The sequence below is a fragment of the Camarhynchus parvulus genome, chromosome 5, assembly GCF_901933205.1.
Source record: "Camarhynchus parvulus chromosome 5, STF_HiC, whole genome shotgun sequence".
Classification (NCBI taxonomy): Eukaryota; Metazoa; Chordata; class Aves; order Passeriformes; family Thraupidae; genus Camarhynchus; species Camarhynchus parvulus.
In genome coordinates this window covers 57,579,903-57,651,574 of record NC_044575.1, presented here as the reverse complement: position 1 = coordinate 57,651,574, position 71,672 = coordinate 57,579,903, and the positions used below count along the sequence as shown (strand labels likewise).

The 71,672-nt window shown below is 42.4% G+C and overlaps 2 protein-coding genes across 3 annotated transcripts; one reads left to right on the top strand and one right to left on the bottom strand.

Annotated features, from left to right (window-relative positions):
- Positions 1-15,808: 15,808 nt before the first annotated feature.
- On the bottom strand, positions 15,809-44,047 carry EXOC5 (exocyst complex component 5). Its single transcript, XM_030949672.1, has 18 exons — positions 43,923-44,047; positions 39,297-39,388; positions 36,782-36,929; positions 36,220-36,414; positions 32,018-32,082; positions 31,546-31,574; positions 31,290-31,399; positions 30,761-30,805; positions 30,512-30,652; positions 29,350-29,432; positions 28,693-28,902; positions 27,378-27,525; positions 25,097-25,205; positions 24,294-24,414; positions 23,820-23,906; positions 21,493-21,601; positions 19,943-20,158; positions 15,809-18,185 (listed from the first exon to the last, which is right to left on the bottom strand). The coding sequence occupies exons 1-18, from the start codon at positions 43,947-43,949 to the stop codon at positions 17,997-17,999; spliced, it is 2,124 nt and encodes a 707-aa protein (XP_030805532.1). The 5' UTR covers positions 43,950-44,047; the 3' UTR covers positions 15,809-17,996.
- Positions 44,048-44,129: 82 nt separating this feature from the next.
- On the top strand, positions 44,130-55,474 carry AP5M1 (adaptor related protein complex 5 subunit mu 1). Of its 2 annotated transcripts, XM_030949506.1 has the most exons (8): positions 44,130-44,251; positions 49,842-50,487; positions 52,086-52,313; positions 52,792-52,931; positions 53,649-53,734; positions 53,836-53,951; positions 54,194-54,290; positions 55,304-55,474. In XM_030949506.1, the coding sequence occupies exons 1-8, from the start codon at positions 44,184-44,186 to the stop codon at positions 55,384-55,386; spliced, it is 1,464 nt and encodes a 487-aa protein (XP_030805366.1). In that variant the 5' UTR covers positions 44,130-44,183; the 3' UTR covers positions 55,387-55,474. The 2 variants fall into 2 exon arrangements, with proteins under 2 accessions (XP_030805366.1, XP_030805367.1); XM_030949507.1 differs by lacking the exon at positions 54,194-54,290 and having other exon boundaries at positions 55,304-55,419.
- The last annotated feature ends 16,198 nt before the right edge of the window (positions 55,475-71,672 follow it).

Below are 71,672 nucleotides of genomic sequence, written 5' to 3'. Positions count from 1 at the left end.
TGGATGATCTTGGAGTTCTCTTCCAACCCAGTGATTCTGTGAATTCTGTGAATTCTTAGGCCCCATTCCTGGTGCCACATGAGGTCTGGCACACCAGCCACCATCCAGGGCAGCCTGTTTGCCCAGCTGGTGCTACCCCAGGCATTGTCCCAACAGGGGGATCCCCTTCCCAGCTGGCTGTCAGCTTCCCCAGCACCAAAAGGACAAAACTTTGCACCCAACCCCATCCAGCCATGGCCCTGTCATGGTTTCCAGGCAGCTGTGCTCCCTGCAGACCTTGGGCTCTGTCCCTGGGGTTCAGAAATTTCACATAGGAAGGCTCCGCAGAGGGATCTGCACAGGCTGCATCCATGAGCCCAGTGGTGTGAGGTTCAACAAGCCAATGGCACCTGGCCTGGAGCAGGAACAGTGTCCAACAGGAGCAGGGCAGTGACCATTCCCTGTGCTGGACACTGCTGAGGCCACACCTCCAAAACTGGGGTCAATTTTTTGCTTCTGACGAGAAGAAAGGTGCTGAGGGGATGAAGTGTGTCCAGAGAAGGGAATGGAGCTGGGGAAGGAATGGAGCTGTGGGGGCTCAGCCTGGAGCAAAGGAGGCTCAGGGGGGACCTTGTGGCTCTGCACAGTTCCTGACTAGAGGGGACAGCCAGGGGTGGGCTCTGCTGCCAGGGAACAGGGACAGGACAGCCAGAAGAGGTTCAAATTCGATGGTGAGAAAAATTTCTTCACCAAAGAGCTGTCCAGCCCTGGACAGGCTGCCCAGGGCAGTGATGGGGTCCCCATCCCTGGAGGGACTTAAAAGCTTTGTAGATGTGGCACTTGGGGACATGGGTCAGTGGTGGCTTGGCAGTGCTGGGTTAACATTGGATTCAATGACCTCAAAGGCCTTTTCCTAAATGAATAAATCATTCCCATGGCATCAGACTCTTCTGGGGTCCTCTGTCAACTCCAGGAGCTGGCAAGTGTGGCCAGAGCCATCTCAGAGCTGTGCCTGCCGAGGCAATTCACTGGTCCAGCAACATCTCCTTTTCTCCCACATGACAAAATAAAAAGCAGGAGAGAATTATTCGTCAGCTCAATCCCTGTGTTAATCTAGTTGCAAGTATAATGTGATTTCCCTCCTGCCCCAGTAGTAGGTATTGCAACACCTTACATATGGATCATTTTAATCTAATATAATCTGGCTGGCTAGAAAGAAGGTTTCCCTCCACCACAGCTGCTTTTGATTAATGCTAAACATACATGCAAAGCTTCAATCAGCAAGAGTGTGCATCTTAGCTGCTCTGCATTTTGTAAATCAACAGTAAACCCCAGAAAATGCAGAAGATGCTGCAAAGCTTTACATGCTTAAGTTATATCCAGCTTTTTTCTCCCCCAGATGTTTCCTCTCTTTGCCATTTCTAATGTATCATGATTTATTACTACTTTTCTTTAAGCAAGATTGATTTAAAAGCTGCTGATCACAGGAGATAAGAAGTGTCAGCTCACCTTCACAAAAAAAAAACCCTGGGCAAATACTCATTAACTGTTTTGTCCTCTTCATTTTACATTCACTTTCTGCAAACTTCAGCAAGAGGAGAAGCATTTCTGCTGGAGCTGAGATCAGGCACATATGTTATAATAAAAACACAAAGCCAATAAACGATAGCTTTTTTAAACACTATTAAATACAAACATGTATTCTTATTTTACTATAATTATCAAACTAGGATTAATATAATCTTGTATATTGCTTCCCTTCACGGTGAATTAAATTATGTAAAAAGTCTCCCACCAGTATTCTTACCCAGCAAGAAACATTTTAATTGTAAATTTGCCTTTTGGAGTCTTTAAATGACACACACACACGCATTAAAAAAGGCCACGACTATGGAAGCTGTGTATCCACTAATCTGTAAATAGACTCCCAGTCCAGGACTCATCTCTGAAATGTGGCATCAATTGCACAGGCTCCCATTTAGTTTTAGTTGAATAAAGCCACACTAGATACGCAAATAACATCAAACTTGCCGGATTAGAAAGGGGCACCTCATACTCTAAATCATGATTGTCAATCATCACCCAGGATTAAGGGATATAGTTTAAAAACCTAAAAGCAAGCACTTCCTTTTAACTTCTGCCTACTGTGCATTTTGGATTATCGCCCAGAAGCCGCATTACTTGAAACAAGGCTGCCTCCCTTCTGCCACCTCCGGCAAGTGCAACTCCGCCACCTCCTCACCTCTGCTGAGCAAAAAAACCCTCCCGGCAAAGCATGCAATTTAGATTTGAGATCTACTGCTGGCTGTGATTATATTTATAACTCGCTTTTCACAGAAGAATGGGGGGTTATTTTTGGCTTAATAAGTGCTTTCTGAACACAGTCCCCATTCTTACCACAAAGATGTAAGGCAGTTAAAAACCAGAGCAGCTGCTCTGTTCTTCCACGGAGCTGGCAGCCTCCCTGAACCACCGACTTGCTGGTGAAGGGTTTTGAGGGAATTACCTGGAATGCATTTCGTTGTGCTCCTGAGAGCAGAGCAGCATCCCTTGGATAACTCACCTGTCCTGAGCTGTCACACTCAGCCTTCCAGCTCTGTCCCCCACCTCTCCCTCCATCACTTTCCCCTGGTTGAGCTACAAGTTGTGCAGAGTGAGAGTTGCCACTTGGAAAGTCTCTCCTTGGCTTTCAGAAAAGACCATGGGATAGGGAGATTTGGTCAATAAACATTTACATTGAGTGTGCATGTGAGGTCAGTGAGCTGAGCTCAGGATTGGGACAGAAACCAGGAATAATTTGTGGGAGTAGTTAAGAGAAGTGGCTGCTGTTTGGGCCTTGACTCATAATTGATTACTTGATTTTCCAGGTTTGTGGTTTTCCTTATCTGATGTAAATTCAGGTAATTTTTTGGGCTTTTGGTGTTTCTGCCCAACGAGTGTGCTGCCAAATGATGTACCTGGACATGCAGGCTCTGTTGGAGAGCTGGACATGGATGAAGAAGAGACAGCACACAAGGAATGGGGCAGAGAGGGAACCTGCACAAACAAGGACCTGTTTGCTCTGTGTGAAGGCATTCCCAGCCAGCCTTCTGTGTTTCCATTCCTTTGGCTGCTACCACAGACAACACACATCCCATCCTGTTCCGTAAAAACAGGATTAAATCATCTTGCACAGCTAATGAAGCTTTTTCCAAAATCAGTATTTTTGGAACACCTTTATTACTGAGATGGTCACCAGGACCTGGGGACAAGGGTGACACCCTCACTGATGTGAATTCACAGCTGCACTGACTCCACCTTCACTTCCAAAATCTGAAGGAGTCAAAGCTCTTGCCCCTAAGGTGCAGTTTATGACTGCAAACTGATTAAAGAAAATATACACTGGTTCTTTAAGCAAGAAGGGGAAAAAACTCAGCTAAGGCTAATCTTATCAACATATAACCTTTTAATCAGATTATTGAAACAACATGTTAATTTATGAAAAGTTCAGCATTCTATTAAATTGCAAACAACCTAGTGAATTGCAACCCAACAGGCTGCTTCATTGAATTCATGCAGCCACTCCTGGCAAAGGCATTCCAAATTTGAACTTAATTAATATTCCTACTCCTGGTTTCCATAGTTTCTTTTTAAACATGAGTACCAGCAGAAACTGGCAGTAACTTTACCCATATTCTCAATAATAACCCCCCTCTGGCTGTCAATATGTATGAAAGGAAAAATTTTTTGCATACCCCAAACAGCCTGTCATTTTCCTGTCTTTTGTCAAAAATACGTTGGCAACTTTTTCCCCCTCTTTTTTTGCTTACACAGCTTAACATGCTTAACTGTTTCTCTGCTTGGAAGCACCTTCCTTCCTTGGAGCATTGACCTCAAATGACAGCCACATTGAAAAAGAATCCCCAAATTTCACAGAGGTATAGTGAGGGGAAAGCTTTCCTTGGAAAATCAAGAATGTAAGTGCTAAAATGCTTGGGGAAGTATTTAACATTTTCCATCCTTGCTTAGGAACTTAAAAAATTACTTGTTTCCATCATGGAATGAGAATTTATTACTCTAAATGTGATTTAAAGCTATTTTTCAATTCCTATACAAGCTGAATGTCAGAAACACAGACCAAGAAAACCTCACTCACCACGTGGGCAGAAAGCAGGAGAGAAGCACAGCACTGAATCCCACCTGGGCATGGAAAAGGAGGAAAGGGGCATTCCCAGCAGTGCCCCGTTTCCACAGGGATCTTTCCAGAGGGCAAAGCCCCTCTGCAGCTCCACAACACCTCCCTTTCTCCATGGTGTGGTGCCCAAAACCATCTTCCACTGTCCACCAAAGGAACCCCTCGTTCATGGTATCCTTTGACTTTTAGGGAGTGTTCTTTGTGTTTTGTGTTGGTACAAGAAGAACATAAATATCATTTGGGAGGGTACCCAGAGAGCAGAGGCCTCCCATGAAGAATTTCAGCCAAAAAATCTGCACAGCAAACCCACCCTGAGTTCTGTGATGCTGGAGGACACTGTAATAAAGATTAATCCCTCAAGCTTTGGGACCAGTGACTTCAGATTTATACCTTTGGACTTCTGCACAGGAATAACCCTGGATTACTTTCCCTGGGCAGCTCAGTGTCTCTGTTTCATCTGGCCAAGCAAACCCCAAGTATCTCAGACAGTGTCTGACTGAACCTCTCTTAGAAGCACAGTTGAGATTTAAACCAGATGAGATGCTAGTGATGGCACGTAGAAAGTGACCTCACAATTCCCTAAATTAGGGACTGAACCTAAAGCTTATTCCTAAACTGACACCAGTAGGTGAGCTCAGGATCTTGCCATGGATATATCCAAATGGATTCTCCTCTCTGATTTACTGGGAGGATGGGGAGACACTGGCACAGGTTGCTCAGGGAGGCTGTGGCTGCCCCTGGATCACTGGAAGTGTTCCAGGGCAGGTTGGATGGGGTTTGGGGCAGCATGGGATAGTGGAAGATGTCCCTGCCCATGGTATGGGGTTGGAATGAGATGACCTTCAAGGTCCCTTCCAACCCAAACCATTCTAGGTTTCTATTAATTTCTCAGGTTTGGCACATTAGTTCCATTTTAACCAAAAGTAGCCAAGGCATAGGTTGATAAAAGATAAAGTTCTCCAATAAATTTTATGCAAAAAGTTCAATGCAAATATTAGAAATACAAATCAGTGCATCACTGCAGGTTTCAGAGTGAGCTCAGCAGCAGTTTGCTGTTTATCCCATCTGTTGACCAGCTGAAATGTGTGAGCTGGTGTCCAGTTAGAACATATGTTAATATACAGGAGATGTGCCAGATGCTGTGTGTCTCACAGGGATCCACAGCACACCCAGCCGCCTGTGGAACAGCACAGAGGGTGCCCAGAGGGATTTAAAGGAAAGGGATTTTAAAGGAGCATGTCCAGAGGAGGCAGCAAGGCTGGTGAGGGGCTGGGAACACAAACCCTGTGAGGAGCCACTGAGGGAGCTGGGGGTGCTCAGCCTGGAGAAAAGGAGACTCAGGGCTTTCCCCCATCACTCTGCACAGCTCCTGAATGGTGCCTGTGCTCAGCTGGGGCTGGGCTCTTTCTCCAGCAGCACTGACACAGCCAGAGCACACAGCCTCAAGCTGTGCCAAGGGAAATACAGGTTGGATATTAGGAAAAGGTTTTTTTACAGAAAGAATGATAAAGTTCTGGAATGGCTGCCCAGGGAGGTGGTGGAGTCCCCATCCCTGGGTGTGTTTAACAAAGCCTGGATGTGGCACTGGGTGCCAGGGGTGAGTTGAGGGGTTGGGGCTGGGTTGGACTGGATGATCTTGAAGGTCTCTTCCAACCCAGTGATTCTGTGATTCTCTGAGTTCAGCACCACAGTAATTTAGGGTGACAAAGACCTCTCAGATCACTGAGCAGAGGGAGGAATCATTCCCCAGGAAACCAGGCTTGGTTTAGTCCAGTGTTCAATACAATAAAATTAACTAACACCTTCCCTGACAAAACAAGGTTTAGATGCACACACCCAGTAAATCAGGTTCTGCACCTCTTTTGGGGCTGTTGAATGTAGTGTTCTTCATGACCTGAATTCACTGCTGATCCTGCTTTAAAAGTAGGGGTGGGAGGACCAAGTGACTTCCTGAGGTGCCTTTCAATCTGATTTATCCCATGTCCATCCTGCATCTGGGAACACAAGCAGCTCAGTACAGCCATAGGTGAATTTTCCACCTGCAAAGGCTACACTAAAGAAAAATCCACATGAGCAAGATTAAATCCCAGATTCTAAACTGACACAGTGAGTCTATGTCACACCCTCAACAGGTACAGGAGCACACAGTGATGCCAAAAGCCAGCTAATCGAACACTGAACACAACAAGGCAACCTTGGGTTGGTCATGACACCTATTTCATTCCATCAAGGCTGATGTCAACCAGAATTTCCAGGATTCTGCAGGATAAGAAGCCTGCTTTCAGGGTACCACAGTGCAAAAAGGTGATGTCTCATGCTGTCATTCCAAATTCTGCTGTTGCATTGAGTTCAATCATCCAGGCTCTGCTAGCTGCTGTCTCCTGTGTTGCCAGATGGGGAAATTCAAAGCCACCTGCAAATCAGGAGGGGACAAGATGACAAGCAACTGTTTGACTGGTGAAGATCCTATTCTTGGAATAGTTCCTGCCTATCCTGCCAAAAATGCCTTGGCTGAGGAGCGTGTGGTGGCTTGGGAGGGGGGATGAGGAGAGGGGAGGGAGTGCTGAGGATCAGAACTGCCTCCAGGTAAGGTAGACCCAAGGCAGAGTTGAAAGAGAATGGCAGGTCAGATGGAAGCACCCTGGAAGAGATGGAGGATGTCCAGCCAAACCCAGGATTTTCTTCAGAAGGAGATAAATAATTTCTCCTTGATGTTGGTGCTGGCCTTCAGCTCTAGAGACTCTCCAACTCAGGAACTGTTTAAAAAAAAAAAAACACAGATCAGGAAGCCCAAGTGATCCTTTGATGGGGCAAAAAGATGTTTTGTGGTTCACAGCTCACAACACAAATAGGATGGCTGGAAATTACCTTCCATGCTGCACAGGGGGAAAAAAAATCTCTTAATTCTTCAGCTGCACTGGGAAGGGCAACAGACATTATTTCTGTTATGGCCTGATAAGCCTTAGCTAGAAATGGATCCTGGAAAACAAAAGGGTGAAAGCAGAGAGGACATATGAGGGCAGGTCATCAGCAGAGCCCTGCAGGAAAGAAGAGCCACAACACTCTGCCTGAGCAGCTCTGAAATACCAAAAATCCTGAGAAACCACTCAGAGCCAGCATTGCAAAGCTCCACCTACGAAGGGAAGCTCACCGTGGAAAAAGAATCAGGGTAGAGACTTGCAAGGAGAGCAGGAGACAGGCCATTGCTCCCAGAAGCCAGGGATGGAACAGATGGATGGCATCTGGAGATGGTCTGAGCTGCAGCACAGCTGAGGAAGCAAACGGCCAGAGAGCAGCTGCCACTCAGGCAGGCAGGGCTGGGCTGGGGGAGCACAGGGACAGGGCCTGCTCTGCGCTGCCAGGGACCAGCAGGTGTGCGAGGACAGAGATGCCAAGCAGAAGGGAACCAAGCTAGAAGAAAACTCGTTTTGTTTGAAGTTAGCCAGTGTCAGATTAAAGGAATCAAAGACTTGTTTGGAGCAAAGCAAGGAGAAATAACGGAAGTGTTTTTCAGATTTCAGTCCAAGCCTTTTGTCCAGTTTAACCTCTTTCCTCTTACTCCTCCATTTGCTTGTTTTCTTCATCAGTCACAACAGAATGGCTCCTCCAGAACAGGCTCATCCCTTGGCTTTGTGATCACCAAAGAGACCCAGATCAAAGCAATTCAGGGAGGAGTTTTCATGCCTGCACCCTCCTAACGTGCTCCTTCCCACAGCTCTGCCATGGGAGATAAACCCCTGAGCTGTGCCACAGCAGCCAGAGGGGCTGTGCAATTCTCTTAAAGACAATTCCTGCCCACAGAAAGGAGGCATTTGCCTGCCATCAAATTCTCTGCTCTTCAGTCTTAGGGAAGCAAAGTCCTCTCGAGGTTCTTCATGTTAACAGAGAAGAGGAAATCCAATGAGTCACACAAACTGAATTCATTACAGATGGTTTTCAGGAGTCAAATTAACAAGCAGCCATGGCTTTCTTGGCCTCTGCAAGTAGGTGAGATTATCTTAGGCACTCATTTTATTCATTAGGCATCTCATTTTAGCTGGTTTGAACGAGTGGCTTGCATCCCTTCAGAAGTGATGAAGCAACTGAGACTCTTCTAGGAAGCAAATCATCTGTCCTACTTTAGTTCCATGCCAGGATGAATCAGACTTTGAAACAGATCCCTTCTCTCTCAGTCCACAATACAGAGAGCCTGCACAATGAGCACAGTGCCCATTTCAACTCACAGAATGGGAATTTGGGGATCAAGTCCCCCAGGATGTTTCCATGCCTGGGGAACTGCTCCACTTTTGCTTCTTTTGGCTCCACTTCTGTCTTGTGTGGCACTGCAGAGGAGCTGTGTTGTCTTCTGCAATCTTGTTCCATCACAGAACTGGCTCTGTTCCATTTCCCCTTGGAATCCACATAGTTCAACATCCAAAAAATAACTACCCACTGAATTAAAACAAAAACTTTGAAAGTTGTCACTCTCCCATAGCTTCCTCAGTACATCTTGTTCTTTCTGGGTCTATTTTGTACAGGGAATGCTCAAGAAGGAGAACTATTCCGTGTCTTTTTTGGCATGAAACAATTTTCTGGCACTGACAATTAAAAGCAAGTACATTCCAATTCAAAGCTGGAGACAAATTTAAGAGTGTGTGTGACAGCACAATTGACACTCATGCCATTTTTTTTAAATCAAGTTGACAGACCCTTAGGAATTTCTAAGAGCAGACATTTCCTGAGCCTGATTAGGACCTTAGTGAGTCCTGGAAATAAAACCCCAGGATGAGCTCTCTTCTTTAGCTGACATTCCTGTTGATTTCTGCCCTCACCACATGACTGAACACTCGGTGCTACCATTGAATAATTATTTCCTGCCTTCTCTTTTTCAGCTTGGCGCCTCACATTGCTAAATGTGCCATTTTTTTCCATGAAACAAAGCAGAAAACTGCCCACCTTCCTGTTTGTCACCTCACATGGTGGGTCTGAATGGAAAACACCAACATGGAGAGAATTACACGTTGTACAAAGAACGGCTCCGGCTTTCACGACGGAAACAAACCCAGCTTTGGATCACACCACTGCTGCACAAGGAATTGTCCCTCCAGTGGCCCGATCTGAGGGGCCCTTCTGGAATAATGTCCTAGAGGGAAGCTGACAGCTCCTTCTTGTCCTCCCCCTCCTCCCTTCACACAACCAGCAGCATTATTTTTACAGCATTGTTGTTTGTGAAGACCAAATAAAGCCATTTCCTTTAAAGCAAAGTGCCTTTACAGCGTAAAGGCTTCAAAGACATCTTTGCCCATCATTGCAGGGACTGCTACAACCCTGAACCTCTGTGGTTTTGTTTCCCCAAAGTCACTTTAATCTGTTTTTCAGTTTTCAGAAAAGAGGAGTTTCTTCTTGCTAACAAAAGCACCACCTTAGCACCCCTCTCATCAAAAAATTAAGTGCTATTAGCTAAAGACACTCTACTGTCTGCTCTGAGTTATACACCAGTCATGGTAGGTTTTAATTTGATTAGTGATTGGGCTAAAAGCAGCTAAATAAAAATTATAATGCCCAAGAGCCACTTAGACTTGTTCAGACTCTTTAAATACCAAATCCCTTCAGCAACATAACATTATCTTTATAGACAAAACTGAGTTTAAAAGTACAAATCTAATTGATCTCAAGTGCATTGGAATTACTATATTTAGGCATTGGATTATGTACTACAGAAAGCCTCATGCTATGCAGGCAACAAAACTAATTGTGGGAAGACAAAGGTATGTGTCTAACGTGCTTATGGACTTTTAAAAATTCATATTTCCATTGAAGCTGGCAAAATTACAGCTGCTCACACCAGCAGTGAATTTGGCACTGTGCCCCATATGTTGAGCAAACACAAGCCAGCTATTTCTGGTCTCCTTCAGAAGACCTGGACTTCAAGCTCTGCCTCAAAATTACTATTTAAGGCTTTCAATGTTGCAGGAAGAAGAAAGTAAATAAAAAAGCAGCAAGTTGACTCTCAGCAGCTAAACAAGACTTTTGTTCTCTTTAGTCTCGACTGGGGGCTCAGTTCACACAGACATTTATGGCAGATGCTCTGACACTGAAGAAAGATGTCTTTCCACATTTGAAGGAGCTTTTCAAATGTAAGATGCTATTTCAGAATAAAGGAGTTGCCTAGACAAGAGGAAGGAGCAATCCATCCCCACAGCCACTTCTGAGATTGATATTTATCAGCATATATACAAAAACCATCCCCACACATACAAAACAAAGGGTACACAAATGGAGAGATTCACTAGCCCAGTTGAACTTGTGTCTGGCTGGTCAGGAACATTCTTTTAAAGTCTTCAGATGGATGCAGAGATTCTGGCTGCTTTGAACTGCTGCTGCTTGCAATTTAGTTGCCTCCCTGCAGACAGATTTCCCCAAGAGGAAAAAAAGCAGCAAAGATCCTTTTTTTTCCCCCCAAATACAACCCCAGATCTGCATGTCAGAACAAAACAATTGTCAAGAAACACTGGCAGACAACATGATCCAAGATTACAGAATTGTTTTAGTTGGAAGGGGCTTTAAATATCATCTCATTTCACCCCCTGCCATGGCAGGGACACCTTCCACTATCTCAGGTTGTTCCAAGTCCCATCCAGCTTGGCCTGGAACACTTCCAGGGATCCAGGGGCAGCCACAGCTCCTCTGGGCAACCTGTGCCAGGGCCTGCCCACCCTCACAGGGGTGAATTTCTTCCTAATATTGAACCTAACCCTGCCCTCTTTACAGTTTAAGATATTCCTCTAAAACTTAGTGGGTCATCACCGTGCAGCATTTCCAGCTTATCTCAGAACGTCTCCTCTTGATCCTTCTCTATAAAAGGAGATGCATTCACTGGTTAAACACACTGACTTTACCCACAGAGGCTCCCAAAAATGCATTAAAAAGGGAAAACAACAAGCAACAGAGCAGAAGACAAAATAGGTCTTAAAAATAGAAAAAAAACCAAAACACCTGAGCTTCATATAATTCAGAAAAATCCAATGAAGGAATCCTATTACAAGGGGCTGGGCTGGGTCTTGGAGATCTTATTTCAAGCTTTTCCCTGACAGGCTGGAGGGAGAAGGAAAGGATTTGAAAAAGAATTTTCAATGGAAAAGCAAGAATCTTTCTAGATTGAAAGGTGTTTTGTTTTTTGGGTTTTTTTTCTTCATGAGAAATTAAAACCACACATGCTGGGAAACAAAGTTAAATCTAGCCCAGCTTTAAAAATTTTAACAATTCACTCTGCTGTCTGTAGAACACAGCAATATAAATATTGCTATCTCTGTTAAAATGAATTATTGACAATTTTAATACATGTTGCACAGTACATATTAATATAGAAAAATACATGTTATCAGCAGTGCAATGTTGACCATGTACTAATCCATTCCACCTGCTCAAATATTAGTGCAAATAATTATATATTTGTAATGCATCATTGCTGTCTAGTTTGAATCTCTGCCTCCAGAATAAATGTCTCTTCTCTGAAGTTGTTTGCTATTATGAGTAAAATGTTATATATTCATACTCAAATTGACTTTGGGTGGATAAGTAAAATGAGCAACCTTCAAAAATCCACTTGCCTAAGACTTAGCAAGTCATTTTAATGAATTGTTTACAGTAAAATGGATGTTATAAAAATGTTTCAAATGCAAGCTCGTGTTCACTGGCTTCTCCACAATGCTCAAACATCAGTTAAATATCAGCGGAGGGCTCACAATGACCATCTGCAACCCAGGCGAACCTGAACTGTTTATCCTAACACCTGCAGCTTGGAATTGGTTCTGGACACATCTTCTCTCCAAAATCTCTTTCTTTAGAAGCAAAGAAGGGCCCTTGATGAGGCTGAACCCCTGACAGAACAAGAGCTCGTGTCCCCAACAGAGTGATGCTGTGGCATTCACATTTTCTGGAAAAATCCCTTCACACAGCATTTTTCTCCTGTGAAACTGAGAAGCCTCAGAGAAAAATGAAAACAATAATTGTCTGATTTGCTTCTCCTGTGTTGTGCTCATGTGGAATGTGTTTGGAGATTGTTTACCCACAGGTGATTGTTTCATTGGGTTCTGCTGTGAGTTGTTTTGACACAATGGCCAATCAGGGCCAAGCTGTGTTGGGACTCTGGAGAGAGTCACAAGTTTTCATTATTATCTTTCTAGCCTTCTGTCAGCATCCTTTCTGTAGTCTTTAATATAGTTTAGTTTAGTATTCTTTAATATAATATAGTATAATAAAATAATAAATGAGCCTTCTGAGAACATGGAGTCAGATTCATCTGCCACAAATACAATGTGATGCCACCATGGAAAAGCAGCTGCACATCCAAGAAATGCCAGGGCTCCTTTGTGCCTGGATAAACCCTGGGGATGGGGCTGGGAGGGGCCAGGGCAGCCCTGAGGACAGATCAGCTGAGTTCAGGTGTATCATTTCAAGGGAAGTGTGTGGTGCAAACAGCCTCCTTTGGAGAGGAGAAACAGCCCCAAAATTACAGAGCCCCACTGTGCACACAAAGGGGACAAATGGAAAGGGCCAACACCTCTCAGTCTGCTCTCTCCTCTGTCCTTGCTAAATCCAGGTCTGAGAACAACAAAACACAGCCTGAGGGGCTTTCAGCAGCACCACTGCTGCAGTGCTGGGATCCTGAACCAGCACTTCTTCCTTGACACTCTGGACCCAGCAGCCTTGCGGATGATTTTGGGGTTCAATGAGACAGAGGAGGTTTAACACTTCAAGAAGAAAAATTTTAAAATTTCAGCTTTCAAAGAATGCTGCACATTGGGAGATCAGCAGAACAAGGCAGCACTGACAGCTGTGGCTCTTGGGATGGTCACACATGATGTAAAATTACGTTTGTGGGGTGGGACAATTCTGACCCCACAGGGAGACTGGATATTAGGAAAAGGTTTTTCACTGAAGGGATGGCTGGTCAGGGCAGGTAGAGAATATGGGGGCTGGCTCCTCACTGCAGGGATGTGGACAGGTAAGGCATGGTAAATGTGGGAATTGCTACAGCCTGTGGCTCAGCCATGTTCCAGCCTCAGCTCCAAGGTCTCCTCACTCCACAGAGGAAAATCAGCAGTGCAGATGAGCAGGATTTGGGACTGCTACAAGCAAGCCTCAGATTTAATTTCATCCCATATCAGGATGAACTGAAGTTACAAATAAATAAACTACTAAGAAAACTTCAATCAAGCATGAAAACAAGTCATTTTGATTTAAGATGATACTCTTCAGAAATGGCTCAACTTTGCATTTCATGTTACCTTCCTGGCACATTAACTAAAGATTAAAGCAGAGATAACTGAGTTTTCTCCTCATGGCTGGCCCCTTATATGAAGTTTCTATATAATGTACAGGTCAGGGGGAAAGAGATGGAAACAGAGACCTGCAGAGATGAGAGAATTTGGGGAAGGTAGAGGGATGAAGGGGAAAGGAGCTGCACTTCTCCCACCAGGCTCCATGCGGATGAAGAAGCATCAGATAATATGTGAAGGGCTCCAAGAAGCCACACTGCAAAGTTAAAGATTTTTCCCTCTCTGGCAAGGGAAGGGATAGTGCAGTCCTGAGATCTGAAAGGAAAACAGGGCACAGGGACATAAAGCTAAGAGAATAAAAGTAGAAACCAAGGTTTCCACACACACTGAGGGCTGTATTGACACAGGGCTGTGCCCCACACAAGAGAAAAGACGACAGGCAAACACAGCTGCTTCCCCACTGCAAGATAAGCAGAAGATGTGGTAGAGAAATTTCCTACCACCAAAAGAAATTAGAATGGAAGAGAAAAAAAGACAAGCAAAGCACTGAATGTAACTGGGGAGGAGATCTGCCTCCCTCCCCTCCTTAAAACAGGTGTAGAAACACCAGGAGAGAAAACAAAAACAAAAGCCTACAACATGCCAGCCTTGATGCAGAAGCAAAACAGAAATCTGTCTGCATTTACAACTACCACAGATGAAGTGGTAGGGGAGGAAATAATGCCCAGAAACCAAAATCCAGCAGAACATGAGGACAAGAAAGGTGCTCCTACCTTTCTGTTGTCCTCTAGAAGAGAGCTGGTGGCTGGCTTGTCCTCCATGCTGCTCCTGGGACAAGAAGGGCAAAGGGTAAGGGCTGCTACCTGCATTTAAAGTTAGACAAACAATTGTTTAGAGATCTGCTTCTTTTGTACAGGAAAAAAATCACAGCCTCGAACTATGAGTGGCTCAACTCAAGTGCTAATCTGAATTAAGACAGTTACTGCCATGAAAACTTAATCCAGAGCCACCTCCTGCTCTGGAGTGTGTCATGACATCCAGAACTGAGAATGTTTAATGCCAAGCACAAACTGCACTGAGAAACCTGGAACTTTGTGTTTTGAAGGACAGGACAAGGTGTACCCAGCCCAGGAAGGGACCCAAGTGACATCACCCTCACCAAGGCACTTTGCAAGACACAAAACCTCCCACAGAAACAGAGCAGTCAATTCAGGCAACACTCCATCGCAACACCAATGAATTAAAATGACTTTGTGAAGAGGAAAATAAAACCAAACCCTAAACCAAACCCAAGTCCTCTCACCACAGCCAGGATAGCCTGAATTTCCCTCTGTCTACACTTGCCACCCTCAAATCCAGCAGTCACTCACCTTCCTCCAGCTCACTGTGGTCCTCAAAGAGAATCACAAGCTCAGCTCTGTGGTTCTGGACACAAATGAAGGCAAATTCTCCTTCCTTCCATGGAGGTTTCACCTTGCTGATGCATTTCTCCTCCTTGCAGACTCCCACACCACCACCTGTCCTTCACACTGGGTTTGGATTTTCCTCCTGTTGAATCCATCTCTCCAGATGAATGAACAGCTCCACAACCAAGTATTTCAGCCAGCCCCTCTCCTCTGGAGGCTGATTTCATTTCAGGGTGGGACACAGCTGTGGAAATTCAATGCAAATCCTGCTTTTTCTCCCAGGTTGATGTGTGTGTCAGGTTTCCATCATTCCTATTTTAACCTCCTGCTTCTTCATTTAAAACTGCTCCTTCTCCATATCCTTTTTTAGTTGATGTCTTCTTCACTTCTTCCCCTCTATTTCTCTATCTCCTATTTCCCAGCACTGGTGTTTCCCCATTTTTTTGCATTATTTCTGAAGGATTGTTACAGAATTCCTTCCTTCCCTCTGTGCACACACAAACAGAACAAAATAGCAAGTGACCTTGATAAATTACAGGACTTGAAAAAAAACCCACAGCTTCTTTTCCAGCCTACAACAGTTTACTGCAAAGCCATTTTCACCAATTGTAGACAACATAATTACACACACACACACTCTCTCCCTCCCAGGTTTGGCTGCCAGCCTGATAAATAAATGCCTATGTTGTAGGAGGGAACATTAGACAGGCAATACTTTAACTCATTATATGAACATTAAAAGGCATATTTGTATTTTAGATACTATTTTATTGCGTTCATAAGCCACTGGAAATATTTTTCTAAATTATATGCTGTAAGAGCTCTAAACTTAAAAATGTGTGAAAATTATAGTTCCCCCATCCCAATGCAACTTGTATTATAAAATAAACTTACTGATAATGCAGGCTCCTCCAGAAACAGAAACTTCCAGTGTGTGCATGGGGAGGTTTTTTAAAGGAAGGAGAAAGCTCACACCAGTGATAAATTTGGTCAGTAAAATTACTTTTATTCTTCTTTTTTTTTTTCTTTTAAATAGAAGGGCTTATACAATTGAGTATAAATATCTTCGAGGAACGTGGAAATGAAATGAAAAAAGTGTCTGGAAGGAATTCTTTTTATTGAGGAAGAGTTTACATATCTAAGTGTTCACCTACTTTTTGCTGCCTCCTGTTAACAGGCATAATGGAAATATTGCACTGAGCATATGCATGGAAAACACAGCTAACAAAGCAAAGAATATGGTAAATACATTTCATACAACCTTAAAAAAATTCAAACAGTCATACAACAAATTCTGAAGCACTTCTGTGATCTGCAATCTCAAGATGATGTTCACTGTTCTGAAGTGTTAGCAAATTGACACTTTTATTTTATTTTTTTTTTTTTGTAGAAAGATTTTGTATTGGTTCATAAAACCACAGCCTTAAAATTGTTGGCTTTCAGTTACAGAGGTAACAGAGAGGTATCATCTGAATTCACATCAGAGCTTTTGGAACAAAAATGGCAGCAGTACAAGCAGGTGCCTCCTCCAGTGTCCAAACCCCTCTGTGGCTTTGCCATGGCCAAGGAACAGAGCAGAGCAGCCCAGCAGAGCAGCCAGACTCCCTGGATGCTGTGAGCCAGGCTGGCATCCATTCCCTTGTTTCCTGACAGAATGCTCCCCTAAATCCAAAATGAAGCAGGAGAACCCCAGCTAAGCAAAAGAAGTTCCAACAGGTCTTGTCAATATTGACCCCACCTGGGAATTCTTTAACAGAAGAGGAAAATCCAATTCTCTGACCAACCCTTAAAGTGAATGGACAGAAATGCTGCTCTGGAGATGGGAGACAAAGAAGTTTCCACAATGTGCTGAGCCCACAGTAGAAGGAACATGTTAGAAAGGATTTGCTCTACTCCAGTTCCAACCTGGTTTCCACAAGAGCCCACTCTGAAAAAAAAGGTCTATTTACAACAATTTCCAGCTGCTTGTGGAAAAGCCAGCTCAGAGGTTTCAAACACCACTGCTGCTTCAGTTCACTGTGTGCACACTGTGAGTCCATGTCAGGAACTCCTGAATAAACCCTGGAGCACAACAGACACAGAGTAGCTTCTGTCCAATATCAAAGTTATGATCAGTGGAAGAGCAGCTTTCACACACTTCAACATTTTATATTGCTCAGGCACTGAGGATCAATTCTCTTCAGCATGAGAATTTGCCACTCTAGGTTTTTGCTGGGGCCATTCCTGCCACATAGCAAAAACTGGGCTACATTTTATCCTTTCACTTAGTTAGAATTTGAATTTATTTACATACAAAATAAGACAGGAGAAAAAGTTCTTTTACAGTAACCCAACAATGGGCACCTTCCCTTGCAATAAGGATGCCTTAGGCAAGGCAGCTGCATTTACTTCAGGAGCATATATAAAACTCAGTGTGCTGGTATCAAACAGAAACAATAATGTCAGATCATACAATGCCAGTACATTCCAGTGGGCCCTTGACTATCAGGTAAAAAAAAACCAAAACAAAGCCAAAGAACCAAAAATAAAATTTTAAAAAAATCCAAAACTTTTCACCACTTTAGTTCTTTTAGAATGCTACACAATGAATAAATTATGTCTTTCTGGGATAGTGTTTTACTCCTACATCTCAAAGAAATTCCAAGCTAATTAATTAGAGCAAGAAATTACATTGAGTAGGATAACTTTTTAAATGAAAGAAATGACTTAGAAACACCAATCAAAGATAATTTGATTATGATTAGCTGTGCTGAAGTCTAAGTCATTAAAATTGATGAAGAATGTTTTTACACTGGTCTATTCTATGTAATCCATTACCTATGCTATGCTCTGTAGTTCAAGTCTAACAAATGGTATCTGATAATTCAATATTGAAGACTAAAATACTTTCAATGCACCATTTGCTCTCCTACACCAACATGTTTCCAATTAGAAAAAAAAAAAATCAGTAGCAAGTAGATTTGTGAAATTCTTCACTGGGAGAACTTGAGCTAACATGAAACATCTTCCAGATCTTTACCTGCTTGCCTTCCACGTGGCCAGGTTTAAATATGGCTGCTGCTTTACCCTGAACAGTCACTGTCCCACAAAAGTTACACCCAGGGTTGGTAAGAAATAATTCCCTGTGCTTTCTAACAACTGAGGCTGCCCAAAGGTGCAAGGTTTCCTGCCATGCTCTCAGCTGAAGTGGCGAGCCAGACGAGCAGACCTGTAGTCGACACGCAGCTGGACAAAGGAGTGAAGGATGTTCTTGTCCAGGTTAGCAAGTTGTTCTCCTGAGCAAACCTGCTTCAAATTATCTGGGGCTACAACCAGAAGGTTGCAAAGTGCATGCAGGGTATCAAAGAGCTGTAAGACCAGCGCAATCTGTGGGCAAGAGGAAACAAAGGAAAAAAGAACCAGAAACTAAATTAGAGTTGCTTGAAGTCTTATAACAAAATATCCATCAGGTTGAAGTCTTATAACAGAATATCCATCTACATCTATCACTGGCCAGGGGCTATTTAAAATCACAAATGGGATGGGACTGCTAGGAATGTGCCTTGAGCTGTTTTATTTTCCAGCATCAGTCTCATTACATGGTTTTGACAATGGGAAGATGCCATCAGCAGACCAAGAACCTAATGTTACAACTTACTTTATAAGTTTTTTGACCAATCAGACAAAGCAAAAGCACATTGACAGTAGTTCTATCCAACCACTACAAGCATACATACTTTGGTTTAAACAATGCTTGCTTATTTCAAATCCAATACCTGCTTGTAGGCCTTATAACACAATGCACAGAGCTCCATTATTAAGCTTAGAACTTCCTAATATCTCACTAGATAAAATTTTCTGCAGCTTAGGGAGTTATTCTAGACAAGCTTTAATACACAGGCCATTGTTCTGTCTGTCCTTACTTTTCTACTTCTTACATAATTTTTCTGCTGACCAATCTCATGGCTGCTGCTTAGCTCTAATCACAGTTCTACTGTGTCTGAGGCTCTCAGAATCTCTGCTGGTCAGGATGACCTCAAGATGCATTAGAAAGTCTCTTTTTCCAGCCTGGCAGTTGAAAAAGGAGTCAGAATTCTTCTGTTCTGGTTCTCAAGGTTGTTTATTGTTTCTTATCTATAAAATTCTTTCTGTGGCCTGCTGAGGTCCGTTCAGCAGGTCAGACAGAGGCACACTGGCCATCCCCGGGGCGGTGGTTTTTTTAATACTAAAAACTACATGTACTTTATTTACAGTAATTTCCCAATACCTATCACCTATGTTAGACAGTGAGCTTCTACTCTAAACCAATCTAAAAGTGCCAACATCACCCAGAAGATGAAGGCCAAGAAGAAGAAAGAAGAAGGACAAGGCACGCCCAAATCCCTCCATCTTGGGACCCCGAGCCCCCATTCTAAAAACCCAAAAGTTCTACTTTCACCCTGTGATGAACTATCATTCTACTTAAACTTTCCTGACTTGTAATTCCTCATATAAGGTTGATAATTTTTCCCATGGGTCAATATCAAAGGCACAAGTGTTTTGGACTCTGTGCCAGGGTCTCTGAGCCCCCCAGGCAGGGCCTCAAGCCATTCAGGACAGCCAGAGGGATGTCCTGGGTTCCAGCATGAGGTCTGCCTTTTGCAGCTTTCCCAAAACCCTCTCATTTTAAGGATTCCCACAGTATCTTCAAAAGATGAGGAGAGAGAGGATTTAGCACCATGACTCCCTCCTGATGGACAGGTGTGGTGGTGTTCACAGGGGTCTTAGGATGAGGGAAGAGACGAGAATGTTGACTCCATGTTTCAGAAGGCTTGATTTATTATTTTATTATATATATTATATCAAAACTACACTAAAAGAACAGAAGAAAGGATTTCATCAGAAGGCTAAGCAAGGAAAGGAAAGAATGATAATAAGAATGATAATAAAATCTCGTGACTGACTAGACAGTCCAAGACAGCTGGGCTGTGATTGGCCATTAATTAGCAACAACCACATGAGACCAATCACAGATGCACCTGTTGCATTCCACAGCAGCAGATAACCATTGTTTACATTTTGTTCCTGAGGCCTCTCAGCTTCTCAGGAGAAAAATCCTGGCAAAGGGATTTTTCAGATAATATCATAGCTACAGACAGGCTCACCTTGAAGTCTTTGGCACACTTCCTGTACTCAGCCACGTCACAAATGGCCAGCATTCCCCCCATGCAGCTGTAGGAATATTGCTGGAGGTGCTCGTAGATGAGGCGATGGAAACGAACCCCGAGCTCCATCAAAACCGTGTCCACGTTCTTGCCATCCATGGAATTCCTGATCTTTTCCACCTGTTTCCTAACATACCCACACACTTTAACACAAGCCTAGATTAAAAAATAGAAAGAATCAAGTAAGAATTAGGTAATCTACTGTGGTGGTGTTCGCAGGGGTCCCAGGATGAGGGAAGAGATGAGAATCTTGACTCCGTGCTTCAGAAGGCTGATTTATTATTTTATGATATATATTATATTAAAAGAAAACTATATACTAAAACTATACTAAAAGAATGGAAGAAAGGATTTCATCAGAAAGCTTGAAAGGAAAAGAAAGGAATGATAATAAAATCTTGTGGCTGCTCACAGCCTCGACACAGGTGGCTGTCATTGGTCATCAAGTAAAAACAATTTCACATGCTGGGTAAACAATTCTCCAGATCACATTCCAAAGCAGCAAAACATGGGGAAGCTGAAGGTTCTCAGCTTCTCAGGAGAAAAGATCCTAACAAAGGATTTTTCATCAAATATGTCTGTGACAATCTACTTTCTTCCACATTGAGTTGACCATCAGTTGAACCTCAGTTACTAACTCTGATTAATCTCAGTGATGTGTTGTAAAACTTTATTCTCCAATTAATAATTTTCCACATTTCTTTTTATTTGCCACACAAAAGTCCAAAAATGCAAGTAGAAAGATGGATGCAAAATATTCAAATAAGTTATAGTTCATATCAGTTCAGAACAGAACATTTTAACCTGGATTTTTAATTTAGTGATCCACCAAAGTGGTGTGTGATTAAAAACCTCTTGTGAGTCAAAATCATAAATCCAAATTAAGAGCCATACAGGGATTCCCACCCTTCCCACACTCTATTACCTACTGCTGCCCTTCTCCCAATTCCCACCTGGCTGCAGGCATTTAGGGAATGCTCTCACTTCTTCCCACTGAGTTTTTTCCCTACTCCTCCCTGCCTTTTTCCCTAATGTGAGCCACCCCAGCAGCCCCTAGGCTGGGATTCAGACACATTCACTGAAGAGAGAACACTGCAGCAAAATGTTCATGCTGTACCTGTGATGCTTTACCGTGTTCCTGCCATTCTGAGAGGAAAAAGCAGCCAGCAACTGAAGAGTACCTGATAATTGATTTTCTGAAACTGATAGCTTAAAGCTAATTATCAGCTAAAAGCTTTGTTCCAAATTTGGGCCTCTTGGGAGGGGAAAGAATGTGCCAGTTCCTGCAGCACCCACTGATTTGTGTCTGACACTAGATAAGAACTACTCATGTTCCTTTTCAGCTTGAGAAAATAGTCCACAACAGAGTTTGGGGGTGCTTGGTGTAAGATGGAAGTAAATTAGGTAAATACACATGTTTTTTAATGGGAGTTTGGTAAGGAGCATCTTGTGCCTGATAACACTCATGAGCTGACACTTTGGTTACTTACATTTGTATATTGAATCAAAACATTGTTTTCATCTTCTGGTTTGAAATCTGTCTTCTTCTGCTCTGCAGCCAAGATGTGCTTCATCTGTCCAATCATACAATTCAGTGTCCTTTAAAGTTACAAATACAGATTGGGTTTTGAAGGGAACTTTTTCCTTTTCTTGACTTTTATATTTATATATACTGACACAATTCTGGACAAAACTAAGCAGCATGAAGCAATGAGGGAAAAAACCCAGCATCTAACATTTTTCTATAGAGAAGATTGTATGAAAGCAGTTAGAAAAAAGAGCATCAGCCAAAAAAATCCCTAAAAACTCTTTCCTCCAAGTTCAGTGTCTTGGAGCAGAGCATGCAGCCTGCTGGGCTGCTGCTTTTAAAGGGGACACATGAATTGTGAGGTAATCCATTCAAATCCAGCTCTTCAGAGGAATTGGACAGCATCCTTCAGAGAGAATCAGAGGGAAGCATTCCAAGGAGTTTAGCAGAATTAGATCACATTGCATATTAGTCAGAAGCAAGCCTCAGAAAACACTTGGAAAATGAAGGAAGTGTGAGGGCAAAGAAGAAACTTCTTCCTTTGCCAGAGCTTGGTATTTCTCTTGCTCCCAGAAATCTAATGGAGTTTTACAGCATCAATTATTTCTCCTTTATAGGATTTATCTGTTCAGAACGTTATCTAAGGTCAAGGCTCTGCTTTCCTTCGAGTCCAAAGCAAAGGTCAAGCAGCAAAGCAGAGACAGAGGCTGCAAACCTCTCCCAGTAGCCCCTTGGCCAGGAACATCCCCCTGGCTCTCTTCCCTTCCCCTCCCCTGCCCTTCATCCTCCTCATCCCCCCAACCTTCCCAACAAAACTGTCAGGGACATTCCAGGCCTTGAAGGACTCAAGCTGGAGTGGGGTGGAGAAGAATACATGCAACCAGAGAGGGAAAAAACTCCTTTTTTTACTATGCATAGAGCTCAGGATTGTATTTCAGATTTACTTTGTTCCAAGTCCACATACCAACAGAAATTTAAAGAAATAATATCTTGCATTCTCTTCAATTTCCATTTGGAATAAACACTCCCAGAAGGATGTTTACACAAAATACATTCTGAGAGAAAACCAGCTGAACTAAATCTATTTGACTAATAAATCACTTTTACTGAGATAGCTAATTGCTGTGAATGGTTTTCAAGAAGCTGCACTTAGACTTTTCCATATTAGATAAAGCTGAAACCATCAACGTTTCAAAAATTTCTTTATTTTTTAAACTCATTCCTTTAAGCAGGACAATCAATTCTCAACAGCATCAGTGGCACCACAAAGCAGCCCCACAAACACATTTTACATGTAATGTTCATCTCAAAACTCATCTCCCTTTTTTATGTGCTGAAACACAATTTTTTTCAATTCCTCATCAACAAACCTTTGATTATACTGTCTTCTGACAAGAACTTGTTCTCCTAAGTCTTTAAGAAATTAATTCTTTTACACAAACAGATATAAACCACTGTAATCCTGATGACTGACCTGTATCTGTCTAGATCTAAGCTTATGGCCTCAGTGCTTCAAGTGCTTCCAACTTCATGTTTGAACCTCTAAGGTCACCTACAGCAGGAGCAGCTAAAATCTCAATTGCCACCTTACACCCCCTATTTCCACCTTCTCCTTGCACTTGCAGGAAATAATACCCCAAATCAGAAGTAGGGCATCACACAACAGCTCCATTTCCTAATATTAAGCTCGTTAGTTTATTATTTTCCTCTGCTGCAAAACAGCTGTGATTTTAATTTGCAATTTTTATAGCTATCCCCTCATTTTTATTCTGAGAAATAGAAAAAAGATTACATGAGTCACAACCTCAAAGCAAGTCAATGTCAGAATCAAAATTATTCCAGGTCTCCAGACTTCCACGACTTGGTCTAATCCATAGCACTGCACAGATCCCAGCAAATCATTTAACCTATTTTTGTCAAACCTTGCTCCTAATGGAAATCCTGCAAGTGCTTAACCTATTTCAATCATCATTTCTCCCTCTTTCAAAGTAGAAAAACACCAGTTTGAGACAATAAGGTAAGAGTGAATTACTGCACTCTTTCAACATAAGCAAAATCCTTTAACATCCTGCCAGAAGCATTTTTGGGTCAGAAAGCTGCCATGGAAAACATGACCCTCTAACCATATAAAATCTAAATTTCCTGTGTACAATAATGGATGTTTATCTGTTTAAAAAAATTTAAACATCAGTTTTGAGTTGAGGAATAATTCATGCTCAAAAGGCCAGTTAACATATATCACAAAGGTGTGGTTTAAAAGATTAAGAGAAAGTTTTAATCTCTACTTGCCTATCAATGCCCATATCCAGCTTCACTTCCATTTGTTCTATGATATCCTTTTTCTTCTGAAGGCATTCAGATAATTTAGGAGAAGAACTGCAACAGCACAGAAGATGTGTGACAGTATTAAAACATCAAAACTAATTTGTCTGCTGGGTTTGCTGCTTCCAACAGAATTTAGTGAAGACTTCCCACCCCAGCAGGAAAAGGGCACAGCCACAAACCCCCTTGAGTCCCACCTGGAATGCAGCAGCAAAATCTCAATGGAGCAACATGTTTTTCCTTCCTCTCAGTATTCCTGGAGCTCACCCTCTCCAATTTGTTTCCAAAGGAACCAATTTGTTTCCCTTCTTCCCCCTCCCACAATATTAAGTTGAACTACTCCAAGCATAAACTTCTCTTAATAGAGATGAGAAATTAAAAATTTGCTTTCTTCACCAAAAAAACAAAGACCAGAGGAAATGTTAATCAAAACAAAGGTACCTGATCAGTGGCATCAGATGATCATTGAACTGCTTGTCAAATAAATGGAAAATAGTATTGGCCTGGTGGACAACATCCAAGAAATAAAGATTTGCATTCTTTGAATCAGAAGAGGGAATGCCTGAAGCAAAGGAGGTTTCATTAGAATTGTAATGATATGCAGTTCTTATAATTAGCATGATGACTTTTTAAATATGCAGATTTTTTTCCATGAATGCTTAAATCACAGGCTTAGAGTTTCAAAAATTTACCACGGTGCCATATATAGAATTCTTCTCGTAGCTATATTGGTAACAAGCATAAGAAATACCTAACTGGTAACATTTCTGATGGCAAAACAGAGCAGTCAATTTAAAAACTCCTTCAGAATGTGAGTTTGATTCTGTCTTACAAGACAGACAGGTTCTCACTGTCAAGATTCTAACTTGTTCAAACAAGCAGTTTTCTCATTTACTGTCACTTTAAGCACACAAATATACAAAAAAGCATGGGATTCCTATAAACATTGTCATTAAATACAAAAATATTCTCCTGTTATGACACAGAATACAGAGGTAGGGAATGCTGATGTCCCAATTTCTATGATAAAAATGTTTCTAAAGACAGAAGCACGTTTCCATCTGTGCATCAATTCCCCAAATGAAAGTTATACTTTAGAAGCCATTAAATGTCAACCCCCAAACACACAAAACAGATTTAATTTAACCAACACATCCTGAACAAGGCCAATCAATAAGGCACAGCAAAGATCATCTGCACAGAAAGGCCAAGGAGATGAAATGCTCAGGAAATTCTGTACTCACCAGCAAGGCCTGTTTCTAATGCATAATCGATGTGTTCAGTACATAAGAACTCTACAAGCATAGAAAAAATTCTGAAAGCATTCTTGGGTAAGTCAGAGGGATCAGAGAGCTTTAAAGAAAAAGAAAAAAAAATATCCTAAAGGTCAGTTCTACATAGATTTGAAAGTTTATTGGATATTGCATAGGGGATAAGCTTAAAACGTAACAAGTATTCCAGAATAATTGGAATTTTACTCAAAATGAAAAGTATCCATACAGAGAACTATTCAGGAACAAACTGTAATATCAATAAACTCTTCAGCATTTACAAGTAAACTGAAGCTGCCACAGGATGCTACAAATAAAAGCATTAACAGTTTCTAGTAATAATTATAAGGGTAATAATAAAAGAAGTTATTAATTAATAGTTCTTACAACAGTTTTCCAGATGCAGTCTCAGGAACTGCCTAACCTGCACTGGATGCTGGGAAAATGCATACAGAAGAGATTACTCTATGTATATCCTGTATTTTTTATTCTTTCAACACTCTCCTGGCACTGGCCACAGTGAGGAGCAGGACACTGGGTTAGCTGGAGCTCCAGTTTGTGTTCTCTTAGCACTGCAGCAAAAATAATGCAGCTGAACCTGGGCTACATTTAGCACAGTTCAGCTGGAGTCAATGGAGCATGAACACTTTTATTAAGTGCAGCAATGGCCACATTTACACTCAGCATCTGGACTTTGATGAGCTGTAAGCAACATGGGATTTTGGACAGCAACCTGTCAGTAAATCCCTTTTCTAAAGAAAAACGTGACAGGGCTTTTGTACCTAGGAAAAACAGCTTTGGTTCCTAAGGAATTAGGTGAAGACTTTTATAAAGCTTCAAGGAAGAAAGGTTACTACTGCAACTGAAGATAATTTACACAACACTCACAAATATTTCTGCTGTATTTCCCCCCAAAAAAACTCAAAAACCCAACAACAGAGATTTCCAAACAGTGAAATGTTTCAATATATGGCTACAATTACCAATTTATTTTTCCTAAAGCAGTCACAGCTGGCAGAACCCTGCACACATCTGCTATGTGACATAAATACCACAATTAGTTAGCCAGGGACTAACTTATCTTTTGCAGTGAGTTGCTTTGACCACAAACCCCTAAATTCTAAAATTCTAAAATCCTAATTCTGGAAATCTCCTTATGTGCCAAGATCCATTGGGGTTTCCACTCAAATACAATTCTTCTAAAATAATTTATATTAAGTCTGATCTCAACAGAAAGGCAGAAACAAAAGGTTGTGCACATGTGGAAAAAAATAGTTTATATCATGAATTTAACAACTGCTTCTAGCAACTATGATATTGAGAAAAATAATGATCTACCTGCTTGCCTTACAGGCACTGATTCTCACCCTGAGGAAGATGGTGATCCCAAGGGTGTGCAGGTAAAAGTCTTGTGTCTGTACCCTGCTCTGTCTATGGCTCCACTCAGTTTATAAAATATTAAAACATTTAAATATCTGAAGTTTTTCTGCCATAAGCTCATTGAGAATGTTAAAGGAATTAAAATTTCCTAGAAATCAGTGTGTTTAGCTAATAAAAAAAAAAAATCACATTTAAGTCTGCAATTAAATTTCAAGGGTTTTCATTTACACCAAGTACCAGACAAATATGATTGACAGGCAGTAAAACCAGCAATTTAATCAGAAGTAAAATACCTTTTTTATGTTAGACTGATGCTTTTAAAGAATTGTAGAGGGTTACCAAGGTAAATAATGTTTAAGACTATTCCTCTCAGTATTTTATTGGTGATCATTCACTAATGTAAGAAGAAATTACACTTGAGGCAGGAAAACAGCTGTTGAACAGTATATTTTTAAAGCAGGAAAAGAAAACTACACTAAATGTTTCTCAGGTTTTGGGTCTAATTTAGTAAGAAAAGCAATGCAGCCAGCAGGTTTAACCATTCCCACTTCTTCCAAAAACAGCCAGCATTAATACTCTATTGTACTCTGTTGTATTACAACTCTAGTTGTAATAAAATTACAACTAGATACACATAGAAAAACAAATGCTCAGCCTCCACTGTGGCTCCATTTCCATGAAAAACACAAGAGACAATTTGAAATGCCCTTTCCTTTCCAAATTTACAACAACCAAAAGAATTACAAAATTACAAATTTTTCTTTCCAAATTTACAACAACCTTCCTATCACACCTCAACCAAAAACTTGAGCTCAAGACTTAATCTCACATACAAAATGATACCACCAAGGGAGGTCACAGGAAGCAAACTTACCCTGTGACATCTTTCAAAAGCTTGCTTGGTTTCTTGCAAAAGGTTAACCACCACTTCTTGGGACAGGAAAGTTTCCCCATGTGTGTCAATGCTTGGCCCCAGGGGTAAGTTTGTTCGTTGCCTTAGTCTCTCTTTGAGGTCTTGAATACTGGAACAAAGACAGACCCCAAGAAGATTTCACCACGTGGAAATTCTGGCACTCAAACTCAAAAACAATTTAGCATCTTTTAATTGTTAACTCAAAAAACAGGACCCAAGACACAGTTTAGGATGTGCAAGCATTAAGACAATTCTTGCAAGCTTTAAAAACAGAAATTGGCAGTAAATGCAAAACTACCACCTCTGATTCCATGGTCAACTGTGTTCTGGAATGGCACATTCACACATGGGAGCAGCTATTCATTCCCTTGTGGGATGAGTGATTTCACTGGAATCCTGCAGCACTTCTGCTCTCTGGACAGATTTAGCCTCCATCCTCTCTGTCACCTTCCAAACACTAATGAGAGCTTCCTATCTCATCCACACCCACAAATCCTCTCATCCTCATCCATTATCTCAGCAGTTCTTTATTTAGTCAAGCATGCTTCGACACATTTCCATGCATAAAACAACCCATACAGTTACGCACCACAATAAATTTAATTTTCCCCAAGAAAATTAAATTGTCATCTTTGCTTTATTTTTTAATTACTTCACTGCTGCTTTTTCCATATCCTTCCTCATTCCTGACACACTGAACCCAGTAGCTCTTTGAAAGGTGCAGTAGCCTCAGCACCTCTGCTTCACACAAGTTTTAACACTTCCTATCCCACTTCTCACTACTCCTTCATTAGTTTTTCTACCCTGAGGATAATGAAGTCTTGTTTTACCTTTCTCTAAGTCCATTGCATCTTCTGGTCTCACTAAGAGCTTTCTCACTGACATTGCTATGGTCTTTTCCCCTTCCTAGGTCTTGGGAGGGGACCACAAGACCTGGGCAGGTGAAAAAAAATGTATGCTTTTAGATACACACATATACATGCTTTAGGTACCTTAGTTTTGCTTCAGTCCTTTTGTGGATCTGGATCCTAAGTTGAAACATAGGTTTAACTGGTATTTTTCATTTCCAGTATGTACAAATACCATGCACTGAGTACATTTCACATGTACTGAGAGCAACACACTTTTGAGCAGAACATAAAGTGAAAGCAAATTATAAAAAGCTGTAGGTCTTTGGCAGTTCATCACTGTGCATCTGACATGGCAAATACAGCCTTTCTCCCCTCACCACCTCCCTTCCACTTCAAAATTATCAAACTTCCCAAAAGGAACTTACCCTCCAGTGCCAATGGACCTCTTCTGGTGGTTTTTGGAATCATAATAGCGCTGCAGAATCATTGCACTCCTACTTTTCAAATAGCCAATTTCCACCTCAATGTAATTCTCCAAGTAGGAAATGAAAATGGCCTTGATAAGCTTAGACAAGAAAGTCTGCTTATCAGTACCCAAGTTAAATTCCATCAATTTGCTTGACAGATTAGTGGTTCTTTATGCAAAAGAAACAAAGAAGGGAAGGGGAGGAAAAGGTTGAATGTGGATGAATTACAGCATTACATGTTTGTAAAGTACACAGCACAACAGAACCCTGATGGTGATTAAGACTTGGAGCAGTTTCACATCTAAGTAAAGAATTTCACATAATTCATGTTTAATTACACACAGCTCCACTGCAATCAAGTTGCCAGTGAGATGGGGAGGACTGGCTTTTGCACAGTTTTAAAATTACTCTTGAAGATCACAAAAATACCCATTGAAAACAATAATGGCCATTTGAAATTTTCCTTAGGAAACCCGTCATTGTAAAGGTTAATAGACATAAAAAAATTACAGCTTTTATGAGAACTTCACATTTTTGGCTCCTTTTTCTTGACAATAAATCTATTTATTTTCCAATAGCTTCAATCCAATAATTTCATCATTGATATACAAATACCTTGTATATAGATCATAGAGGTTTTTAAGATACTGTTCTGCATCTGATTTCCTGTGTTCTTCCAGCTGGTCCTTCACATAACTCTGCAAAATTTGGTACATCTGTTAGAAGATCAACTGACAACCAAATGAAATAATCATTACTTCCCAGATTATATGGAATTTCCTGCAAAGTGTAGATCTTACTTAAAGGAAATTCATCTCTCCTTTGATTTTACATCTCTTATTTACACTTCCTGCATTATCCACAGAGGGGGTTAAACACACTTGTAGAAAAAAGTGATTTAATAATACAAAATAATAATGTGTGAAGCTAAGACAAAAGACAGATGGCTTGGAAAATATGTCTGACCAACTAACACAAAATCCCCTCACTTTAAGAAGCAAAAGCATCAGAGGCCTCACAGCATTTATGCAGTGGACAAGGCAAAGGAGATGGTTTCATATTTGCTTATCATAATACATACACAAAGCAGATACAAGCCTAGAGCCTTCTTATCATTGAATATTTAAACAAAAATATAATTTAGCATAAAATACTAATTCAAAACTGACACAAAATTGGGGTTGAAACACAAGCTCAATCCACACTATGAGAACAACACCTACAGGGAAATTGCTTTTTACAAGGAAAGTCATGCTTTTGACTTTAAGAACTTAAGTGGGTGTATGCAGGATGAAAAACTTAGTATTTTCAATTACTCTAGATTTTCATAAATATTGCATTAGCTGCAAGACAGTACTCACAACATAAATGACTAACTTATTCAGTGCTAACCTCACACACAACACCCAAATCCAAGAATCAGCAAATTAAAGATAAGAAATGTGGAAGTTCTTTTCCTGACATATTCTTGGTAGGGGGCATAAAGAAGAAATTAAACTTGTGTATGACATCTCATGAATTACCCAATGAACACAGCAATTCCCCAATAATTTTACATATTGAGTTTGAGTGTCTGCTCTGTATTCAGAGCACAAGGAGATTTATTTGATATGGGCTTGATTATCTGTCCTAATTGTTATGGAGCAATGAGCTGATTCTACGCCCTTATACAAAGACTACAAATACTCTAAATTCTCATTAATTGCTATTACCAGGTAAAATATTTTTTTATTAAGAGGTTCCTCAATGAAATTCAACATGTTAAAATTTGAAATACCTGAAGTTTAACTTCAAAGATATTTTGAATGAGTTTGGCTAGCACAGTCTCTGGGTTGCTAAAGATTTCTCCAACTTGCTTGTTCACTCTCTGGCAGAGAATGGCTGCATCTTCAAAGACATCATTCCTCAGGAATGCACCCTAGGGATTGAGAAGCACATTTTAGAATATATTTCCAACAACCCATAGGACTAAATAAATCAACAGTGTAATGTAAATAAAGAAATGATGTAAAACAAATTGCATTACCTCTTGACACTGTTTTATGTACACATCAACACAGTGGGAATAGCCCTGTGGAAGGAGCAAAACAATGTTAGAGCAGGGTGTTCATGTTTTCAGTGCAAAACAAACTCAAGAAAATACAATGCTTGTGAAAAAGTTAATTAAAAAAGGAAAAAATCAAACAGAATTCATTCAAAGCACAGACTTTTCCAAACCTACTTTTCTTACATATCTAACATAACTCCCCTTACCACCACTCTACATGGATCTATACCTCAAGTGTCAACATTTTTTCTCAAGCATGAAAGTCAGGTCACACCCATGCAAGAAGAGATTATCTCAGAAAGTTCTCCACTGATGCTGCCCCCAATCCCCCTCATCTGCTTCCTTTATTCCCCTGCACTTGAATTCAGATTGAACACCTCAGTCCTGAAGTGACACATTATCTGACATGAAGGTTGTGCCCACACAAATACCTTCACTCAAAACAGGCACTTATTGTGCTGTGGGTCGGTTTTATTCACATATTTAAATTAAGCCCCTCAGCTTTTACCTTAAAGTGAAGCAAAACTGCTGCTACTTCTCTCATCCTGGAGATTTCTCCTCTGCGCTGAGCACTGGTAAACTCTTGAATTAACTGGCACTCTAAATCGTGGTACTTACCTGGAGAGAAAAGGGGATAACAACAAAAACCCATCAGGCTACGTAATTCAGGCAAAAACTGTAATACTGACAGTATTGCTTACTTCTTTAATCATCTTTAACAATTCAAATACAGCAATATGGATTGAACTGGATAGATAACTTACTTGCTATCTTTGATTTTACTTCAGAAAACCTGTTAACAACAACAAAAAAATAGCATGATTAAATTCAAATCCACATCACATGAGAAATCACAGGCATCCTGGATCATGAACAGCAGGCACTCTGCTTAAAAATGAAAACATGCAGCACAAAGACGACAGAAAAGTTCCCTGCTTTATATCCCTAAAAACCTACAAGCATCTAATTCAAATCTAGCATTAAGTCAGCAAAGCAAAATTATCCCATTAAAAGTCTGTTAAGCAGTTTAGGATGTGTATGTAAAGATGATCCTACAACATGAGTGCGTGAACACAAATTTGAGAATAGAGGAGAGAGAAATAAGCACACAATCCAGCTCAAAAGCCCCATGAATCCCTAAGCACAGCACCAAAAGGGGAGACAAGGGAAGCATCAGAAAAATCATAGCTGTGCGAAGATTTGCTTTCTTAAAAAGATGTTCAGATAGATTTTTACCTGTCAAAAGGCAGTTCCTGGGCAATCAAATGCAGTTTCTGAATAATATCAGCTGCCTCTTTAATCTGGTGAGAAGAAAACATGACAGAGTCATTAAAGAAGGTCTGATTTTGGGCTGTTCCTTTCCTCCCCCTGCACTGTCCAATTTTCATACACAAAGTTCCTATCTCTAAAGCTGGTTGAGTTGACATACCCGTGGAAGAGATCAGCCCCTCCAAGTTCCCATATGTACTTTTAAGATGCTTAAGGTATTTTTCTTTAACATAAAGTAATATAGGTCAAAATATGAAGAAAAGTCACATTACATGCTCCCACTGGGGATGTCTGTGGAGGTGTGTGAGCTGTCTGGACAAACAACTCATACCAAAAAAAAGCCATGACTGTGCTTGGCATGGAGAGGGGAGAAAGGGGAAAAAGGGGATTAAAACAGAGATTTCTCCCAAACAAGTAGAAATGTAAGATGGATTAGAAACTCTGAGGTCCAAAGCAAAAATCAAGATGGAAGTCAGGTAATTACAGAGCTACAATAAGAATAGCTGCATGAATACAAAAGTTAATAAACAGGTAACACAGCATGCACATCTGTGCTCTGCTCTGGGCAGCAGAATCTTTTATCAATTATTCTTCCCCCATCAGTCAGCACAGGAAGTGCATCTTAGTGGTGCTTAGTGACTGCTTTGTTAGGCTGAATAAAATGATGGAAAACCCAAATTTCAAAGTGTGGGGAAGGCAGCTGGTTGCAACTGAACTTGCGTGGATTTAAGCAGCGCTGCCTGGGCCAAACCTGACCCAGCTGGAGCACATCTGATGAGGAACAGGTAAGGGGGCTCAGCCTGGAGAAAAGGGGGCTCAGGAGGGACCTTCTCACTCTCCAAAATTCCAGGGGGCACCCAGGGGGATTTGGCTCTGCTCACAGAGAACAAGGGACAGGAAAAGAGGAAACAGACTCAAGTTGTGCCATGGGAGGTTTAGATTCATGTTAGGAAAAAATTCTTCATGGAAGGGTCTGTCACTGGCACAGCTGCCCAGGGCAGTGGTGGAGTTCCCATCCCTGGGGGATTTCAAAGCCATGTGGATGTGGCACTTGGGGACATGGGTTAGTGGTGGCCTTGGTAGGGAAAGGTTGGGCTCAAGGGTCTCAGAGGTCTTTTGCAACCTGAATTATCTGATGACTAAAAAGCTTTATAAGCTGGCACAATGGAGAACATGCAGAATTTGCAGTTTATCTTGTTCCTCTAATTAGTGATGATGCAGGGAACTGAAGTGAGAGGGAAGGAAGTAATGAAATCCTATTCTGCCACCACTTAGAGCAGGCTGGATTAAAACTTTTCAAGAATAGAAGCAGACACACAGGTAAGAATAGAGAGCACAGGCATCACACCAGGCTGGTTGTTCAGCAAAAATAGGGGCACTCAAAGTGTATCCATTCTGACTATTAAGAGCAGCTTATGTTTTGAACTGTCAGCTTACAATAGCCTCTTAAGGCAGAAGCTGCTACACTCCTCAAATAAATCCAATGAAAGAGCAGTTATTTCTATTAGCTTGCAGCAACATTAATACCTAACAACTGGGATCTGTGCAATTGTCCATATATCAGCAGTTATTCACCAAAGCTGCAAAATCAAAACAAACAAACAAAAAAACCAACCAAGAAATCCCACAAACACAACATTTTCTTTGTTTCCTCTTCACACAATAGCTGTTAACTAACTTAGATTTTATTGAACTCAGGACTTTTTCTATGCAGAAGAGAAGCCATGACAAATCAATTCTCCAGTTTCTGCTTAAACCCGGACATCTTTAATTTTTAATTGAATCAGGCTTCTGTAAACCATTAAAACCAAAATAAATACTGATTTTTTAAAATACAACTTAAGGGCTATAATGTATCTGGGAAAAAACAGCAGAAAAATCATGGAGAAATAATGGCAAGGAAGAATTTTAACACAAAACATGCACAAGTGAAAAGGCAAAATTAAATAATATTAAGTACAGAACATAAACAGAGAAATGGACATGAGAATAACAATAAATATATTAAGCAGGACGATGTTATTGAATGATAAACAAGTGAGCTGCTGATCATTTTAATAGTTTAATTGTGTTGGAGTGATTTGCTCACTTCAAGAATCTTCAGCACAGCAGAAAGATTGGTTAGCTAGCAGCACAAGGGAAATTATAAGGATTCAGAGGGTGAAGACACAATGCACAGAAAGGGACAAGCCAGCAAGGAAAACCTTCACAGAAGTAAGTCAGAAATTGCTCAGTGTGGCTGGGAGAAAGTGGGAAGCAACACATGGAGTGTAGGGAAAGAAAGGAATCCAACAGATTTTAAGAAGAGACACTATTGAGAAAAGTATCAATTAGAAGATAACTGTACTATGTTCTTTTTTGTGCCTCTCCTTTCACAGTGTCCCCTCAATGTCTCAAAGAAAAGTCCACACTTGTAAGGACTGGAAGAGCACAAAAAATTGTAACATCCTCTAAAACATTATCTAAAACCCCCACCAGTTTGAAGATCAGAAGACACTGACAAAGCACTAAAGCTTCACATTTAAGAATGTTTGTTACTATCTCATACTTTAGAAGTATTTTTAGTACAAAGATGCATTAAAATGTAGCAGCTCCTGTCTGGGCAGGCTCTTTTACAAACACTTCAAGTTATTGTTTAAATCAGGGGGGAAAAGTTCCAAGAATCCACCTGGACGAAATTAGCCCCAGTAAGATAACTTGTATCCAGAAATTCTTGTTTGTGTTCCCACACCCTTCCCCTGCAGACTGGCACAAGATTTAAGGCCTTTACATTTGTCTTCCTCCAGATTTGATGAATATCTTACTATTTTTTGGGGTGTACAGAGGTTCATTTGTTTACAAATTTCCAGGTTCACTCTATTTATCAACCAAATTTTTCTGGTTCTCCAACAGGATGTATCATGAAACTTTAATTTACAAATAAAGTTGAATTTTTTGAGCCTCTTCAGCAGACAACAATTCTCTAACTTATGTTTTGTTATTCACCATGTTATTCACCATTAAATATTTGTAAAATGCATGTTTTATTACTCCTTAGAAAAAAAGAAAGGAAAGAATTTATGCAGCTCTGGGAAAGGCTGTCCATAGAAGAACTTCCCTTATGCTGAATCCTTTCAGTTTCCCTTGGAAATCAGGGAAGTTTTTCCTCTGCTCTCTCTTGAATTAGGGCAAGCTATCAACTAGTAATTACCTTATATCCACAGACCATGAATCAAAAGGCACTGGGCAAGTGACTCCTTGGGAATACAACTATATAAAATGATTAGCTTTTCATTTCCCTGAGAGACACCTCCAGCTCAGTGGGGAGGGGGTGACTATTAACCTGTTCTCAGGTCTTCCATGAGCTGCACATTTCAAGCACAGATTTTTTTGCTGAATGTGCAAATCAAGTGTTTGCTGTTTCCACATATTATAATTTTTTTCCTGACTACAGCCATAGCACTGCACAGAATTTAAGGAGAGAAAGAAGATTCTTCAGGATACACTAAAAAAAAACCCAACAAATCCAAACCAACATTTTTATTTAAACTGCATTGGGAAATCCAATGTGTCCTTTTGCTTAGAGCTGGATTGTTTTCCTTCAGTTTATTTCTGTTTGTCACACCACTCAGATTATATTTGCTTCATGAACGTTCTCTTGAAGCACAAGAAAAACAAAATGCTTGAACATTTCTTTGAAGTTTTCCTGCCTGGTTCCTCTAAATTCCAAGGGTGGAGACATAACCACAGGACTACACAAAGCCCAAAGGCATGCTGTGACAAAAAGGTATCCAAGGCCAGTGGACTGACCCAACAGAGCAAAGTTGCACAAAGAAGTTGCATTCAGAAACGTTCTGCTTTACAGGATGGATCTGAGGCAAGGGGTTCAAAGGAAACAGGCAGATATTGTATTGCACTCCAAAGTTGCCCTCCCAGCGTTTCCCAAATCTCCGATAATTTCATAAAATGAAAAATGCCAACATTGCCAAATTAAGCATCACTGAATACAAATGCTTTATCAGCAATCTGCAGCCCAGTGTTGTTAATTTACATTTCAGAACAATGAAACTTTAACAAGTCAGTCACTCAGTGGTTTGAAGTCTGACCATGGTAAGTCATGGTAGCAGCTTGTAATTAGGGCAGTCCCGCTCACTGCTTTGAACTGCTTTCATCCCGCTGACAGCTCTTACCTTTTCAGAGTTTGTAAAAACATCAGACTTCAGCTCTCCATCCAGAAACTCATTAAAGTATTTCATCAGCTTCTGAGCCTCCACAGCCCGTTGCCGTGGCGTGTTTACCCCCTCCAGCTGGTCGCCAAGGTGACAGACCTTAGTCGCTACATAGCTGATGTGCTCATCCAGTTCTTGGAAATGTTGGAAGGCAACCTGGAGAACACAGACACTCAACTCATGACTTCCATTTCATCTGCTTCAGGAAAGACAAGATTTCCTTCAGGAAGAAGCCCAGTGAATTCAGGCGCTGCATCTCAGAACTGCTAATTAACTAATTACACACAACCCAAATAAATCTTAGCGTTTTTCTTTAAATTATTGCGAAGACTCCCCACTTTCAGCATTGCTAACAATCCTTAATGGAACATGCAGATGAGCCTCCTCTGACAGGAGAAATTGCCATCAAACTCTCTTTATTCTTATCTCAAACAGCAACACCCTGTACCAAGAAAAGTTAAAGGAGCACAGGATGCTTTGAAAATTTGCACAGCTTCCCACTGACTCTACCTTTTGGATTTACCTGGTTGCTTTTCTGCAGCTCTTGTACTTTCTTGGCAAATTCCTTTGCTTCCTTCTGGCACTGTTGTTCTAGTTTCTCCACCTTCCTCTGAATCCTTTCATCCATTACCTGTAATTCTTGGATATGATTTACAAATTCTTCCAATAATCTGATTTAGAATAAAATACAGGAAAACAGACTTTAGTTTGAAAGACACTGTCTTCTGAAGAGTTTAAAACACCTCAAAAAAAAAAAGCAAATTGTATACAAGGCTGATCTAACCATGTCCAACTTAGAAATGTTTCTAGATTGAAGATTTAAATAAATAAATAAATATAAATATTTTATAAAATAATAATAATATTATTATATATAACATTAAATATTTCAGAAAAATGCTGTTTCTAAAATTTTGTTTTAAACTACATCACCCTGGTTGTGTACCATTCTATAACATAAAAACTCTATGCATGGTGGGCCAAAGGAGAGAGGAACACCAAAATATCAATCCCTCAAGAATGTGGCTCTGCCACAGATACAGAAATCCCTACATCCCCATCTTCCCTAAATAAGAAAAATGGAAATCATTTGGAAATAACTTCATATGGAAAAAGAAAGCTCACACCACTACATCCCTTCATTGTAAGAGATACAACAGAAAAATATTCTCTACGTGTCACTGTAAAGTTGGCAATCAGCATTACAATGAGTAATTATTAATGAGTAACTGATACAGCCATAATTTCATAATGTTGTTCTGACTTCACTTCTTCCTACACCCATTTTAGAGGGTTTTTTCTGCCCTTTCCCATCATTAACTTTTCTTTCAGACTCACATTTTACTCCTCCCAGTCACAGTACATCTGAATGCATTCTTCAATTCCCTCTGTTCTTTTCATTCTATTCTCAACACCTCTCCCTTTCTCATTTCTGTTTTTGTCCATTCTGTGCCATTTCTGTCATATTTTCAGCTCTTACTTTTCTAAATACCCCAGTCACTGGTCAAGGAATGAATTACTCCCAGATCCTCCATAGCCATAAAATTCATGCTAAGAACTGAAAACATCTGAAACATTTCAGAACTTTGCTGTCCAGGTTTAATGTCAGAAGAGGCTTTTAGCCCAGTCAGTTACTTGAGGGCACAACTTCTTAAAGAAAACTGGACTGAGGCAGATGTTGATGACTCCTCTCCTTCACTCCCTGCTTGCCAGAAGCCCAAGAGCAATCTGCACATTGCAGCAGATTTCACAGAAAACAAGGAACACATCTAAGTTTACAGAAGTATATTGAAAATCAAATTTAAACAACAGTGACACAAAGCATTCTTTCCAACAAAAGCCTAGAGAAATGCAGGCAGTCTCTATTAATTTTAACAAACTGATTCAGGGTGGGGTTTGTTTTTAAACAGATCTTGTGTCAACTCTTCACTTATTCAGCAGCACTGCTCAATATATTGAGAAAGGAAAGAAGTAGAAGAGGCAGCTGCTGGTCAGGTTTTCAGAAGAGAAATAAAGACTCCAATATTCTTGCTAGCAGAAAACAGAAAAGAAAAAAATAGATACCAAAAGATGTTTCTTTTTCAATATTAATTTTGGCTGCCTCCCCAATACTAGAAGATGCCACAAGAAAAATATTTACTGTTGCAGGTTTCATCTGCTTGTTCTGAAAAATATGGAATTGCCTCCCAGAAGTTCACACAAGCAAACCAGCAGAAAATCTGTTAAATTAAGTAGGAATCTGTGCAAATCATGAACCACTCTAATGCATCTACTGGGCACAAGCACAGGGAAAGAGCTCCAAGGAACAATGTTGTGTATTTCCAGGCTTCTTCCTGCTTCAGTGACAGCTAAAGCTCTGCATAGGATGCAGGCCTCAGACTCAATGTCAAGAGTTCAGCATTTTGCTAGAAATTCAACAATATCCTTTCTCTCCTCAGATGTCTCCAAAGAGCCAGAGTGCTCCAGAAGAAATGTCCTTTGACTGTGTCCGGTGAATTTGCTGACATTTTAGTAAGTCAGATTAGTTTATCACAAGATCTCGTCCCCAGAGCTGCCTCTCCTGCTATTCTACCTTTCTGTGCCTTTTATTTGCACAGTACTGTGTCTTAAAACAAGCAGCTCGGGAAACTAAAGTAAGAAACTCATTAAATTGGCTTAACTATCATAGGAGTGAAGCTTCATGTTATTATTATTATTATATATTATTATTCATATTATTATTATAAGCAGAGAAGCTTCATGTTATTAATATCATTGAGTCCAGCAACTGTCTGATAAGCACAAACAATATCAATTCTCCTTCACTCAAAAGGTCTCAGTCAGAAAGTGACTTTCCCAACTCATTACTGAATAATTAGTTCTGAATAATTGGCTCATGGTCATAAATGTTAGCAATGCTCCCACATGAAAACCTCCTTGGACACACAGCACCACTACACACAGGCTTGTGTGGAATAAATATATTGAATATATGTGGAATAAAACAGTACCATCAGAGATACATCCACTTTGACCATTGTGCAATTTGATTTTTTTACCTTTTGGGATCGAAAGCTTCTCCACCTCTGGAACCTCCCCCAGGTGTTCTCCATGCCAGTCGTTCAATGTATTCATCTGCCACAAAAGGCTCCTGGCCACAGAAGAAAAACCCTTTACAAAGTGCCACAGCAGGCTGTTCCTTCAGCAGGTGCTCACACCTCATTTTGAAAGTGTTTAGAAGCTTTATTATAATCAAAAGTACAGTGCTGGCAATTACTCCATCACCTCTTGGGCTTACATATTTATTGTTGAGAATTCAGCTTTTAATATGATGAGTTGGAAGATCAAGTTTAGATATTATCAGGCTGCTTGCAAAGAATGTGAAGTGCTGCAGGTCTGTGAAGAGCTGGCTCTAAATAACATTATTTGCAGCTGAGTTTGTAGCTTGTCATTCCAAAGTGCCTGAGCCCTGCAGCTGATTTGAGAGGTTACACCACCCTGAGCCAGCCACCAGCAAAACACATCAGAGAATTCATCTGCCCACAAAAATTATGTGGCAAAATAAGGGGGTTTTGTAGTTGTTAAACTCTCTGTCACACCATGGCATCACACACAGAACTGACCAAAAAACCCAGCCCAAAAAACCCAGCATGAGATGCCACTGGGTGCAAACCAAGTGCAACTGCAGAAACAGAGCAGATAAAAATGAGGAAAAAAGGCATAAAAACAGAGGATCAATTTGATTTCCACAAGCAGAAAAAACAGGGTATGAAAGATAGTAAAACTCAAGGTTACACAAGTTTCTTCCACAATATTTGCTGATTCTTCCATAAAAACACCACTCAAGGGTAAAGAGTTAAGATTATTTCCCCACCCAACAACATTTTCTGAAGGCAGAGGCCTCATTTATAAACCCAAGACCTCCAATTTTAGCTGACTTAATACTTACACTACTCAAAGATTTCATCACATAGTTAATACTAAATTACTCTTAACACAGTCCAATTCCTATAATTAATAAAAATAATATTTATCACTTCAGCAGAAGTGATTGGGTGCTAAAATCAGCACTTCTAAGACCAGTAAGAAAAGTATTCTCACAACCACCAGGATTTTATAGAAAACTTTTGAATTATAAGAAACAACAGTTCCAAAAGTGTGAAACAACCCAAAACAGAGCTGGGAGTAGCTCTGGCTAATAGGAGTATTTGATGAAACAACTGAATATGCCACCACTGCTTTTGGTAAAACTTGGTTGAAAAAAATGAAAACAGTAAAAAGAAAAGATCTCAACAGGTATTACATTGGTTACTGTATCAATATGTCTGAAACTTTGTCACAAGGAATAAGGAAGGAAAAAACAGCATTACGGAGTTAGTTTTGAAAGCAAAACCAAGGGTTGAAAAGCAAATATCGCCTGTTCAAGGTCTGTCTCCTCAGAAACAAATTATGCCCTAACCAGTCAGGCCCAGCCACTAACCAGGAAGATAAAAGATTTTTAAATATACTTTGTTACACGCTGAATCCTGACAGACATGGCAGAAATTTTATCACTGAGTAACTCCTCATCCACAGACTGACTCAAGTAACTGTGTTGTGCTCAGCCTCCTTGGCTAAACTTCAAAAAATAACCGGTTGAGACCACATAAAAACAATTTCCCTACAAGTCACTCATCTCTTTAAGCAAGTCCTTCCTGACACACAAGGTGAAGTTTCCTTTACAAGAATCCTTTTCATCAAAAGCCACAATGCCAGGATTTCATGCCAAGCGTAAATTCCCTCCTTATGCCACCTGGGTATCTAAAAGTTTGGAACACTTTTGTAATTTAATTATAGGTGAAATGAGTCATTGAATGCAGTAATATTCCCTTAGGGGAGGCCTCCAGCTTCCCAATTACCTCAGGGCTCTTTGCAGGACTCCTCCTTTATATGAAAATCCACATTTTTTCCTCTGAAGATCCTGTAATTCAGCTGAGGCAACACTGTGGTTACAAGGATACTAAAGCCAAGTATGGAAGAACCCTGAATAAATGGTTTACTGACACCCTGTGTGTGCAGATAACATTTTCTACATTTCTCCCTTCTAAAAGATAATTCACCTACACACATAGAATAGTTTCGAATATGTTTTCATTTTTGTAAAACAACATTCACAAAGTTTTTCTGCAAGCCTCTTCTCCTAAGGAAATCTGATTTAGATGCCTCAGAAGCCCCAAAAATATTATAATGTCCATCTTTTTTCACCCATCATGCCTCTATACATCTCTAAATAATCCTTGAGTGCATGTGTACACAGAACACCTGCAGCTCCCTTCCTGGAAAATACCTGTTCTTCCAAGAACACTTACACAGGAGACCTGTCCTTCAGTTTTTTAATCATATAAACACTGTTCTATACTATTTAAGAACTATTAGCTGCAGTGGATATTATGTGCAGGATACTGATCAACAGAGAAATAAAATGAGCTTTTTCTTCCAATTTTCCACAGAGGGTGTGCTAAAAATAATCTACTTGATTTATAAGGAATAAATGAAGTTCAACAGTGTCTTTCTAAGACATGCTTTTCCAGGTTCCCCTGCAGATCCAGAAGTTTTTACTTTAGTTTGTACCTTCCATACACATTTGCTTTTTTAAATGCTATCTTGATAACAGGGTTACTCATAGCTGACAGCCTAACTCCTATTTTAAGTCCCCTATCCTGTTCTGCAGAAATTGCTGAAAATCAGCTATTACGAATGTCATTTGCAAGTCCTTTGCCTGTTATCAGATGAGCCCCAACAGTCAATTTCTTCAGCTTTGAACTTCCCTCTGGCTCCAGATGAATTAACGTGATCCCATCCATTCAGCCAATACTCCTGATTTAATAAGAGATATGCCTGAAGTGGGTCATAACCTAGTTTGATCTGGTGTTTACAAATGAAACTACACTGGACACAGCCAGATTAAAAATCAGTTTAGAAGTATCCACTGTTAAATTATGCTTTAAGTTATGTGAGGGAGAATTCAGTCCATGTTGTGCACATTTTCAGCACAGATCCTGCTACGCAATTTCCCATATCTGTACTGAAATTTACTTAAAAGACACACTCATGAAAATGTGGTAATGAAACTTCAACCTCAGCAGACAGCTAAGGGGTACTCCCATAAAAAGCACATTTTTCTTTTCTTATATAAGGCAGAAATTTCAAACTGACAAGTAGGCAACATTAAATTAGTGGACATTAACAAAAACTCTCTTGCCTTGGGAGTGAAACAGAAGTGAAAGCAGGAGAGACAAAAATACTGGATTCCATGCTGGAAAAACATAATTTCTAGCCCCAAACTTCAGGCAAAAGTCTCACCTAATTTGCAATTTCATCTTTATTGCTAATGCAAAATGGAAAAAGTTGTTGCACGACCCAAAGCAGCCAAAACACACAGTTTTCTTTCCATATTCAAATTACCTCACACTCAACACCCCACAAAGAACAGAATGACACTGTCATCATGTTGAGAAACCTAGAGTAGCACAGGGAGGGTACAAAACCTGCCATCCAGCTACAGGAACACAGTATTTTAGTCCTGCTATTTTTTTAAAGCTATGCACACCAAAAGATGTGAGTCATAACACTCGTGTGCCATCACAATGATTCAGAAATTCAAATGCACACAATGCATTTACATAAAGCCCAGATATAGGATCTTCCAGAGAAACAGGAAGACTCTTTCCTGAAGGCTGGGCAGAGCGAGTCCCAGAGACAACCCAGAAGAAGAACAACCAGCTCTTGAGTGACTTGGAGAGCAAATACAGAGCACCTGGGCATGACACCATGTCCCTGTGAAGAGGAAGTGGGGACACCACACACTTTCTGTTTATCACAGGTCACATCACGAGAGCTCATGGCCCAGGCCAGAAGCTGAAGCCACAGAATCACTGAAGGGTTTGGGTTGGAAAGGACCTCAAAGATCATCTCGTTCCAACCCCCTGCCATGGGCAGGGACACCTTCCACTATCCCAGGTTGCTCCAAACCCTGTCCAACCTGGCCTTGGGCACTGCCAGGGACGGGGCAGCCACAGCTTTGCTGAGCCAGGGCCTCCCCACCCACACAGTCGAGAGGGTGATATCATTCTTCCTAATATCTAACCTAAACCTGCTCTCTTTCAGTTTGAAGCTATTCCCCCTGTCCTGTCACGACATATTCCTGTAAATAGTGCCCTGTCCATCTTTCTTGCAGGCTCCCTTCAGGAGGGAGATGATCCTCGTACGCCTCTTCCACCTTAGGGCATTCTGTAATTCCACGGGAAGAATCTGACAGACTCCTGCTATTCCTGCCCTGCTCCTGAGTGGCCTTGGCTGAGCTATTCTCCTTCCGTGCCTCACTTCCACCGCGGGTAAAGGGAGGGCAAAGTCATTTCTTTATTCCATCCCAGCCCCACTGACACAGCCTCGCCGGGGTCAGACGGGAGAAGGATCGCGGGGCCGGGCCTGGCGTGGCCCTGTCACCCGCCCGCTGCCGGGAGGGAAGGACGGAGGCCCTGCAGCGGGGCAAGGCGGGCACCGCACCCCGCGGGGCGGCACCGGGGCTGTCCCGCTTCCCCTGCCCCACACACCGCCCGCCCGTCCCCGGGGAGAGGCCGCCGCATCCCCTCAGCGAGCCGAGCCGGCCCGGCCAGCGCCGCCCGGCCCGCGGGGCCCGCACCCACCTCGAAGAGCTCGGCCGTGGTGGCCATGGCCGCAGGGAGGGAGGGAAGGAGGGCGGCGACCCCTCAGCGCCCCTTCGCCGCCGCCGCCGCCCCGCCGCTGCCGCCCATTGTGTCCCCCGCCCCGGCAGCAGCAGCGGCGGCCGCGGCGCCGCCTCCGCCCGCCGGAAATGGGGCTGCGCCGGGCGGTCACGGCGCGGCCGCGGCTCCTCCCCGGCCGCCATCGGCACCGGCGGCATCACCGCCGCTGTCGCCACCGTCGGCATGGCCCTGCGGGCGCTGTGGCTCCTCAGGCACGACCCCGCGGCCGGCGGCGCCGTGCTCTTCTCCAGGTAGCGACGGTACCGAGCACGGCGGGCTGGGCAGGTCCGAGGGTCGGGCTGGGTGCCCCTGGTGATCTAGAAGAGATCCAGGTGCTCTGAGTGCCCTGGAGGGACCGGGTGTTCTTGTGGGGAGCGGATGCTCTTGGGGGTCCGGGTGCTGCGGAGGGAACCGGGCAGATGCCCTCAGGGGACGCGGATGTTCCTGAGGGGGATCGGGTGCTCTGGGAGTCTGGAAGTCCTGGAGGAAATCCTGGTGTTCTGGGGGTCTGGAAGCCGTGAAGGAAATCCTGGTGCCCTGGGAGGATCGGGTGCTCTGGGGGTCCTGAAGAAAATCCTGATGCTCTGGGGGGTTCGGGGATCTAGGGGTCTGGATGTCTGAAGGAAATCCTGGTGTCTTGGGGGGTTCGGTGGGTCTGGGGTCTGGATGTCTGAAGGAAATCCTGGTGCTCTGGGGGGATCGGGTGCTCTGGGAGTCTGGGTGTCCTGGAGGAAATCCTGGTGCTCTGGGGGGATCGGGTGCTCTGGGGGTCTGGATGTCTGGAGGAAATCCTGGTGCTCTGGGGGGATCGGGTGCTCTGGGGGTCTGGCTGTCCTGCGGGACACTGCTGCTCTGTAACGCAGATGCAAAAACACCAAAAGCATCTGATACTGAACAAATCCCTCATCTTGTCCAGTGCTGCTGGATGCTATGAATTTCTGACTCCGATTTTCCAAAGTTCAGGGTCACATAATGTGCTTTTAACTAAATATGGCAGCTTTTTCACAGCTTCTACATTTTGCATGTGAGTTTCTTTGCTCTGTTCCTCTTTCTTTTTTGTCACTGTAAGCATATTGCCCAGCTCTTCTCCTTCCTAACATGGTAAAGAACAAGGCAATGATTGTGAAATACTGTCAGATTAAAAAAAATGGGCAAAATAGAAAGCATATATTATTGCTTGTATTTAACTTATATTCTCTTCATGTTGTTCTGTAGCTGTACATAAAATAGAGTATGTTCAGACAGAAATTCAGCTTTCTACTTGATATTAATTTTTTGCATATAAATACATTTTTAAAGTTATTGGAGGACAGAAGAAAAATAACTGCGGCTAGGGAAAGTTTGTGTGGGGAAAAAAAAAAAAGACCTGGATAAAGTGACCTACAGTCCTAGTCTGAATTCAGTAAAACTGAAGAGAGAACCTAGTAAAAGAGAAAACAGCCAAGAAAAGAGTAAGTAGACTATCTTCCATCTTCAGGTGCAGACAGATCTCTCCATTGGACACTCCTCTGATTGTTTTAGGATTAGTATTATGGTCCTTGTATTACCTACAAGACTAGAGATGAGGCCTCCCCTCTACAAACACAGATAAAGAGAAAGCCTTGTCCCCAAAACCTCGGAGAGTGTAATCACCACGGAGCAGGGGGGGTGGTGACAGCAGTGTCTGAAGTGACTTGTCACACAGTGAGCGCCAGAGACAAGGAGTAGCACTCCTTTGAAAAGGGCAAACTATCCTCGATGCTTCAAGTGATTTCCAGACTTAGATCTTTCAAGTTCCCAGAGGAAATAATAGGGCTGTGGAAGCCCCAAGTTTATCCTCCTAACTGACCTTAAATTCAACAAAGCACGCAGACAATATAAAGAATGCCCGGATCACATGGAAACTGTTGGTTTCAGGACTTAGGCACTCAGCTGGAGATACATGAGCCCTGATCTTTGACCTCAGGGAAGACATCAGGGACATCAAAGCATTCCCCCCCCCCCCTTTTTTTTTTTTTTTTGAGCTGATCATAACTTAATTCAGGCACCAAGGATGGTCTCTCTCTTGAGTCACCGAAGCTCATTCATCCCTGGAAACTTTCATCTCTTTTTTTTAAGTCTGCATCACTTTCTAGAAAGGGATACTGGAAAACTGGGATTTGGAGGGCTAACTAATGATCTAATGACTCAGCTGGTAAAATTCAGTGGGAGGAGGAGGAGGCTGCTGTGGTGTGGGGACAGCTTCAGCAAATGGAGCAGAGAGACTGAAACTTGACTAAGACTGAAGTATCTCCTCTTCCCTTGTTTTGGAAATGTTGGCCAAAAATAAGAGCTGCTCACCAAGGTTACACATAGCCTCTTATCAACACCCTGGCTCTGCAAAGCCTCATAAATTTTAGAGCTGTAAACCCACTTTGTTTCTTTGCTCTCCAGAATAAAATGTGAGACCACAGGGAGGTGTTTTGCTGTCATCTCTATCCTGTTTACGAATTTTGTAGCTCTGGCTTTGCTCTATGTTTGCTTTTCCCTTACAAAAAAAAAAAAATAAAACAACCCTAAAAGCCCTTGATGCCCGATTTGGAATGGAAGAAAAAAAAGCACAGTCACTGAAAATAAGCCTGAGGAAGTGTAGCTGCCTGCAGCTACTCAGTTAAGAGAAGATGATGTAGGTGGGACTTAGAGGCCACAGGATAAGATCCATGGAAGTGCTCAGGAGCAGGAGGGAAGTGCTGCAGATGGAGGTCATAGATATAACAAAGTCTCACATTGCTGGGGCTGCTAGTTCCATGGCAGTTTAGGAAGCAGACTGTCAATGTGTCCTTGGAAAGATGTTAAAAAATGACACCAAATGAGGGCCTTTATATATCTGTGCAGTTTTTTTCTCCCATGTTGGCGTGCAAGCACCTCTGAGTGCAAACAAACATCTGAGAACATCTGCTACAAGATGATCCATAAAGTGATTTAATTTTGTGTGTGTGACCTGTGAGGAGCACTCACTCTGAGGGTCTGTGGATAACTATTGAGGGAATCCACAAAACAGAATGTAGGAAAGCCAGACTGTCAGCAAACTTCATGTAAGAGACACTCAGCGGAGTCTGCAGTTCCCAACCAGGGCAAAACCAGTGCATTCATGGAAGTAATATTTTTTCTTTTCTCAGCTATTTATTAAAAAACAACTCCTCAGTTCCTCTTGATGGATTTAGGTTACTTTGAAAAGAAATTCATCCCACTCCCCTTTAAAAAACAATACTGCTACAGGACAAAAAAAATCCAAGATACAGTTTTAAACAGTTAATATGATATTCCTCAAATATTATCTCTAGAAAATTTGAAATTAAATATATGTATTGGTACAACATAACAATTCTAAATTGTACAAAGCCTCTGTCCATGACATTATCATTACATCTTATATACTTGATAAAATGAAGATATGAAAAAGTCATAAAAGCTTTAAGTCATATATATTGCATGTGCAGTGTGGAATTATTATTATTATTATTATTATTATTATTAGTGTTATTATTGTTATAGCAGCAAAGCTGTAGCACTAGTATACTCTATCTAGGCAAAAAGCTGTTGTAGTTGCATTTTATTACATAGAACATCCATTTTCTTAAATATCTGAGAACTTGTCTTCAGTGTGATCGCACCTCTCAGAAATATTTTGAAGTTCTGCACTGGTAGGAGTCATTCCTTAGTGTCATACAAAAATCCTGTTTTGTGTGACAGCCAGCATAGATGGACAGATTCACATTTTATTTTTAAAAATAGGTATTTACGCACAAGAATGCATTTACTCAAAGTTTGAACTTGATAGAAAGAATCCTGACTACTCATGGAATGGTTTTATTGACAGTGATTTATGTTCTGATCCCTTCACTGCTTCTATCAAGTTGCTGCAGGCTTCCATGTACATGAGGTTATTTTTAGGCCCAGCAGGTTTTGGGGTGTTGTTTGAACAAAGAGAAACCCAGTATCAGTCATCCCAAGATTTTTATAATGCTTTTACAGGCAGAAGTGGCCTTGGGTGGTTCTGCCCTGGAAGCTCTGTTTTGGGGTGATATTTTGGGTGGCACAAAGGCATTTATGGGTTTTGCCCCTCTCGTTGGGTCCCACAGGGGGCTCCCCTGATGGGAGAAACCCTCCTGTGACAGTTCTGAGCCAGGATAGAGAGATGCAAAGGACTTTTTCAGTCTTCAGCTTGTTGTTTATTGTTATCAACATTTCTGGCACGGTGTCTATGCCAGACTTAGCGCGCAGGAAAGCAAAACGGCTACAGATGTACAGTTTCGAGGTCTCTAAGTTGTTTCATCCAATTAACTCTTAAAACATACTTTATTTCCACCTTTCTACCAATAACTCATCCCTTGTCTGTCCACGTAACCTCTGCACTGTGACTTTCCTCACCCAATCATCCTGTGCCTCCAGCACTGCAGAAGATGGAATAGGTGAAGAAGAAGCAGCCTGAGACAAGTCCCAAAAATCCTCCATATTGCTTCCTATCTACTTCCATACTAAAAAACCCCAAAACCTAAATTTCTCACCCTGTGACAAACTACACTATTCTCTATTATCTATTTCACACTCTGGTAGACTCTAGTCTATCCCGAAGTCTTGGAATCCCTCTCCATGGGAGAAGGTTAAAGGCAGTGCTTCTCTGGGAGTCAGGACCTCTCAGAGCAGACAGAGGAATATTCCCTGTGCCCTGGGTTCCAGCAGCACATGGCACTGAGCAGCAGTGCTTCTCTGTCAGGGAGTCTGTCAGAACCCAGGAAATTCCTCTGGCTGTCCTGGAGGGCTCGAGCCCCTGCCCAGGGGTCTCAGAGACCTTGGGACAGAGCCCAAGGCCCCTGTGCCTTTGATCTTGACCCATGGAAAAAATTGCCAACCTTATATGAAGATTTACAAGCCACGAAAGTTTAAGTAGAATAATAGTTAGTTTGCCACGGGGTGAAAAATAGATTTTTGAGGTTTTTAGAATGGAGCTTGGGGTCCCAAGATGGAGGAATTTGGGCGTGCGTTGTTCTTTTTCCTTCTTCTTCCTAGTCTCCATCTTCTGGGTTATGTTGGCACTTTTAGATTGGTTTAGAGTAGAAGCTCACTGTCTAACATAGGTGATAGGTATTGGGAAGTTATTGTAAATAATGTATGTGATGTTGTTTGCAGGGGTCTGAGGATGAGGGAAGAGATGAGGATCTGACTCCATGTTTCAGAAGGCTTGATTTATTATTTTATTATATATATTATATTAAAACAATACTAAAAAAAGAATAGAAGAAAGGATTTCATCAGAAGGCTAGCTAAGAATAGCAAAAGAAAGAATGAATAACAAAGGCTTGTGTCTTGGACAGAGAGTCTGAGCCAGCTGACTGTGATTGGCCATTAATTAGAAACAACTCTATGAGACCAATCACAGATGCACCTGTTGCATTCCACAGCAGCAGATAACCATTGTTTACATTTTGTTCCTGAGGCCTCTCAGCTTCTCAGGAGAAAAAATCCTAAGGAGAGGATTTTTCATAAAAGATGTCTGTGGCAAATGTACACGTAGTTTTTAGTATAACAAGACAACACCACCTCTGAGGGCGGGCAGTGTGCCTCTGACTGACCTGCGAGACAGACCTTGGGGGTGTCAGAGAAAGAATGTTATAGATAAGAAATAATAAACAACCTTGAGAACCAGAACAGGAGAATTCTGACTCCTTCTTCGACTGCCAGGCTGGGAAAAGAGGCTTGTACGTATCTCAGAGTCACTGTGACCAGCAGAGATTCAGAGAGGAGTCAGGACCCCTCAGAGCAGACAGAGGAATATTCCCTGTGCCCTGGGTTCCAACAGCCGCTGCAATTCCCTCCCTGCAGGCGCTACCCCACGGTGGAGCTGCGCGCCGAGACCCTCAACGGCTCCACCCGCGTCCCCATCCCCTCTGACAGCGCCTTCCTCAAGGCCCTGCTCTTGGAGCTGAGGCTGGAGGATGAGCACCTCTTCGTGGAGCAGCGGGACACCTGCACCAGGATCAACCACTCCTGCGTGCACTCCGTGTCCACCGCCACGGGCGAGCTCTGGCCCGTGCTGGCCTTCCACAAGAGCGGCCTCATCTACGCCTGTGTGCCGCTGGTGGAGGGCAGCCTGGAGCCACGACCGCCCCTCCTCACCATCAGAGGGCTCTCCCAGGGACTGGCCCTCTTGTTGGGCATCATGGACTACGTCTCTCCCAGCCGCAAAAACGAGGCCGAGCTGAGCGGCAAGGTCGGGCAGCTCCGGACTCTGCTGGTCCAGGCCTGTCCCCTGGGCACCCCCCTGAACACCAACATCCGCAGCCTGAACAGCTCCTTCGAGGACATCCAGGAGATGCCTGTGGATAAGGAGCAGCCAGCCTGGAGATCCAGCTCCTACAAGGGCAAACCCCAGGTCAATGTCTGCATCACTGAGAAGGTCAAGTGTATGCAGTATGACCAGAAGGATGTGGTGGACACGTGGCAAGTTTATGGAGCTGTGAACTGCAAGGTGAGAGCGTTTGATGTGCAAAGTAAATACTCATTTGATGTAAAATGATGTATTGAGTTGAAAATTTTCCCAATTTTTGTTGTCTTGAGTCACATTCAGGAGTTACTGGTACCTTTGGCTGTAGGGGGATAGAGTGTAAGAAAATAAAGATAGTGTAGAAAGTAATCTTACCCCTAAGGAGTTGCAGCTGGGCCAATTATCAAAATTAGGAACAGGCTACAGCTGTAACCAATGAGAAGAGTGCTATAAAAGAGTGGGGTGGCTGGTTGAGAAGGAAACTGGAATCAGTTGGCTACTTTGTGAGGAAGAAAGAGTCAGTGCTCTGAGGAGCTGCCCATGAGAAGCATCAAGAAGGCATGGAACTTCTGTGATAAGGAGACAGCAGTATGGAACCCCTGCAATAAGATGACAACATTTGACTGCTTGATCACATTGCCCTTACTTTAAATGAACCACTGAAATGCCTGAATTAGACAAAATATATCCAGGCTGAGATGTCTAAATGTCTTCTACAAGTGTCTTTACATGAGCATTTTAATTATTTTTCCTGCCAAATGAAAGTTTAATCTTCTTTCCTTCCTTATGCTAGTACAACAACATTTTGATCCCACAAATGCTGGTGTTCCATGACATAAGTACAGTTGATAAAGAAACTGGTTGTATAATTATTTTGCATGGTTTGTATGTGACAGTGATTTTCATTGTAGAATCCCAGAATGGTTTGGGTTGGAAGGAACCTTAAAGATCATCACATTCCAACCCTCTGCCATAGGCAGGGACACCTTCCACTATCCCAGGTTGCTCCAAACCCTGTCCAACCAGGCCTTGGACACTTCCAGGGATGGGCTTCCCTGGGCATTGTTTAATATTAAAATATCTCATTGTTTAATATTACAAACTGGGGACTATTTACTCAATACATCCATAATAATTATGAAATATATTAAAATTTGTAACTATAATTTGTACTGTCATTCATTCCTTGTTTTGAATTGTGCTTAGGAAGCACACAATATTATCTTGGCACACTCTATTTGTAACTGCCAGTGTTTTTCTAGGAGAGACACCTGCTAATAAAGTGGGAATTTAATTATTTGCATGCAGTGGGAATCTCATCTCCAAAGGAGGCTGACCTAAATGCTGCACTCTAAAGCCTGGGTCATTTCCCACCTGCCATGCTGGTAGAGGTTGTGTGGATGAGCTGCTTCCTGCTCTCACAGAGACAATTCCCAGGTCATTTTGCAGGGTGGGTGGATGGCCTTATGCAAGAAGAAAGCCCAGGTGTGATCATGGCCTTCTGGGGATGAGACAAGGGACACTGTGCTGTGACAGAGCTGGCATGGGACCACAGAGGCCATCCAGAACAAGCTGGAATCCATTAAGTGGGTGTTGTGAAAACAACCTAATTAATTAAGTTGTCAGCAAGTGTGTGAGACTGATGTCTTAGTACTGGTGGTTAGTACTAACGATCGAAGCCAACTGAAAATTGGTAGGGATTTGATTTATTTTTAATGCTAAAAATGTGTTTTATTTTTGAACATCTCGCTGTGACTTGATTCAGGTATTTTAGAATAATGTCTTGACTTCCTCTTGCCCAGTGTGACATCGAGGGATCTGCACCAAACGTCACCCTCAGCCTGACGCTGCCGACCAACGCGCCCCCGCTCCAGGACATCGTGGTCCATCACTGTGTCACCTCTGTGGACCCTGCCATGCTCCTGTCCACCAGTGCTGAGCCCCTGCATGATTCTGTGTACAATGGACCCTACAAATTCCCTTTCATTCCTCCTTCAGATTCCTTCGACCTGTGTTACTACACTTCCCAGGTAACAGCACTCTCCCAACCCATGCTTTTTTCTAGTATTCAAACAGAAATAAAAACACCTGTGTGGGCATCAGCCCACACGGGCATGCTGGAGTGAGTTTGAGTCCAATATAGATAATAAAACATTATATAAAATGGGTTTTATGTAATACACTGCTTGGAAGGCACTTAAAGACTTGAGTTGTCTGAGTCATGTTCAGGAGTTATTGATATCTTTGCTTGGCAATGCTGCTCTTACTTTAAATCAGCCACTTAAATGCTTGAATTTGACAAATTCAATATCAGCCTGATATCCAGGCTGAAATGTGAAGTGCATGCCCCCCCAATCTCTGTTATCACAAGCAGCCTGAAGAGTTTGGCACAGTCACTAATTAATGTTTGGGGTCTTTTTTAAAGTACTTTATCAATGAACACAGTGTATAACTGATCTTGTGGTGATGGTGTTAATATATCTTGAGAATGAATATAGTTTTTTCCAGGTTCCTGTTCCACCAATTTTGGGATGCTACCAACTTGTTGAAGAGGGATCACAGATAAAAATAACAGTTAATTTAAAGCTCCATGAAAGCATAAAGAATTCTTTTGAGTACTGTGAAGCTCACATACCTTTCTTCAACAGGTAAGAATAAAGAAAGCCTAAATAAATGTCTTCCATTTCTCTGTTATCTTCCCAAAATGAACTTGTCAGAAGTCAGTATAACAGATTATGCTCCATCAGGGTGCTAACAGTGAACACCAGCCTTGGTGAAATGAGGTGAAATACAGAATTATACCAGAATATTTGGTGACACTCCAAACACTTCTTAGTTGCTCATCCTGTTTCCCTGTGGTATCTTCTCACATGAAACATTGCCACAATCCCCCAGGTGGATTAAGCTGGAGATCACTTCCAGCCCAGGGTTACCTGTTCCTTAAGACTGCTAATCCTAGCTGCAGATCAGCTTATCAAAAATATAGTTATTTCAAATTAAAACGATAGTTTTCATCTAAGCCTCTCTGACAGCTGCCACGACCGTGCTGCCACCTAATTATCATGAAAATTCAAAGATGGAATGATACAAAGTTGCTGATGCTGATCATAGTGTTAGTAAAACACTATCAGTGAGCTAAAACATCAACAGCTCCTTTATGATTACTGGGCTGAGAGCACAGTGATTTCCTCCTGCTCTGTAATTTCTTCTCATAAATTAGCAGTGTGCTCAGATAGGTGTGATTGGTCTGTATGCACATAAATAACATCTGTCAGCATTTCCTGGCTTTCTGTAACAAAACAGGCATTAACAAATGCTGAATGATAGTGATTGCAGTGGTTTTATTTCTCCTCTCTCCCATGCAGGGGCCCCATTGCTCAGTTAGAGTACAAAGTTAGTTATGGCCAGCTGGATTTGTTCCGGGACAAGAGCCTCCTGGTTTGGGTCATTGGTAAGGACCTTCCCCCTGTGACTGCCCTTCCAGCCCCAGCCCCTTCTCTGCAGCCTGGGCACAGCTGTGGGACATCTAATGGATGCTGTCTTTGCCTTTAGGACAGAAGTTCCCCAAATCTTGGGAGGTTTCCCTGACTGCAACTCTGTCTTTTGGCACCGCAGGCAAAGAGCACCCAACTGATTATGTGTGCACTGGAAACACTGCTTATGTCAAAGTAAGTCACAGGCTCTGGGAAAAGAGGCCTTAATAGTCAATTTTTATTGCCTTCAGTTGAGGATACATTGATTTAAAATCTCACATTCTCAGCATGGATTTTTGTTTTCCTGCCTAGAGGATTTGACATCCTGTCACTTTGGAGTACCCTTGCACACACAGAGCACGTGACACGGATTGCCAGGATTTGCACAGCCAGGGTGACAATGTGCATCTGATTGTGTTTTCCCTCTCTTTTTGTAGCTGTACTTTAGGATCCCAGACTTTACACTTACTGGATGTTATGTAGACCAGCATTCTGTTCAGATCTTTGTTCCAGGGAAGCCCAAAATTACTGCATGTGAGTTGCTAAAATTGAAGTTATGAACTGGCTATCAGTGACTTAAATGACATAACTAGAGTTGGACTTCTGTTCTCTGCTTTTGAGTTGGGGATTTTTGTGATGTTTAAAGCATCCCTGGAGTAGGTACAGGCCTCTCCCTTTGAAATGAGAGCTCTTACAAAGTCAGCCTCTCTCTGGGGCTCTCTCCCTCTGCCCTGTGCTGGTTGCTATGCTCTCCATAATGGCAGAACTTTTTTGGAGGGCACAGGGATGATCCTCCCTAATCTGGTCCCTTCTTTAGGACACCTTTGTCAGAGACATTTCGGGTGGGTTGGCAGTACCCAGGTACAGAACTCAGCTCCTGCATGCAAGGTGACACTGCTGCTGTCAGTGTCACCACACCAGCACCTCTAGGTGGATGTGGCTCTACACAGAATGTGTGAAGCAGAACTCAAATCTGCTTTTTTGTTAACACATGAGCACTGCCAAGCCTGCACCAAAAATACCCTAAATGGCACACAGAAAGCACTCATTAAAGCTGAGCAGCTCTGCCTGATGGAAGCATTTTTATTTGTAGCTGTCTCTGCTGCAACTTCTGCCAGTCATGGTGGCAGAACTCAGTAAATGCCTTTTGAAAAGCATGGTCTACACTGTTAATTTTGTGACAGGTCACACTCAGCCCTAAATTGTAACACAGAAAAAGCAGCATTTTCATGTTTTATATTGAGTGTGCAATTTATATTCATTGAACAAAATCCAAACCATCCACCTGCTTTTGACTTAACCTCTGTTTGAATTTTAAGCTCATGACTGATACATTAGTAAAGGTAATTGAAGCTGAGACTTTAAATGTCTCATTATCAGAAACGATTTTCAAATAATAGTAAGAGTCTTACAGTTTAAAGAGGCCATTATACCTTTTCTGTAAACTGGTAAGGATGGATTAGTAGTCACTTAACTTGGATGAAGGAATGTCTGATTGTGAGGCACCCTGTAATGCTTATTTTTCTTGCCTGTTTTTTTCCCTTTAGCCCGGGAATTGATTTCTTCTGATTACTACATCTGGAATTCCAAAGCACCAGCACCTATGGTATTCAAACCCTTACTGGACTAATGTACTTGGGGATAATTTTAATATTTAAACAAAGCACAGTGTTAATGAGATTCATGTCATGATACAGTAAAATAAATGTTCTTCAGCACTTTTGCTTTCTTTGTGTTCTTAAATATTTCTGTTGGTGGAAAACAAGAGGTCACTTGTCTTAAAAACATGAGTTGAGTTAAAAGGTTGAGTTCTGGCTGACAGCCTAGAGAGGAAAATTTGAAATGTACTTGCTGTGGCTGGTTTTACTTTCCCTTCTAACTTTAACTGGTACAAAATATGTCCCTGGTGTTACAGGTACAGACATTGAGATTCCCAGTTACTCCCAGTTACTTCACTGGTTTCCCATTGCAGGATGGGAAAGGTTTCAGCATCCTATTCCTGTCCTGAAGTCAGAAGAATCTCATCAAACTCCAGAGAACAGTTCAAAGCAGAAGTTCTTTTATTTTTACAAGATGTGTACAGAATACACACCAGTCAATAATTCACAAGGATTTTCACAAGTACTGCATGAACAGCACTTCTGAAAGTGGAGGCAATTTTAATGAAGGAATCTTAATTGCCTCTGCCAGCTGAAGTGGTGAGTTCCCTTGCACACATGCCTGTGAGCTGCCTGCTCTGGAAGCAGAGGTGTGAACTGGGTTTTTCAGCTCACAAGACTGGTTCTGAAGAGGCAAAATCAGCTAAGTTTGCTGGAGGTTCCAGAAACCTTCACTGAGCTGTTTTTCCTGGAAAAGTAGGTGGAAAAAGTCTCAATTTACAGATGCAAACCTCTAATTTTGAGATCTGCAGGAACACAGGAAATGGACTTTAGGAGAGTTACCAGGAAATGTGCAGATTCTGAAGGGCTGGTGAGGAGGTGCCAGAACCTGGAGAGCAGCACAAAAGCAGAGGATGCTGATTCCTAACAGAGCTGCTCCTGCCCTGCCTCATGTCTCACTGTGCTCTGTGGGGTAACTCAGATCAGGGATTGTGCAAGGAGGGAAGTTTTAAGCTATAATCTGAAAAATACTTAGATTGGTAGAGCAATCTGATGGGTTGGTTAAATGTTCTAGAAGGTGGAGATGCTGTTGAGCTGAAACTGCTGTGCAAACTTAGAGCTGTGACCTGTTTCACACAGGTGATGTTTAGCAGCAAAGTGAATTTGTGATTTTGCCCAGGACCCTGCTGGAGTTGTCCATGTGCCTGGACACCACAGTGTGAGTGGGAAGAGGAGCTCTCTCTGCTGGAAGGGTTTAGAGCCTGTTTTGGACACCAGGCCACAGGGTTTGCCCTTCCACCTACCCATGAGAAAGGTGGGAGCCCTGCTCTGCACAGCAGGAATGGCTTTTCTTACTCAAACAGCCCCTAGTAAATTCTGGGAAGCAATGGCACTGCCTAAATTAGTGGTATTTTAGGAGACCCTTTGCACTTAATTTCTAAATCCTGATCCTTTGTGTTTCCCTCTTGCCCATGTCTCTGACTCTCATGCTTAGGGGAGTTGAGGTGCTCAGGAATGGAGGGCTCTGGCTTTGCTAAGCTAAAAATGCCATTTATTCTACAGAAGCTGTGAAAGGAAATTATGAACTGCTTTTCACACACTCAGTAGGGCAGGTTTGGAGGGAGGGAGAGGGCAGGTGATGTTTCCCTGTAGCCCTGAGCAGTTTTTCACAACCTCACATCAGCCATCACCTGTTTGATTTGTTATCAAGGTTTGCTCTGTAATTGCTGCAGTGCTCTGCTCAGGGACAGCTCAGCAGTAAGAAAAGTGGGGGAAGGAGCCCTGTCTGCCTTTGTAAGGGTGGAGAGATCTCTGGGCAGATGTGAGTGTGCAGCACACCCTGTTCTTTGGGAAGCACCAGGAATGGGAAAGGCAGCAAAACACAGCAGGTTAAAGGCACACAGCTTCACCCAGCATTGTGCAACCCCCTTGGGACACCCATGCTGGAGAGAAACCAGAGGGGGAGCTTCTCCTGGCCCAAATGGATCCTTCATGCTCATGGATCCCTCCTAAATATTAATAAGTAGGAAAGTAGTAAACTCAGCTTGGTAAACTCACTAAGTTAGGGGACACTGGGTAGAGATAACATGGGAAGAGTTCAAGGAGTTACAAATGACTAAACCTTTCTGTGTTTCTCTGTTCCCTCTGTAGTTGCCCAGATAATGTCACTGTTTCTTTATGTGCTTTGAGAACTTGTCCTGTTTTATAAAAGGAGAAAAGCCCTTCAAACCCTAAATCAGGAAGATCTGGTGTAGAGCACACATGAGCCTGAGGACTCCCAGGGCTGAGCTGGTACCTCACAGAGGTTCTGCTGGGCTCTAAGGGTGATCAAGTTCAGTGGCATTCCTTTAGGTCTTTAATAAAATAAACAAGTTTTTAATACAGCAGTTTCCTTAAAAACATGTTAAAGGAAAAAACCAAAAAATTTTCTTTTGGTACAGAGTGCTGTTTCTTCCACCAGAGTCTTTGCTGCTGGAAGTGCTTCTATTTATGATTTTGTCACAGGCATAGGTTATATGAGACCTTTGTGAAGGTAACTTGGCACAAAGACTTGCCAAAAGAAGTGGCCAAAGAGTTCCCCAGACTTTGCATTGTGTTTCAGAGGGCCAGAAGAAAACTAAGATGCAAAGAACTAAAACCAATAAATGTAAGGACTTAAATAATGGGTTGCAAACCTGACATCCCCCCCTCAAAAAAATTAAAACACTGGGTATAAATATCAAGGATTAAACATGGAACTCACTTCATTACTGAAATTAATTTGTTTCATTTCATTAAAATTTGGGAGTAATGTAAGAAACAGCAATTAAAATTAATTTAAAGCAAATATACTCTGTCAAAGCTTCTGAGGTGAGACTGAACATTAGCTGGCAATGCGAATTGATGGAACAGACCTCCAAGAAATTACCATAATGCACAATCCATTCTATAACCCACTAAACACAGCAAAAATGGCTGAGGTTTCCAAATTCAGTGGTGGTGGGGAACCCTCATCAAACATGTTTTGTTTAACACTTGTGGAAGGTGTGGAGGGAAATGGGGAATTTGCACTGAGGTTCCCAGAGGCTGAGAAGCTGCAATTCCTGTTCCTCTCATCACAGAGTGGAATGAGTCCCCCTAACACAGTTCCATGTTGACAAAATCTGTTACTGATCACTACTCAGTAATTTGATGGCTTTCCAATTTTCTGGAAGCCCTTTCCTCCCCCAAGGTATTTGGTGACAGCTCCAAGATGGTTTATGCCAGTTCCTCAAGAACTTTGGGGTAAATCCTGTTCCTTGACATAATCTGGAAGTTGTCACTTTTTTCATGTAATTCAGCCCTTCCCACCTCTGCATTTTTTGCTGTTTTTACCAGCATTAACTGCTGTGGCCATTTGTTACAGTAAACACTGAAACAACGAGGCATTAAACATTCCATGGCTGTCCCCAGTTTATTCATGCTGTCCCAGGAATTGGCCACACTTTGTCCTATTTGTACAAGCCCTGCTGAGATTTCAGCCAGAAGAGAGTTTGCAAGTCCATGTTTGTCCCTCACTACTTTTGCTGACTCCCTCACCACCACCTCCCTGTTCTCGCATCCCTAGGGGACAGACAAAATAAAAGGTTTATTATTTTTAACACCTTTTCAACACCTTTTATTTCCCCACTTTTACAGTGGGGAAAACCAAGCCCACACAAAGCTGAATTCATCCTGAGAGCACCATGGTGGGAAATCCCTGCAGCCCTCGACCCCAAATGCGACATTAAATGAGAATTTTGTGCATCCCAGTTTGGGAAGTGCAAGTTTCCCTGGAAAAGCTGCTGTAGCTCTGTATGGCTGTCAGTGGGAATCCCACAGGAGCACCTTGGGATTGTTTCTAAATTTCATTCCCATGCCTGAATTCCCCTCTTGCTACCAAAATCTTGCCACACAAACCCAATACAACAATTCAGGCGCAGGGAACAGAGATTTAACTCTGACTGTGACTCCCCTGGGGTGTATGTGACATCCTGGGGACCCCCAGCATGAGGATAGGTGCCACTCACTGACCACCTGAAACTCCTCTTCCTTATTTCCCCAAATCTCCTGTTGCCCTAAGATGCAGCAATCTGCTGATTTTTGCAGGAATGAGGTGGTAACTCAATAAGGGATAATTCAATGAGGTGGTAATTCAATAAGGTGGTAATTCATTAAGGTGGTAATTCCCCCTGCAGGTGAGCAGGACCTGAGAGAAACAAAAAGCTCTTTTCCCATAAAAATGGGGATTCTCTGTCTTGTGAGCAGGCTGGCATTAAAGCAGGGTCTCTCTCCACCCACAGCCATATCCCAAGGACTGTGGGGTCATTACTGCAGCCCTGCAGCAGGCAGGACACCCAGCCAGAATTCCCAAGAGGCTTTCCCAGGAAAGCAGCATCCCTGGAACTGCAGTGCTGCCTGTGAGGAGGACAGCAGTGCTACCACTCCATCCCAAGTCAAGGGGGCCAGGGAGGAGCTGGAAAGGAGAGGAGCTGGGCTTCTTCCAAGGGTTGGGATGGCCCATTGCTCCCCCAACCAAAGCTCATGGCCTCAAAGGGGCTGGAGGGCTCTGCCAAACGCTTCCCACTAAAGATGCACCTGTTCCCCAGGATGCCACACCCTCAACAAATCCAGCCAAATACTATAGGGACATCTCAACCCTCAGGGATGCTTTTTTTCCTAAGGACTCCTGACCCACAGTGCAACTGGAAATCAGATATTTTAAGGCACAGGCCTGCCCCCTTTTCTCCTTCTTGCCTTTAAGAGGTCTCCAAGAAAGCTGGTCGAGCTCTAGATAATTTTTTGAAAGCCTGATGCCATTTGTAGAGACACATAACAGCAGAGAACTAAACCCAACCCATTTTCTCCCCAATGAGATCAGCTGGTCACTTTTGATTTTCTCTAGAAACCTCTCTCTTCAGGACCTTTCTTTTTGCTTTTTCTTTATTTTTTTTGAAGTCAAAGTCTGTTTCCCGTTTGGTAGGTGACCTGTTTAATGTTTTCCCTGTGTCTGGGAACTCCTTAGTGTAATTAGCGACCTTTGAACCCCACAACTAATCCTGAGCTATTTTGTATTCCTTACTCATCTTTAAGGCTGGACCTTTCTTTTCTTTTGAGTCTGCTGCCACAATTAAAGAAGAAACAGCTGCATTTCAAAGGGATTCCAATTCCAGAAGCTTAATCGTGATTGACATGTTCTTATTCTAAGCTATAAGAAACTCTAAGAGTCCTTTCTTGGGTTAAAACTTCAATCATTTTCTAAAAAATTATCTCAATATGGATTTTATTCATTTTCTTTGATAACCATTCTTTGTGATTTTTTTAACTTGAAAGATGCTTTGAGTTTGTGATGAATATGAACTGCGCCCACCGAAAGAATGAATGGTGTCGGGCTCGGGCTGGGTGCAGAAGTGCCTAAATTCCATTTATTGTCAAAATCTGATTATGAAACCTGACGTCCTCCATGTAGCTTGACATCATTCCACATGCCCCAAAGGAAGGAGAGGTGGAAGCTCTTGCAAATGAACCCCAGGAAGGCTGGGGAGGGAGATGGCATAAAGCATTCTCCAGAAACAGATATATTTTTTATCAGCTTTTCCCAATTTTTATAGCGCAGATTAAGAAGCCTTCCAGTGTTGGAAGGGCCTCTCTTCACTCTTGGAGAAATGAATTCCCAATGAAAAGTCACTGCCAAAAGCACCTGCCTTAAAACAGGGATAATTCTTGAGGTTTAAAATTATTGCCACAACCCCACAACAAACCCTGAGCGAGGCTGTGGCACTTAAATCTCCTCCCAGGGCTGATCTTAGAAAATGATGGGAGCCTATCGGGTCCTGTTATTTAATTATCTCCCTCTCACTTACATTCGAATTCCACATGACCTCAGAATGATGGGCTTAGAAAGGAGAAAAAAAGCAAAAAGTCTGAAAATCTGTTTGTGTTTTTGCCCAGATCCAGCTGATCTTTGGCACACGGATCTGTGGGCATCACTGATGGTCTAAACCTGCCCAAAATCATCCCAAAGAGCCCCAGGAATGGCAGCAGGCGAGAGCTGGTGTTCCTAAGACAAAGGTCAAATAAAAAAGGATGTTAATAAACAGGCCTCCATTTAAAGGGACTTTTTTCCTTTTTTTTTTTTTTTTTTTTTTACCCTTTTTTTTTTTAAGGATTACATCTTAAATTCCAACAAATCAGATTTAGGAGTTACTGAAAGTGAAATTGATCCATCCCTCAGCCAAACTTTGCAATACTTTCCTGTTCTGACATCATTTAGATAGTTAGCTGCATTATCAGATTAAAAACCATTGTACAGGGCCGCTGAAAGGAAAAGGAGCCAAAAAGCTAAACACTGCCTGAATTCTGAACCTTTTAACCTGGCTGAAGTACGGTGGGGTCCCTGTTATGCAAATACCTTCAATCCTCTGCTAAGTTCAGTGGAAATAATTTTCTTGAATGACAGGTTTATTCAGCAAGGATTCAGTTGGCGATTAATCCCCCTTTGATCTAAGGTATTTCACTTAACTACCAGTTACCTCGTCCTGACAAAGTGCAACCGAGATTAGGGAGATCACCCGAACGCGGCCGGGCTGCCCGTTTATTCTCCCCAGCCGTTCAAAGGGAAGGGCCAGGAATGCAATCTATTCCCACTATTTGAAGATGGAAAGTGCTGTCTCCCGAGTTAGAAAGTCAATTGAATACCAAGTGGGGCTCGCTCCTGACCGAGCTCCCGACCCGAGATATTCCCACTCCTTGGGATATTTTTGTTCTGACCCCGCTCTCAGCCAGGTTTTCACTCTGCCAGAGCTGCCTGTTTATTATTTATTATGATTATTGTTATTATTTAGATCAGCACGTGGCACTGTGGAAAAGACCTTTGCTATTGGGAAAAGAGGATAGTTCCCAATTTTGAGCTATTTTTGAACTATTTCCCAATTTTGATCTATTATTTCTTCATTTTTTGCTCAAAAATCCCTTTTGCACTTCTCCATCGAGTATAAACATTTATCTATATATAATAGATATCATATATAAATGAATATTGCATGTATTATAAATGTATATATTTTGAGCAATTTTTGAACTATTTCCCAATTTTGAGCTATTATTTCTTCATTTTTTGCTAAAAAATCCCTTTTGCACTTCTCTGTCAAGTATAAACATCTATCTATATATAATAGATATAATATATAAATGAATATTGCATGTATTATAAACGTGTGGGGTTTGAGCTATTTTTTAACTATTTCCCTATTCCTGAGCTATTATTTCTTCATTTTTTGCTAAAAAACCCTTTTGCACTTCTCCAGTAATTATATACATATATAAATATATAATATACATAATACAAAAATGAATATTACATGTATTATAAATGCATATATTTTTAAAACTGATCATAGAGCTAACCACCCAAATTACATCACAACAAGAAAATTTAGCTGAGGGATGGATCAATCCCACTTTCAGTAACTCCTAAATCTGATTTGCTGGAATTTAAGATGAAATTCTTAAAAAAAACCAAAAACCCTACTTTATAACTGGAGGGCTGTTTATTAGCATCCCTTTTTATATTTGACCTTTGTCTTAGGAGCACCAGGTGTTGCCTGCTGCCATTCCCAGGGCTCTTTGGGATCATTTTGGGACAGGTTTATATGTCTGGATACATATTTATACCTCCAGCAGGCATGTGTAAAATTTTAATGCCAAAACCTATTCATGATGGAAAATACATCACTAGAAATGACAGAATCTTCCCCTAAAATAAAAAAAAAAAAAATCAGGCAACTGTTCCGTGGCTGCCTGACATCTGAAATAAAGCATTTTTTACTCTGCTTATTCATTCACCGATGTGTTTTCCCTTCTTGCTGAATTATGACATCATTTTGGAGCAGCATCAGCTCCAAAAATGCTGCAGCAACCACGGGAGCACGGTCCTGATCTGGGGCTTAGCTGGGTCAGCCCTTGAGAAGCTGATTACAGGATTGGGCACAAAGCTGCATTTTCCTATCCCAGGGGAAACAAAATCATTTGTGGGATTCTCCCTGTGGTGAAAGTGGCTGCCTGGATTTCCACTCAGAACTCGCTGATTTTAGGGGTTTGTTTGTATGGAAATAGGGCTGAGAGATGGGAGGGGAAGTATTTTATTCCCCTTTTTCACTTTACCCATCATGAGGTATCAGGCAGCTGCTTAAACAAATTCCTTGTCCACAGAATCTGTTAAAATCAACCTCCTAAAGCAGAACTGTGCTTGTAAGTCCTTGCAGAATTGGGGCTGTATTTGGGTATTTCTCCACTCCACGGGCAAACTGTAAACAATCCTTCATCTGTGTTGTGATTTTTTTCACTCCCTTATGTGAAATAATTGGAATTATTAAATAGCTGCTCTGCAGGGTGAGCTCTGCCACACGAAGGGGCTGGAACCTGCCTTGGGATCCCCCCATTCCAGCTGCATCCCCTCCTCATTTATTCCCATTTTATAGAATCACAGAATCCTGGAGTGGTTTGGGTTGGAAGAAACCTTAAAGATCACCCAGTTCCAACCCCCTGCCAGCCACGGGCAGGGAAATTTTAACTTCCAAAAAGCGAGAATTTCCTGGTGGGATTCCACAGCCTCGAAATCCCCCCCAGGGCTCATCGAAGGCCCCCATCACACTTGATCAGGTCAATAATACACAAACTAAGAAGGATTTGCACTCGAGACAGTAACAGCTTCTCAAGAGCCATTACAGTGTAGTGGCTTTAAGAAAGAAATCCCTTTTAAGAAATGCCAGACTCTGGAGTAACGTGATAGTCCGTAAGGCTTTAGGGTCTTTCTAGCGAATATAATGTTACACATGCTTGCCAAGGGAAGTTTACCCACTTACAAGTCAGGAAAAAATAACATGGGAGGGTTTTAAAATATTTCCTGTATTTGCTTTATTGACTATATGAACTCTGCAATGAGCCAGTGAGGGAGAGAAATTTATATTTGAGAATAAACCCAAAATGTTGTCTGCATCATAAATACAGAAGGACTGCAAGCAGTCAAAGCAAAGAGCCACAAACCCCATGCTGGTCTCTAAAGTGCCTCATCAGTGACAGATAATTGATGACTTGGTTTAGCTAAATCAAACTATCTGGAAAATAATTTTAGTAAATTTGATTTACATTAAATTATTTAGAAAATTGGGTCGTATCTGTACGAGATTCAGAAAATGTTCACTCCTGTTTCGAGCAAAAAGTGGGGAGGGGGCGTTGCTGCTTTGTGATATTTGTGTGAGTCTGTGCTCAAGTCTATACAATAAATGCATATATAAGTACATTAAAAAGGTGGGAAATATGGCAAAATTGAATGGTATTTTTCAATTTTGTTGGCCGTTTTTCCCAAATTGAGCCATAAAAAAAATCCATCAAATAAATAATATGGGATGATATTCTATGCTGATTACATTAAAAACTATTTGCTAATTATTTATAGTAATCTGACGGTTAATTGCTTAATAAACAGGGTTCTGTTCAAAACCAGGAGACATCTCCACCACCTCTGAAAGATGGATAATTTCTATTTTTCAGCCCTCAGCATTATTTCTAGAGGAGAAACACCCCAAACCACCTCTCAGAGCCCTGCTTTGAACGCAGTGTGCAGCAGGTCAACCTCCCGATTTCAATAAAGGGCAGGGATATTTTATTATAATACATGGATATTTTCAGGGATATTTTAATAAAGGCAGAACTTCCCTGGCTGCCGCCGCTTTCCTGGGGAAAGCTGATGCTCTCCAAAGGCCGTTCCTGCCCCCCTGTGGTGGCTCAAACCAGGCAGCAAGGGATGGAGCTGGCTCCGACATTTATTTCTGTGCGGTCTGGGCTGTCTGAGGGTCACTGGGACACTTGATTTTGGGGGGAAGGACATTTTACAAATGTCATTTTACATTTTACAGGGTGACAGGATAAGAGGGGGTGGATTCAAACCGACAGAGGGAAGGTTAGAAGGGATATGGGGACGGAATTCTTCCTTTTGAGGTTGGTGAGGCACAGCTTACCCACAGGAGCTGTGGCTGCCCCATCCCTGGAAGTGTTCCAGGCCAGGTTGGATGGAGCTTGGAGCGACCTGGGATAGTGGAAGGCGTTCCTGCCATGGCAGGGGGTGGAACTGGATCTTTAATGTCCCTTCCTATGATTCTGTGCTTCCCTGGTTTGCTGAAGCCTTCCTGGTGTGAGCACTGCAAACACCTTCACTCGGCTCTTTGAGCCACCCTCATCCTCACCCGTTTTTATGTTATTCTGACATGTATTTCTCATCCAGGCAGACATTTCCTCAGAGTCTGGCTTCATTTTGGGGATGGGAGAAGGTTGGGAAGGACTTTGTTATCACAGCTTGGCCTTTGCAAGCATTTAGGGTGATTCTCAGCCTCCTGCCACAGCAGCTCCTGGAGCAGATCCATGCTCATCCCAGGCCATGGCAGCTCCCTGGGATGGCCCCGGTGAGCAGAGGTGCCTCCCTCTGGGAAAACCTCTGGTGGCCACAACAATCTGAGCAAAGCTTAGAAATAGGATTATATTCACAAATTTCTGCAGAATCACTTTGCCACTCACAGGACTTCTCCAAGGTTTCTTACCATTTTCAGAAGAATTTTCCCAATTTCAAAACTCAATATTATGCACCTTTCACCCCTAAACCTCACTAAAAGTGCAGTAGCAATCATGAACTGATTTTTGCTTCCATTTTTCTACTTCCTGGCAGAAAAGGTGTGGCCACACTTACCCCTGAGCTTTACTGAGTGCCAGCAGAATCATGGTCAGGCTGGTTGCATTTATTGACACCAGAGGGTGAGCTGGGATTGCAGACTGGGCAATTAGGAGAAATAACACTTGGCATTGCTAAAACAGACACATTTGGCTTGGAGCCACAGAGAGAGCAAGCAGAATGAAGGGAACATCAGCCCATTCCTACAAAACCACTGCTCTCCTGTGGGATTCCCATTCTCTGAACCTTAGAGAAGCAGTGAGAGAAGCCGAGAAAAGAACGATCAAAACAGTTCTTATCTCATTTGCTGCTCCTGTGTTGGGCCAAAGTAGAATGCAATGTGGAGACTGTTTGTTGTGCCAAAGTGGAATGCAATGTGGAGATTGTTTATCCAATGTGGTGTTTTGTTTACCCAAAGTGATGGTGTTTTGTTTCCTTGGCCCATCAGGGCACGTGTCAGACAGTCATGAGATGCTGGGAAGTTGAGTTGAGTTGGGAGCTTGTGCAGATTCAGTTGAGATGTAGTGTAATATAGCCTAGAATATTATAGTATAAAAAAATAATTAATTAGTCTTCTGATATCCCTGGAGTCAGATCCATCACTTTCTCCCCATCATCCTGCTTTTGCTGTGCTCTCCCAATCCCTGCTCCAACACACCCACCCTGCTCCTCAGCCTCCTCCGTGCTTGCCCAGGAATCTGGCTGGAGAGGGAACGATGCCAGATGAAGGGAGCTGCATTGTCTGAGCAGTCTAAAAGAAGAACTGGGGGCTATTGCCATGGGAATAAATCATCTCCAGACATTTCTTCACCTCCCCACCAGGTGCCCGTATCCGTTTCTGCGGCCGGCAGGAGCCGCTTTTCCGACATGAAACCGTAGCTCCAACAGCCAGCGCCTGGTGGCACTTCCAATTCAATTAACTTACTCACTGGAACTCCCAGAGAAACTGAATATGACCAGAACAAGAGGGGAAGCTGGGCCAAATTAATAGGATGAGATCCTTTTACAGCCCCGGCCAGCAATCCTGAGCAGCAGCCCTGAAAAGCAAATTGGAACAAGCAAATTGCTGTTGAAAAATTCTTTCAGCACTCGGCTGTTGCTACTCAGCCGGTCACTGCTGGGAGTCAAAGGTTGAAAAATCCTGGGATGGTGCTGACAATGGAGGCATTCTCATGACAAACATTTACATTTTATTTATTGGAGTGTTGGAGGTAGATTAGTCTCATCTTCGGCCGCTTGGGATGGGCTGCACCGTTTGGAGAGGAGAGTAGTGGGAACAAGCATTTTATTGTGGGAGGAAAAAACAATAAAATCATATTTCCTGCTCCCAGCCTAAGGAAAGGGTAGTCAGATTTTGAAGATTACCCTCAGGAGAAAGGTTTTGTCCCCAAGGACTCCTTTTAAGGAAAAAAAAGCACATAATGGGGGATTTTTTCTGATTCCAAATTAAGTTCTCTTCAAAAATAATGTCATTTTATGTATATGTCTGACTTGCCATGTGGTTCATGCAAAAGTCCTGCTGCTTTCCTTCAAGGAGACCAGGGCACACAGCAAATAATTCATTCAAAGTGTCCAATCAATGCTTTGTACAGATGCAAACTTGTGTGTGGGCGTTGTTTAATTGTGTGTGGTTCCCATATTCATGGGAAACTCATTAGTTTGTAAAAAGAATAATTCCAAGTTCACAGCTGCAATTTCACTGAAACTCTTTGGCTTTCAATGAGTTGTGGAGAGGGAGTGGAATCTCTGCAGGGGGAATGGACACAAGCAGGAAATCATAAGCACATCATGAGACATCCTTCTTCTGAATTATGCCCCAGACTTCATTTTATAGATAATAAAGCACCAATGTACCTGTAGGATAAAATGCTAGGGGAAAGTAAAGGGAAAATACCCAGCTGGGACCCAAGTGAATGGTTTGAACTGGAAGAACAGTCACAGTGACCAAGTTCCTCACAGGGCAGTGCTGGGATGTCCCAGTGCAGCATCTCCAGGGCTCTGCCCCAAAAAACCTTGGGACAGCTGCTACAAGGGGACAATCCCCTTTGGCACCCTCCTCCTTGGCACACAGCAGAGAGCAGGGCTGCTCTTGATGCTTTCTGCACCTCAAGTCCAGCTCTGTCCTTGTCAATTATTTGGGAAAACTAAACCCCAAATCCCTCTACTCTCTCCTGCTGCTCCTGCCTGCTGGCCACAGACAAGAGATGAGGGAGTGCTTGTTCACAGACAGAATTTGTCTATTTTTCTGTGGTTTCCTTCTCTTCTCTTTGGTTGAAATGAAAGACCAGAGAGACCATCAGCAAGGAGGGTGTTGGTCCCAGGGGCAGGATTTGTGTGCTGGCTGCTCCTGGCCCCCTCTCTCTAGAAAGGCAAGATGATGATCAATCCTCCTTGGGGGTGATCTTTTGGGGGCGATGTTTTCCCTGTAGATCCCACACTGGAGCATTCCATGGGCCACAAAATCTCTCCTGCCCCGCACTCCAGAAGCAGCAGGAGAGTGAATTCCAAGGCAGTGCAGCAAGGTGAGCCCTGCAGCACACATGGGATATTCACTCTGGCTCTGCCCAGGAAGCAAAGAGCGACCCATAACAACTCCAGACCATTCTGGGGGGTTCCTGCCACACTCAGCCACCCTTGGATGATGATCAAGGTCCATTTAATCTCCAGAGCTGCCCCACCCTGAGTTGCAATGAGGCCACTCTGGCCAGCAAAGTTTCTGCTGCAAGACTCACCTGTCTACAGGGAGATTTTGCTTTGTTCTCCTCCTGAAAGCCCAGAACTTCCATAAAACACCCTTTGTGTCATTTTCTTCCCACATTACCTCTCCCCCATCTTTGCTTTGTGTCTGGCACAAAGCAAATTCCACAAAAGCCCCACCTTAAACAATTTGCTTAAGCAAAAATCAACTCCTGTCCCTGCCCAGCTACATTGGATTTTGCAGGAAAACTTAGAAGCGCCATCATGCACTAAGAAAAGATGGAGAGAAAAGGTGTGCCCTGGTTTTCTTTTATCCATGACCATGCATGGAACAAAAGGAGCTCACTGGAGAGGGACTCTAGCCAGGAACTGTAGTGCTAGGACAAGGAGAAATGGGTTAAGACTGAAAAAGGGGAAATTTAAGTCAGAAATACAGAATAAATTGTTCCCTGTGAGGGTGTGGGGCCCTGGCACAGGGTGGCTGTGGCTGCCCCACCCCTGGAAGTGTTCCAGACCAGGCTGGATGGGGCTTGGAGCAACCTGGGATTGTGGAAGGTGTCCCTGCCCAAACCATTCTGTGATTCCATCCTGCTCAATTCTAGGTGGGATTTGCAGTAAATCTCCCTTTATCCCCAGAGAGGAGCTGTAGGATTCTAGGATTCCTTTACACACCCTTGCAAACCTAAAGCAACCCAGCACTGTGAGTAGCTGGACTACTGACACCTGATCCACAGAGCAAGGCCACTGCATTAAATACTTTGCACCTTTTTAATTCCAGTGGCTTTACTTCAAGCATTCAATGTTTTCTCTCATTTTTGACTCAACTTATTTTTAGCTTTTTTTTTTTCCCCACTGTCAAATGTATTGAAGCTGACATAATTATCGCTCTGCCTCCCCCAAAGGCATGTATTTACCTACTTGTTAAAAGGCTTTTTCCATGCTGCCATGCTGTTGCTGTGACAAGATGACTTTGAAGGCACAGTAGGTAAAATAATATTGTATATTGCACAGCAACCCCAACAACGAAATGTTAATTTAACCAATAAAGTAACCACATGGTAATTATAATAATCACTGTTCCTTATCTCTTAACAGGGCTAAAAGTGGAATTCAGATTTGCCATGTAGTGCGTGTCAGCTCAGAAATTACTACACAAATCACTCAGAGCAGGGAAGTTTTTAGCCCCACCACCTCCAACTCATGGAAAGGATTCTCTGGAGAGTTCAACGTGGTCTCAGAGCCATCATCTTCCTCCCCCCTGCCCCAGCATCACTCTGGCAACAAATCACCCAGGGGCTGTGCAGGGACACCCTCTCTGAGCAGGTAATTAGGATTTAGCCATCATCTCTTTGTGCTTCCAAACCTCTCTGCTGGCTTTGAGACTCCCACCCTGCTTCTCATTGCCAATGTCACACAAATAAATGCATGCCAAGTTCTCTTTGAGACTCAGAAAACGAGTTACCAAAAATAAAGTAAATCTGTGGCAGTGATGGGCACGTCAGAAGGCAGAGAGCTCACAGAGGGAAAAAAGACAAGGACAGGGATGGAGAGCCTTTTTGTGCTTGTAGGCATTGAAAAAAACTGCTTTTTGCCCTTTTGCTGAGCAGCAAGTTAGGAAAAGTGTGCAGTGCAGCTTGAGAGAGGATGATCCAAGGGAATTAGCAGGGCTTAGCCCATGGCTGCTCCCCAAAATGGCCAAGCAGGAGCATCTCAGGCTGGGCACCTCGGCCCTGGAGAGGAAGGGGCTGCAGCTGCACATCCCAGTGCCTGGGTGGCACTGAAGGGACCCCAGCCTGTGCCCAGGGTGCCACAGGGATTCCCCAGAGAACCATGCCCAGCTCAAGCCCAAGGGGCTCCTTCTCCTGCCTTCACAACCCCTCCCACGGCAGAGATGGGATAATCCAGCTGGGATAACCCTCCCAGCTCAAAAACCTCTGCTGGGAATGTGCCACAAACCCTCCTGGGATGTGGGGCACAGATGGAACAGGGGCAGCTGCAGACAGCAGACCCCATAACCCCATAACAGCACCATGGGTTAATTCCTGATCCTGCTCCTGCTCCAGGATGTGGCTTCCAGACCAAAGCTGCCTGGCCAGGAGCCCCTGGGTAAAGCAAGGTTGTTGCTCCCCTGAGGGAGGGATCTGTAAGTGATCCCAAGAAGGTCCTGACATCCCCTACAGAGGAGCTTTTTGAGGATAATTCTGTTACAGCCCGAGCAGCGTTGAGATTCTCCAACACCACCAGTCTGTGTGAGGTCCCAAAACAGATTTTTTCCCTTCTCACATTTTATGGGGTGTGGAAATAAAGCCAATTCCCATCCCAGGCCAAATCCCCCAGCCAGATGCCAATCTGGCTCCTGACTATGATCCTCGAGCTGATATTAACTTGACACAGAGGCAACAGCAGAAATGAGGAATTTGAAGAGCACGCCTGGCTCCATGCTAGTGGTGGGTTTGGAATTTTAGTCCAGAATTTTTGATCTGAAAATTGTCTGTGGCTTTGCAACACACCTCAGGAGCCACCATTAAACATCAGAATACCCAGTGCTTGCTCTGGGCAGATTTTCAAGATATGAGTCTTTCTCTTCCCTTAAAAAGTCCTGGAAACAGCAATAATTCAGGAGAGCTTGGTAAATACTAGGCTGCACTGAGCAAAGCACCCCAGGAGAAATGCAGCAGCTCTTGGGTGGCCACTGGGTGTTGTCAGCCAGGGCTCAGGTTTTCATTTTGCCAATATCAATCCAACAAGATATTCCTTACATTTCCCAATTCTACTCCCAAAGTGGATCTTTCCCCTTTTTTCTGCTCTGGGGCTATGGCAGGGGCAGGACAGCAGAGAATTCCCCATCCTTTCCTAATGAGGAAACGCAGCAGTAACTCTTTCCTCTGTGTTAAATAGAGG

What these genes read in the sequence shown, in the direction of transcription:
- EXOC5 (XM_030949672.1), bottom strand. Translation starts at nt 43,949, where the DNA reads ATGGCCACCACGGCCGAGCTCTTCGAG. An exon ending in ATTAGAAACAGGCCTTGCTG is followed by an intron (nt 24,415 to 25,096) that starts GTGAGTACAGAA and finishes CCTTTGCTTCAG; the next exon opens with GCATTCCCTCTTCTGATTCA. An exon ending in CATCTGATGCCACTGATCAG is followed by an intron (nt 23,907 to 24,293) that starts GTACCTTTGTTT and finishes GTGCTGTTGCAG; the next exon opens with TTCTTCTCCTAAATTATCTG.
- AP5M1 (XM_030949506.1), top strand. Translation starts at nt 44,184, where the DNA reads ATGGCCCTGCGGGCGCTGTGGCTCCTCAGGCACGACCCCGCGGCCGGC. An exon ending in GGCGCCGTGCTCTTCTCCAG is followed by an intron (nt 44,252 to 49,841) that starts GTAGCGACGGTA and finishes CCCTCCCTGCAG; the next exon opens with GCGCTACCCCACGGTGGAGC. An exon ending in TGTGTTACTACACTTCCCAG is followed by an intron (nt 52,314 to 52,791) that starts GTAACAGCACTC and finishes AGTTTTTTCCAG; the next exon opens with GTTCCTGTTCCACCAATTTT.